Source organism: Chenopodium album, chromosome 19 (genome assembly GCF_948465745.1).
Source record: "Chenopodium album chromosome 19, dcCheAlbu1.1, whole genome shotgun sequence".
In the NCBI taxonomy this organism is placed as follows: Eukaryota; Viridiplantae; Streptophyta; class Magnoliopsida; order Caryophyllales; family Amaranthaceae; genus Chenopodium; species Chenopodium album.
Window position 1 is genome coordinate 37,960,481 of NC_137852.1, and position 72,089 is coordinate 38,032,569.

General features: G+C 34.8%; 4 protein-coding genes across 4 annotated transcripts; 3 read left to right on the plus strand and 1 right to left on the minus strand.

Moving 5' to 3' along the window:
- Positions 1–8,341: 8,341 nt before the first annotated feature.
- Positions 8,342–15,010, minus strand: LOC145595411 (plant cysteine oxidase 2-like). Its single transcript, XM_081651821.1, has 5 exons — positions 14,759–15,010; positions 12,229–12,349; positions 11,987–12,137; positions 11,361–11,576; positions 8,342–8,873 (listed from the first exon to the last, which is right to left on the minus strand). The coding sequence occupies exons 1-5, from the start codon at positions 14,974–14,976 to the stop codon at positions 8,749–8,751; spliced, it is 831 nt and encodes a 276-aa protein (XP_081507947.1). The 5' UTR covers positions 14,977–15,010; the 3' UTR covers positions 8,342–8,748.
- Positions 15,011–32,853: 17,843 nt separating this feature from the next.
- Positions 32,854–37,718, plus strand: LOC145593629 (asparagine--tRNA ligase, cytoplasmic 1-like). Its single transcript, XM_081649919.1, has 6 exons — positions 32,854–33,482; positions 34,429–35,019; positions 35,645–35,895; positions 35,970–36,099; positions 37,112–37,170; positions 37,317–37,718. The coding sequence occupies exons 1-6, from the start codon at positions 32,982–32,984 to the stop codon at positions 37,498–37,500; spliced, it is 1,716 nt and encodes a 571-aa protein (XP_081506045.1). The 5' UTR covers positions 32,854–32,981; the 3' UTR covers positions 37,501–37,718.
- A 1,599-nt stretch (positions 37,719–39,317) lies between these two features.
- LOC145595414 (V-type proton ATPase subunit d2) lies at positions 39,318–46,893 on the plus strand. Its single transcript, XM_081651823.1, has 10 exons — positions 39,318–39,688; positions 40,671–40,791; positions 41,807–41,914; positions 41,988–42,090; positions 43,089–43,169; positions 43,329–43,414; positions 43,644–43,703; positions 43,781–43,829; positions 46,132–46,266; positions 46,430–46,893. Exons 1-10 carry the CDS (start codon positions 39,508–39,510, stop codon positions 46,559–46,561), a joined length of 1,056 nt encoding a protein of 351 aa, XP_081507949.1. The 5' UTR covers positions 39,318–39,507; the 3' UTR covers positions 46,562–46,893.
- Positions 46,894–55,473: 8,580 nt separating this feature from the next.
- LOC145595416 (nuclear distribution protein nudF-like) lies at positions 55,474–67,176 on the plus strand. The gene is made up of 8 exons (XM_081651824.1): positions 55,474–55,794; positions 56,695–56,881; positions 58,056–58,153; positions 60,457–60,562; positions 62,625–62,842; positions 63,342–63,384; positions 65,779–66,032; positions 66,668–67,176. The coding sequence occupies exons 1-8, from the start codon at positions 55,604–55,606 to the stop codon at positions 67,068–67,070; spliced, it is 1,500 nt and encodes a 499-aa protein (XP_081507950.1). The 5' UTR covers positions 55,474–55,603; the 3' UTR covers positions 67,071–67,176.
- The last annotated feature ends 4,913 nt before the right edge of the window (positions 67,177–72,089 follow it).

Below are 72,089 nucleotides of genomic sequence, written 5' to 3' on the forward strand. Positions count from 1 at the left end.
TAAATGTTTCAATTTCTAATTGTTTGGTATGGGTTAAAAGTAACACATACCGTTTCCAGAGAGTAACAAAATCCCCCAATTTGTTATCCTTGACAAACTAGCTTAGTGGAAACAAATATGTTTCCTTACTCAATCACAGTCTGCTCAAATTGTTTATTCCATTTCGGCCATTAGGATACCAAACATATAGTAAAGGTAACATCTATCATTACCCTTTACTTATTTGAATCCATTCCGTTTCATTTAAGATGTTTATACCAAACACCCCTAAATCCCTAATTTATAAAGTAATTAAGCCCTAGTGGACAAAATAACCTTCATTTTCAATAGCATCATATATATCAAGCTAAGGTCACAAGATGTACACACTCAAAAGGAAAACTATCAAACCACGCCATCTACAAGTAACAATCTCCTACCAAAATAACGCACGGCAAACAATGCGCCAACTCATGAACTTCTACTACGTATTACCTCTTCTATGTACCCTAAAGATCAATCTTATCAATTAATTACGATATAATTAATATAATTAAGTGTTCTTATTGACTCCAAATACAGAGGTGATCTTTAGAATTCCATTTCATTTTCTCCCTTTGAACTATTCTAAGATATATAGTATACCTTATCTGATCTAATGAGGTTTATCCAAATTGAAGTAAACAAAACATGATTGCAGGCCTAAGAGAAGTAGATAACTGACTTGGTATTTATTGAAGTATATTTTGTATAGTGGCACAATATATACGTAAATTAAACTGAAATCAGTGACAAATCTTAATTAATTTTTTACTGATCCCAATTGTACACATTTATGGGTTCCTTAAACTACAATGAGCTGCAAGAACTTCATGTATTTTTAAGGTTACAACGTACAGATCGAATAGATTGGCCCTTCGGCTTTAATGGAAGGTGGATGATTTATCTTCTCATACTACTAATCATATTGATCGACCATGACAGATAATATCTTCATTCGCGAAAGTTCTATTCACTTATAGTAAAATCTTGGGTTTAAATAATTTGAAGGTTGAGTAGGTGTTAAAAAAAATAATAAAAAAAAATACAAAAAAAATGAAAAGAAAAAAAAAACCATTGAGTAAGAGAGATAAGTAAAAACTACTCCCTCCGTTTTTTTTAGTTGACACCGTTTGACTTTTACACTATTCACACAATACGCTTTGACTCGCTTTTGTGATTTATGGATTATGGATAAGATAAAACATATTCACGTGGGATCTTGTTTGAATCATTTCAATGTATATTTAATTAATGTCCACTTTTTACTATAATTTTACAATGTTGATAATTAAAGATATTAATTGTTCAAAACATGCGCTAACAAGCGTGATAATAAAAATGAGTTAACTAAAAAAACAGAGGAAGTATGTAGTACTAGTACGTTGGTGTGTACTGCAAAAAAAAATTGGGTGAAAAGATGTGAGGAAAGTCTCATATCATCAAAATTGACACATATAGTATATGAATTATTTAATTTTATTATAATATTCGGTAAAAAATAATTTTAGTTTTATAAAAATAATTTCAATTTAGTAAAAATAAATTTGATTAACATTTAATCAATAAAAAATTAAAAATCAATAGCTTTTAAAAATAAATATAATAGAGAATCTATAAATGTTAATCAGCAAAATTAATTTCAATTCAACAAAATTAAGGTGAAGCGGCCAGTAGGTGATCGAGGGAAATCTATTATATTAAAGCATATTTAGAGGAAATGATGTCGAGTTCTAGTGACACTCATATATCGATCGAGCCCTCAAAAATACCTCAGCTGTATTGTCCAGAGAACAAATATCTGTCTCTTTAGTTGAAGAAGGTAATAATACGGACAAATGATCAATTTTTGTATTGCCAATATGTAATCTTTAAACTTAAAGCTTATAGGCCAATTTGTAGTTATTATTTAATCAAAGCAAGGTCATTACACTGATTTAAATGGCTTATTAAAAGGCCAAAGACCAGATTTGAGTTAATTATTTGCTAATGCACGACCTAAGCAGTAAGCAAATTAGCTTGGATTTTTCTTAATCAAGCTGATCTCCTGTTTCGCTACACCTTAATTAATCCAATAGATCAGCTAATTAAGAGGGATTGACTTGAGTCTTATTACTTATTGACTGCTTTCTGTATAATTGGATGTTTAACTTGTTAGATCATTAGTCCAACTACCACTTACATGCAGGCATCTAATCAAGATGGAGTATTAATTTATTTTTCAGTCTTAAACTTGCGCATATTTTAAGTGAAACTAGTCAGGGCAAAATAATTTCATTATGAATAATAAACGTATTGACTGTAGTTAGTGTTAGAATATGGCCAGTTAGCCTACCTCATTTGAATGTCCAACATAGGAGTTGGTCTCACGTTGCTAACCTAGCTAGCCAATTTTTGTAATCTGTGTTACTCTTGAAGATCAATAAAACTTTCTGTTGATACTTGTGAACATAGCTAACACATTATTAGTGAACCACGTGAATTTTTTTTGTATATTATATATGGATAATTTTTTTCTTCCTATGAATCTTTTCACATGTTTTATAACACTTAGGGTTTTTTATAAAATTACTAGCCTCTTGCTACATCAAAGTATCAAACTCCAAATTAAATTGTTTCCCAATGCTGGCCAGCTAGTTGCTTGCTTGTGGTGCAACAAGCTTGTTTGGGGTGACTTGCCATAATGTTTATGTTAAGATAATAGATTTATATATTATCTTGTTAATATTCTGTAAAATAATCTTGTGTAATTAGGGCTCTCATAATTAGGTTGTACATACCTATATATATTGATTAATGAGAATACTCCAACCAAAGAGAATTACACACTTCTACAAGCAATCATTATTTACAGATTAAAACACAAGAATTGACGATGTAGGAGACTAAAATTTTTCATGTTGAAGTCAAAGAATTGAGAGAAAACCCACAACAATCCAATAAGCAAGATATAACATAATAGGGGCTTACATACATTCGTGCACCATGACCACCACAGCCGCAGCCACGCAATAATTATATGCTGCTAGACGAGTTACGTACATAGCTACTTCAAAGCCGCCTTCACATGGATGTTCCCGGTCTTAAAACACTATGAACCTGCTCTACTCGTACATTATTACACGTTACACATGCGTTACTCCGATCCATCCCCCAATAACATTTATTTACGGAGTATGTGATATCGATTCTTATGTTATAATGCCTATTTACTTATTGGTCGGTGACTTATTACATTGTTCGGTTGGTGTATCACCATAAATTGTGAGAGGGCAATCGCATTATACCCATTACATCTAGTGTGGTCTTATTTCGGTAATATTTTTTTTTTAAATTCTTATAATACCGAGATATGACCACACTAGATATAAAGGATTTAAGATTTTAACTAAGATTGTCTTACCATCATAAGACCACCTTATATCTAAATAATTTCCTTCACGACATCAATGCCATTAATTATACTACTATCCATTTCTTATAGTCGGGAGACAAATATTATTATTTGAATTATATCAAGTTGTAATAAGTAAACAATGCTTCCAAAAATTTGACCCTCACTTCCTACATTAATTATTGAATAATGTTTGATGCTTAAACATGTTATACCAAAGGATACGGAGAGTCCAATCTAGTTAATTAATTAAATTTAACTTTGTGCTAATATTATGAGCAAGTTGTTCATTTTTTTTCAATTTATGATATTAATCGTGACGAGTTGAGATGAATGTCATATACTTTTTTTTTTCTAAAATATAATTTCTTCGTCTGATGGCCTTAAAAAAAATCTAAAAATTAAGGACTGATTAATTCAAAGTCCTTCATAATTTTCATGTAATATGGATTTGTTGTTGCCTCGAATACACGGTTTAATTAAGGAAAGACTGATTGATTCAAAGTGCATTGAAATAACATTCCATGGAGATGTTCTATCATCAAAATTAAAAATAAACTACATAAGTATCACTTCATATCAATATATTCTATGAAGATGCATGCGAGTGCTAATGTAAAGTAGCTAGCTTGGCTAGGTTCGATTTGGGTATCCAAAACTTAGAATCAAATCAAATTATAATTATGTACTCGTAACTATTAAGGAGTGATATACTGCTATATTATCATTCAACAAGTAATAATGATGTTTGGAACAAAAATTGAAAATTAGAATAATTAATTTTCAAATTTTAAAATGAATTCCTAAAATAAGGAAAATGAATTTTAATAAGTTTTAAAAAATAATCCAAACTTCATTAAATCACAGCCGTCCAATTTTAAAAATTGTGGTAGTCATTTATGTTCATTAATGCAGTATATCACTTCATATAATTCAAACATTAATAATTACTCGTAATTAGTAAGTGCCAAGATTACGTGCCTTTGTAAACTACAAAGTTTTTCAATTTGTTTGGACAAAATATATTTTTCCATTGTATTTCTATTATTTAGTTTTGTTTACGCTAATTTGAAAATAACCACCTTTAAAAAAATTACTATTTGATTTTATCCAAGGGAGCCATTTGGCCCAAGATTTTGGCTTTTCTGTGGCAAAACACCTCGGATAGGTCTCCAAGGTTTTGTTCACATTTTCCGGTTGTCCCTCAGTCTGCTAGGGATGGTAGGTTGTACTACGCCTCAGATCAGTCCCTTGTAAGAGATATAACTCCTTATAGAATTTGCTAAAGATACCTAATTATGATCCAAAACTATAGAAGAGGTGAACCCACAAAGTTTCACTACTTCCGTGATAAATTAGAGAGAAATAGAAAACAATTAGAGTAGAATTGCTTGCCTTCTCATTCATCACATTGGGAAATATATAGGAGATACAAACCCTAGTCCTAGTATCACAAGATATCTTAGGATCGTAGGAAAATAACTAAATTAGAAAAGATATTATATGGAAATATTCTATCATATCAAACTAATATACTATCATATCTCAATACCCCCCCTCAAGTTGGAGCGCTCGGATCGTAAGTGCCCAACTGAGAAAGAAGATAATCAAACTGTGCTTTCCCAAGTGCTTTTGTAAAAATATCCGCAAGCTGTGAAGAAGTCGGAACATGAGATGTAGATATCCACACCTCAGTAATTGCATCACGAACAAAGTGACAATCAATCTCAATATGCTTTGCCCGTTCATGAAAAACCGGATTCTTTGCAATGTGCAAAGCTGCTTCATCATCACAAAATAACATAATTGCCTTTGGATGTTGTACTCCAAGACTCAACAACAAAGCTTTCACCCATTTTAGCTCTTTAGAGCACGAAGACATGGACCTATACTCGGCCTCCGAAGAAGAGAAAGAAACAGTTAGTTGCTTCTTAGTTTTTCATGAAAAACATCTGAAAAACTTCTGTCTTATCAAGCATCAAATAAATCCAAACAGCCCGGGAATAATCATCAACAATAGTAAAAAAATAACGAGTACCACACGATGAAACATGTCTATATGGACCCCACAAATCACAATGTATTTTATCAAAAATTCGAGTAGAATTATTTTCACTTAGAGGAAATTTGTCTCTAGGTTGTTGAGCACGAAAACATACTTCACACCCCTTAGATAAACCACTTTTATTATTGCTAATATGAGGAAGCAACTTAACTACTTTCTCTGAAGGATGACCCATTCTTCTGTGCTAGAGCTCTAATTCTGATGTAGCTTCAACTACAGACACACGTTGCACAGTATCCAGTTTGCTAAAATAATATAGTACGTCTCGCCAAAGTCCCGTTCCAATCATTTGCTTCAGTCGGTCATGTATAGCACACATATATGAGTTAAATTGGACAACAACATTTAATTGATCACTAAGTTGAGTAACAGAGATTAAATTGCAATGAAGATGAGGCACAAAAAGAACTCCAGTGATATTATCGGACAAATAGACGGATCCCTCCAAGGTAGCAAATACACGTTCACCGTTCGGTAAGCCAACCGGACATTCAATGACGTGTGTGTCAAACAACCATGAACTATTACCGGTAACATGATGGGTTGCTCCGGTATCGATAATCCAACAAGAATCATCAAATTTATCATTATTACTCACAAAACCCGAAAGCACCTTCGAGTGTTCAGTGATGAAATTTAATTGCAGATTTGAAGTCTGCTCCATGGCTAAAAAAATCAACCTGCTCTTGATACCATGATAAATTAGAGAGAAATAGAAAATAATTAGAGTAGAATAGCTTGCCTTCTCATTCATCACATTGGGAAATATATAGGAGATACAAACCCTAGGCCTAGTATCACAAGATATCTTAGGATCTTAGGAAAATAATTAAATTAGAAAAGATATTGTATGGAAATATTCTATCATATCAAAATAATATAATATACTATTTTATCTCAATATTCTGTTAGGAATATCTCTGCCACAGATTGAGCAGTTAATGGATGCTTCAATCCAACAAAGTGTGCATACTTGGAAGTCAATCCTCTACAACATGTATGGTATCTACTCCACCCGATATCGGTAGCCCCTCTATGAAATCCATAGAGATTTCATCTTTGGAATTGGTAATGGTTGGAGTAACCCGATAGGGCTAAGTTGCGAATGCTTGATCTTTTGACTAGCATTGTGGACGGGGAGAAAGGGAATAGGGTGGGCTCGCCAGCACAAAGGAGATAGGTGTCAGTGTCGACGCGAAGGAGGGGGCTGATGCTGGTAACCTGCTGGCAGAAGGAGGGTTGGTGGGAGGTGCGGGTGGTGGTTTTTTTTAAAAGTTTTTTTAAAAAAAAAAAATTTTAAAAACAATCAATCAGATGCTGCCACGTGGCATAATTAACTTTAATGACTAATAGAGTAATTGTCGTTACTTTCCAAAAAAAAGTCATTTAATGAAACCTTATGGGTTAATAATTTGAATATAAGTTTATTGGGCAAATCTTAGCTTTCTCACAATCTAACTAGTAACCACCATTTCATTCATTCATTTACATTAAAAATCTCTCATATTCTTCATTTCTTTCATTTACATTAGAAATCTCTGATATCCTAATGCATATTATTTGTTTTTTTTTTAAATAAAAAAATTCTTTTTCATATCCTTACATGGCCTATCATATCATCATTCTTACCTGACACATCATTTTGCCACCTGAGATTTGTAACATCTTTTTTTTGTCACACTCATTGTGATCTTTAGCGTTTTTGTTTCCCTACAGAACAATCATTTGTGTGATAGTTTAAAGATTTGATTAAGTTATTAATCCCATAAATTTCTGGGTAAAAACATCATATCAAACCATTTTCCTATGTAATCACTAATCAGTGTTTTAGTTGTTATGTACGTGTCATCATATGTTTCATACTACCAGGCCCAATGATAATGCAATATAGTTGGACTTGAGATTGTACCGTCTTGGTATCCCTACATTATGATTAGTTTGTATTAAAAATTATTATTAGGTTAATAACCCTAAAAAGGTGATTAAAAGTTACCAATAAAGGCAATAATGCATATTATGTACATTGCAAAAGATTACGATCTGAACAATTAAGATGCAAATCCTATTAGGGTCTGTTCTCATTGACTAAACTCAGCTGAACTGAACTGAAATGAGCTGAGTTGAATTGAAATGAAATGAATATTTTATAAGAGAAGGAAATTAGGAGCTGAACTTAACTGAACTGAGCTGAACTGAACCGAATTGAATTTCAACGTAAGAGAATAGGCCCTTAATCTCTTCATGGGATGGATGATATTACAGCAGTGAAGAGTCTTTGCTCCATTTGTTATTAATGAATGTATAGAGTAAGTAATCAAAAATCAAGATGTTTGTCTAAGATTCAATTCTCATTATTCTTTAGCAAAAAACTAACGAACGTCTCAAAAGCGTTAGATAAGCCACCTAAATTTAGAAGATTAAATTAAAATGAACATTAGTTACACCGATCTACGTGACTTTGTCATCCATTCCCAAAAATATCACTCTAACTAATATTTTAAATACTTATCTAACATCTCAGGGGCGTTTGTTAGCAAGATCCTATTTTTACAGCTAGGTTGTGAAATTGTGTTATTGGTAGTGTAATAGTACTAAAATGACTATAATGGTACAACTAAAATCTGAAAATTAAAGTATGAATTAGTGGTCCCATTAGCCGTCACCTTTTTGTTGTACTAACTACTAAGTTAGCAATATATCCTTGTTATGTACCTACAAATACATAACAATACTCCTTTTAAAACTCCTCACTCGACTCGGGCATCCATGAGTCCAATCACTAGTACCAACAATTTTAACAGCTTGTTTGGTGGCTTGTGTACAGCATGCATCATTCATACCAAAACAACTTGGTACAGCAAAGAGAATTTAATCACCATAATGCATATTACTAAAACAATTGCTTCAGGTTTCGCACCCGAAATAAAAATAAAACAAAGTCTCCCAAAGGTTTAAAGTTTCTCAACGCTCTTGAAAATTTTGGCTAAATCTAAATATATCCCTTTCAAGTTTATATTCTCAGACTCTATATCTCCCAATCCTTCATCTACCTGTCTTTCTTCCTGTTGGTTTCTTTCATTTCCTATTTTCTCCTATTTATGTACAAGGCTTCAATCCTAACAAGAGCTTTGGAGAAACTTCAGAGCGGTACAGTAATCGCAGTTGAAAAAATAAAAAATTTAAAAAAAAAAGCACTGAAACCCTGAAAGTTTATGACTTTGCAGCAAGGGCAGTGCACTAGAGGCGCCTAAAGTATAAGTCCGGCTCAGGCTCAACCATCCACAATCTTGGGACCTCTATATGGCGCCCCAAAAACAGTCAAGCCGCGAGGTTTCTCCCTCTCTTGAAGCCATGCAAGACGATCCTTTTCCGATTCAAGCCCAGATATGCCATCTGCTGTGACAAATGAATAAGCTGTTAATATGTTACCATTCAAGTATACTGCATTAATTGTTTTTTTTAAGAAAGAAGATATCAAAACAGCAACAAAAAAGATATCAAAACTTCTCTAATAAACTTAAAACCCTCTTACAACACATGAAGCAGACTAGCACTATGTTGAAGGGTCTCCTCTTATAGCTTTTATCAAAAGAAAACACTCCTAATAACTTCTTGGTCGCTAAATAGCAATCACATAAATGACATTTAATTTTAATTTAATGAGTTAAATGGCCAAAAGGTCAGGGGTGAGCAAGTAAAAATATACGGAACATTTTGGTTTGGTGATACACCCACTGTACATGTCATCACCCATGAGATTGATTTTGGGATACTAGTTAGTCATACAGTCCTACAATAGGATTGAAAATATTAATTATTAAATAAAATTTTAAAAAAAAAAAAGTGTTGAAAACTCTTTAACATTTCATTACCCATTAACCATTACACTATTTCCTAAACTCTTTGATTCAAGCATGAAGTATTTTCAAATGCAGTTGTGGTAACAATCGCAGTGAATCATGTATGTCTACAAGAAATAACCGTGATGCACAAAGTTAAGCAGCAAGCTCCTGCCAAAGTAATGATTGTAGAATACATAACTCCAAAGGAAAAAGTTCAGGTCTTTTTAGTTCTACTTCCGTAACTAAATTTTCTCAAAAAATTCCTCATTAGTCCTTTACCAAATGTTTAAACACTTTTAATTCATTCCATTTTTGATAAACCCCATTTACTACCTTACCTTCCCTTATCCAATTATCCCCACAATATTTAGATATTCTTAACAATTTCCTCATTAGTCCATTACTAAAGTTTTAAACACTTTTACTTTATTCCACTTTTGATAAACCCCATTTACTACCTTATCTTCCCTTACCCCCACAGTATTTACACTTTTCTACTCACTTTCACTTGCTTCTTCATCATTTTTCTTACACTTACCCACCTTTTACTTTCTTTCTTACTTTACCACATCAACACTCTCTCCAAATGCCTCAACTCCCGTAAGAATATAAGCAAGAATTTTTTGGCCAAACAAATTTAGCAAATGTATCTTAAGTGTTGCTAACTAGTGTGCAATCCCTTCTAATTTTCCTTAAGGTTAGACCACTACCACATAAAAATATTCAGCACTGGGCATAAGAAGGCCCATGCAGCACCCCGTGTCCAAAGGGCTTTCATGTAAGGGGCGTGACCGAATATAAAATCATCAGCAGACTCAATCTAAGCATGGTATCTAGGCTCTTTAAAAATTAGGCGTTAATATCAAGCCACTGTTTAAGGGACCTTTATTAGATGTTCATTCCCAAATTAGGATTATAAATGTGTGCCTTGTAGTGTGCATTCATGTGTGACAGATGTGAAGAGAAGTGTTGAAACCTCATTATTGTCCACATGTGAATTGTATCACACTAGAAAAAGAGAGAAAATATAACCTTTAAAGCTAAGGGAGTTACTCTTTCTATCACCATTTGGTTTTTAGTATGAAAGCTCAAACTTCAGAATATCTAACACCGCAAGTACAAAGATTTTAATCATTGATCTTTTCCTAGCAAGTTATCTTTTATATAACATGGACTTACAAAGGTTTCAATTTGCTCAAAAAAAAGTGTTTTACAGAATAAAATAAATAAATAAAACTTTAAAAAAAAATATTCAATGATCTATGAAAAAGTAATACAAAAATCATTAAAAATAGAATAGCTAAAAAACATATCATGTTTATTATAAAGGTAATAAATAATCATCTTTGGCCAAAAATGTTAGGTTAACCCGAACACCACAAGAGGAGAAGAAGAAGAAAAAAAAAAAACTCTTATTTAAGTTATTTAAAATCTTAGTTATGATAATAAATCTAAGGCCTTGTTTGGTTGGGGTTTAAATTCCTAGGAAATAGGCATATGGGGTTGTGTTTGGTTGGAGGTAAATGAGAAAAGCATAAGAATTAGATATTCCAAGGGAAATGCAAATTCCCACAAGACATGGGAAATTTCTCACCAAGCCCACCCTTGGTGATTGGAATTTTCCTAGGAGATAATTTCCTATAGTGCCAACCAAACAAGATAGCTCAATTCCTAGGAAATTGGTAAGGGAAAAAATTTCCCATAAAATATTGATCCCATGGGAAGTTACTTCCCACGTGAACCACACGATACCTAAATTGCACTTGCGTCTACTTTGGTATTTAATTAAACTAGTTAATGATGAAAATTACACGAAGTACAATTAATGCATTACATCAATACCTTTTATTACTAACATGTTGACCATTTCTTGTTTTGAAGGTACTTTTACAGTTTTACCATTCTATAGTGGTTAGGTGACTAACATGTTTGCCGTTTCATGTTTTTCATAAATAAAAGGAATGCTTAGACAGTATAACCACAAAGTAACTACCACCAGTATTACCAATTAAAAACGCAACTACATTAAACGTTCAGGTACCTGAGAAACGATCGAAAGGATATTCCCTGTAGTATGTACAGTGGCGACCATCAGGATCAGAGTATGGAGGGCCCAGAACATCAAGAACTGCACATGCTGTCATAGCTGTAAAACAATGCATATTCCCACCTGCTGCTGGATAGAGGATAGAAGTGTTGCAAGGGGCAACAAAATCTTCATTAACAGTAAGCTTCGCCAACCTTGCCGGAGGAGCATCTGTCAACCATCATGTCAAATGAGTTCATCAACCCTTAGTTTCTCAAAGACATAAACAGCATGTTCTTATTCTAATAAAAAATAAATGAAATAGGTGAAAACATATTATTTTGTGACATATTGGAATCAGCAAAAGAGAAAAATAAACATTTTGAAAATAATTAAAACTCTAAAATCACGATTATTTCTGATGATGAACCGGCAATAAAAAGAGTATGTATACATATATCTTATGTACATGAACTACAATTGAACTTGGTGTGTGTGCTAATAGTTGTACACTCGTACTTTGATCTAGGACTATGAAGGCAGGCTGAAAACCCTGCTACTTCAGTACTTCCTAAAGGCAAAATGTAAGTGACATGAGCAGTGCTAGTATATATAAAGCACTACTTTAAAGAAAACCTTACTTTCTGAAACAGCGGTGGTGTAAGGATCACCTTCTACCCAGTCATATGACTTGATATGCATGGTCCCAAAGAGAAGTTTGCTGAAAACAGTCATTCCTGGATGGTTATGAAGGGGTAATACACCTGACGGCGGCAAGCAAAATATTCCAATCTACAATTTTAAAACAATTAATTAAACTTGTAGCACCAGTCTAGTAAAGAATCTAAAGATAGATCAATACAATGAGCACAAGAAACCATACCGAAAACTTGTCACATTCATAGAGGTGCAAGTAAGTTATGACAGGAGCTCGACTATTCCCAATCCTAATGGGTCTAAAATACGGCAATTCTGGGCTCAATCCAACATCATCTTGAGTCAAGCTATCTGTAGACACAAATCATATAATAGTGAGATTCTCAAGGAATTTTGCTATAGAGTAGTATAAAAATATAAGGATGAAAAAACCCTTGACTTATTGCATCAAATTAAAAAAAAAAATTAAAAAAAAAAAAACAGAAAGAAGTTTTTGCTTTAAGAAGAAACTCAAGAAAGGTCATGGAATAACAAGTCAAGAGGTGAAGAACAAGATTATTCTACAATACCAACACTATCAGCAAGAAAACATACATGCATCTGGAACATTTATGTTTTCCATGAAGCTTAATCTATTCTAAGAAACCCAAACCCACGTTTACAAAAGAATAAGATTCATTAGGGTGTTCGACACAGCACTACTTTGAAACCAACCCCAAAAAAAAAAAAAAAAAAAAAAAAAAAAAAAAAAAAAAAAAATTTCAGATTTCGACTTGACTCAATAATTGAGCATGACTCAAATTCAAAATTAACCGGACCCAACCTAAATTTACCAAACCCAACCTATACACTTGAATTGACACCTCTACACAGCACCTGTCAAATTTTAGACTAGGAGGCAATACGCTACCATAGATTCAGGAGGATCCAGAATAGAGGGAATATAAATCTAGTAATCTTCACGTGTCCATATATAATTTAACCAAGCAGTTAATAATATGTACTGCCTCCGTTTTTTAAAGTTTCCAACACTTATTATTTGCACACAAATTAACAAAACTGGAAAAAGAATATTATTGTGGTGGTGGGTGTAAGAAAAAGGTGGGTACAGTAGACGATTAAGGGTTTGTTCTCATTGACTGAACTAGTTGAGCTGAAATGAATATTTTATAAGAGAAGGAAATTAGGAGCTGAGCTGAGCTGAATTGAATTTCAACGTAAGAGAACAGGCCCTAAGTGAGAAAAAGTGGGTGGGTGTAAGAAATCATAGTTCAAAACGTGTGCATAAGGATCTTGGTACACTAGTGCATTTTTAGACTAGTTTTGTATGGAGTAACTTGGAAATGAATTACATTAACCTGTTCCCCTGTAGCAAAACATACCATATTCCGATTAACACTAATATAAATGGAAACTATTAACAAAGTGACAAAAAAATGGGGATTGCTTTCAATTAAGCGTATTCTAACACTGTTTGTGAGCATAAACAGAATATGATCTCTTAACAACAGAAAGAAACATGGCAGAAAGGAAGAATAAATAAATAAGCAAACTATACATGAAAAATTGACGTTACCAAGTTGCATTAGACATGTTCACTTATTTTATTCATGCAATTTGCACACAACTTTGTTAAGATCACAACTAGTTGCATTATTATTTTGCACTCAACTATATTATAATCCGATAAAATTATTATAAAAAAAGCATCAGTCAACAAGTTACAAATAGTATATAGATTTTTCATACACCTTAGTAAATTAACTATAAAACCATTCAAATAAGACAGCACGAACACCAACAAAACATTTCAAACATCCATTACTAAATTATAAAATCATACTCCCTTCTTTACCTAAAAGTTGATGTACTCCTACTGTGCCACAACTAGAACTAAGTGATGAGAAGATGATAGAAATAACACAAATATGGGGTATTACAGTATAAAGGGTGACACAATGAATATATGGCAAAATGCAATGGGACCTAAAATTATTTATCGGGGGAGTAAGAGAGTCACAAAAGTCAATAATGTAAAAGGAAAAAGTCGGGAATAACCAGCTAAATTAGTTAACATCTGGTAATAAGTCTCATGACACGGAATAAATAGTACCATGCAACATGATTGGGGACCGCATGAAATGAACCATTCAGACGTTATGAAAGTACTGCTGTTTAGACACAAAAGAAAGTACCTTCTCATGGCTTTTTTTACCAAAAAGACTTATAAAAATCCAAATTGCCAAAAATAACATACAATAAGGAATCAAAGTCAAACTCAGTATAACAGGATCTTCTATTAAAATTCATCGAAATGATAAAATTCTATTTTCTTTTTTTTTTTTCTATTTATAACCTTAGCATAATAACATTTACCTGCATTTTTCAAACAATCAACTTCATATAAATATACCAACACACCAACATTGCTGAATTAAATGACCAACACACCAACATTGCTAAATTAAAATCAACAACACACCAACATTGCTGCTGAATTAAATTGTTCACTCTAATAAAAAAAATTACTGAATTTATACAGGTAAAATAAAACAATACTCATACAAGTAACAATAATGTTACTTGTTTTTAAAAGTTCTTCCTGTTTTGATCGGACCACGCAGTTACACACAACAAGTCAAAACAGGAAGAACTATTAGAGCCGGATAACAACTTACATTAAAATTAGATCTCAATTCCAAAAATATAATAAAATCATAATTTGGCAAACAAAAAACTTGCAATTCAACAAAAACATACTCAAAATAGAGCGCAACCGTTCGACGTCGTCGGGACGAGGAATAAAGCCGACACCACCATCGGCAAACACCTCCTTACAGACGTTAAACAACGTCTGAACCGCCGCCATTTTACGATTCCGCCGTCGGTTTTTCCGGGACGACTTGCTCGTATTGGTGGTCGTTTTTTCGATATCCGTCGCTATTTTGTCACTATAATCAGGCTCAATTCCCATGAAAATAATTCCAATAAATCCACCAAATGGGTAATTCAAATTCTTGTCAAAAACCCAAAATTTTAATCTGGCTTACCAATAATTTAACTCATTTTTTTACAAAATTTTGTTATTAAAATCCCAAGAAAAAATAATAAAAATGGTTTTTTTTTTATATATTTGTACTAGTTTGTAAGTTGCCAAAAACTGAGGAAGATGAAGTACAAAAAAAATGGTAAAAAAAAAGAAAAAATTTGATGTGAAATTTGAGAACAAAGTTGTTGGCACAGTAAGAAGGAGAAATTGAGGAAGAAGAAAGAGTATAAAAAGGGGTGAATTTAGAGGATGAATAACAATAACAGTTGGTTTTTTTAGGAGAGAGAAAACCATGGGCTATTCAATTTTTCCAGTGGGCTGTTTTAATACCAGACTTTTTTTTTTATTAAATTGGAAATAATCTTGACCTTTTTATTATTGATGATTTTGGATTTTCTTACACTATTAAGGAAGTTAAAATAATTTAGAAATACTGCTTTAAATTCCAAAATACCACCTTCACAAAGAGGAGTTACATCATGGGGTTTGAATTTTGTTAACATTCTACCCCTTGTGTTGGTTTTCTCATCTATACTATCCACTTGGACACTATTATCTCTGACATTATTGCGGTTTAAGGTTCTTTTTACTAGCAAATTAAGATTTAGGGTCTGTTCACATTTACTGAACTAAGTTGAACTGAACTGAACTGATTGGAGCTGAACTGGTCTGAACTAATTGGAGCTGAACTGAACTTAACTGAACTGAATTGAGCTGAAATGAATATTTTATGAGAGAAGGAAATTAAGAGCTGAACTGAACTAAACTGATTGGAGCTGAACTGAAGTGAATTGAACTAAATTGAAATTAAGTAAATGTGAACATGCCCTAAATTTAAATTGTTCTCTTCACTATATTTTTTTGAAAATCGAGATAGATTATTTAATGCGGAGTACTTTATACTCCCTCCATCCTTTTAGAGTCATATATTTAACATTTATTACTCATATAATTAAGAGAAATATGACTCTAATAAAGGGACGGATAGAGTACTTTTTTTAAGTGAACTAGTTTGAGCATCAACACTCGTGGTATAATTTTATACCACGGTGTAAATATTCATCCAAAAGTTGCAAATTTTTACTGCCTTGGTGGCATAAAACTATACCATCACCATCCCATTGTAAACTTTTGCTTCGTTCCACATGAAACATAAACAACCAGGTCACGCCATGTGGCTTGGTTGTCATACATCTTTTATTTATTTATTTTTTTCAATTGCATTTTAAGAAAAAATTATAAAGTCAAAAATTATGAAAAAATTACCATTGTTTATAATTTTTCAAGACATACACATAGACACCCATATTGATATAGTTTTATATATTTTTGAAATTCACTTTTTTCTACCTAAATTGCTTATTTTTATTTAATTAACTTTATAAATAGTAATTAGTTATTTTCAACATAAAACAAAATATAATTATAATTTAATTAAGTGTATAATTCATACATATAGGAGAGAGAAAGTGTGTTGGTATACTTTTTTTATACCATGGGTGGGGTGATTTTTGGAGAAAGTATATTGTATTGTGGTATAGATGATGTGGAGGAATGAGAAAGTGGTAGAGATAGAGGAGTGGTATAAATTTTTAAACCATAAGTGATGATGGTCTTATTGGTCCAAGCAATGTCCCGGGTCATTATAAATTTATTACTTTAATCAAACTATATATATTTTGGCTTGTTTGTCACTTAGAGCTTAAGTGTTTGTTTTTTTTTAAGATGATAGTTTAAGTAGTTTGATGTTTGTATGAACTGATTTGACTTTAAGAATAATTTTTAGCATTAATAAATATAGGATTAATAATAAATCAATCTATTGTTAAAAAAAAAATTGATAAATCGAATACTTATAAATTTGATATCAATATATACACTACGTACTTAATAAAAATATAAAATATAAATTATAAAAAATATAAAATAAAAAAAATAAACATTATAATCACAATTTTACTATTTTTGAAATAAAATGATAATCACAATTGTAATGTATCCCTACCTTATATAAAGTGGGAGAAATCTCTTATGAATAGTGTGAGGACATTATTTCAAAAAAAAAATAGTGTGAGGACAATAACATCCTCAAAATGTTAGTTTACATTCATGCCCTCAGTTGATATCATATAAATTACCCTTTTATTATTCCCTCTTTTCTTTGTCAAACGCTCCTCCTTCCTCCTCTGCCTCTCTCCTCTATTGAAGCGACTTATGAGTTCAGAATAGCATGTACATTTCGAAATTGGCGTTCAATTTAAATCCATAATTTTCTCTTGCCTTTGGTTTGATTGAGTTTTACAACCCTGATTTAGTCGATCAATTATTCATTTTCTCATGTATCAACAATTCATACAGCTTAATCTTACATAGCCTTTACATTGGAAAAAGTTGTTTCTTTGGAATTTTGAATCTTTTCATATAGTTTCTTCCTTCTATTCCAATTTATTTAAAGTAGAGCAGCAATCTTTTCATTCTTTTATGGCTTCTACTCCCTCCATTTTTAAATATTTGCTTCATTTCTCCATGCGCGGAGTTTTAGGATAAATTGGAGAAAGTAATAAAATATGGAGGTAGTGGGATAGTTGAGAAAATAAAAAATTGTTAAAAGCAAAAGTAGTGGAAGAATAAGAGGAGAGAGAGTATATGTTGGGTCCACTAAGTGTGAGAAATGAATTAAATATGGTAAAAGCTTTCTAAAAAAGGAAATGGAGCAAGTATTTAAAAACGACCGGAAAAGGAAAGTGGAGCAAGTATTTAAAAACGGAGGGAGTATAAAGTTCAAAAGTATTATCAATTGGAATGATACCCGATGTTGGATTTTCCATGGTATTGTGAATTTTACTTAATGACATGGTGAGGTGAAAACATTATTCTGATCAAGTTCACTACAACCTCACCAGCCATATAACTTGTTTTGTTATTTCTTTTAACTCACAAACGATTGAGATTAGGGTACTTATGGAATCATCCTTTGACCTTTGGAGTAAGTGTTTGGAGATTGGCTACTTATTAGATCAAGCATTATGTTTTTGAGATTAAAATTTGTATTATTATGTTGGTTCAGAGTAAAACCGGTGTAATTTTGTGCGACTTTTTGTGAATATGGACTGGTCTTGTGTAGGGAATATTTCAAGCATCCCAAACTTGAACCCCACTATGATCATACACTTAAGCATGGTGGCGTCCAAAGGGAAAGAAGCTATAGTAAAAGAGTTGCCAACAAGTTTTAAGAACTTGTAAACCGTTCACAAGGTGAAGGTTACACCCCTTCACAATCCATGAGATCGTTAACTCCATAGTGGTCTAGAACCATAACTTGATATTCGGGGATAAAGGTACGATTCCAATCTAAAAGAGAAAGGACTCACCCTAAAATAGGCCTCTACTTTATTCTTCTCATATTCATGTGCGCTTTCTGACTAACATGCAATCATCAGATTAACCCTAAACCTATTTAATCTATGTTGGTTGATTATTAATGCACAAACAAAACTATTATTGGCGATCACTTGAATTAAAATCATATTAGCTTAAACCGAATTATTAATTATCTTATTAGGTGTGATTTCAAGTACAAATTCCCTTTAAACCTGCATAAAAGGCGTGATCAAGCAATAACAACAATATAGCATATCAAGCAACATATAATAATAAACATCATTATAACAATCATAATAATCTCAATCTCAATAAAGCTTAATACTATTAGCAAGATCCTAGGCATGATACTAACAAAATTAATAATATACCATAGCATGTCACTAAACATTATCCCTAACATGATACTAACACGATAATAGAAAGAATAGGAAGCACCCTAAACATGATACTAGAAAGCAATAAAGGCATCCTAACATGATAGTAGGAATTAATAAAATCTAAACATGCTTTCTACATGAATAGCTTAATAAAATTACTCACTTTGATGTCTCGTACCTTTTTCTAATAACAAAATACACGCGTTAATAAAGTTCAATAAAATATTAAATCAAACAATTAAATAATTGAAATAAGGATTTGGGACCAAACCCTCCTTTCACGTCGAGGACGAAGGCAACTAACTTATAACTTGGCTAGGTGTGTCTAAAACTAATATATGCGGTATGGTGTTTGAAAAGGTTAGTTAGAAAGCAAGAGGGAGAAAGAATAAGCTATTGATTAAAAGAGAAAAGAGAGAGAATTGTGATGATTTGAAAACGGGGGTCAAGGACCCTATTCATAAGAAAATAGTCCGAAAACGATAGAACGAGATCGAATTCTAATCTGAATAAAACTGGGTTCCTATCGCGAACGACTGGCTCTGTCGTCATGCGATAGTAATCACGCATGGCGACAAGCTCTGTCCTTTGGCGGCAAGCTTGTCGTTTTGCGCTAATTAAAAAATAAAACACGCTTTAATATAATTAAGCATAAACTCCGCGTAAAACAGTTTTAAAATTCGTTTATCATAAGAAAACACTTATTTTATTCCAAATAAAATTCTTTATTTAATTATTAATCTTAACTCTACTAGAATTTAAAAAGAACCTTCTAGATTATTCTAGAAGATTAAAGTCAATCCTAATAATTTTAGGAATAATAATTAATAGGATGCCTCCCTTATCAATAATTTGCTCTCTACTGTCTGGTATAATTATGTTTTGTTTTTATAAGTTTTATTTTTTTTTTAATTTTTTAAAAATAATGATTATAAGCCATATATGTGATTCTTTAGCTCTGATCTTGCTTATCTTGGTATATAGAAAACTGACTGTATTTATTTATTTTTTAAAAAGGAAAACTTAATGGGAATAATCCCACCTTTGGGATTCTTTTTAATAATCCCACCTTTATACCTTATCCGCTCCTAATAGTCTCGGGTGACTAGTAACTGATTGAAGAGGTAAATTTTTTTTATTAAGTTTATTTTACACGTGTCACAATTTATTTTGTCCAAAATTAAAAGTAAAAATAATTAAAAAGTAAAAGAAAAAAAAAAGAAAGAAAACCAACACCACAGCCACGCCATCCCCACCACCATCCAAACCCAGACCAGAAACCACCACCACCCAGACGCGAAACCACTGCGACCCAAGACCACCACCACTCAAACGCGAAACACCAGCACCCAGACGGGAAACCACCGCAATCCACCCCAGCCAACCTAACCCCAAAACCAACCTAATCCCAGACCAGAAACCACGCCACCCAAACCCGAAACCACCTCCACCCAGACGCGAAACCACCACCACCAAGACGCAAAACCTTCGCAACCCACCCCAGCCAACCTAACCCTAAAACCACCTTTGAAAAATCAAAAACCCACCAAACCCAATTCCACCTTCAACAAGTCAAAAATCCCACCAAATTGGCTGAATCGAGGTCGGGGAAAGGGGAGGGAGGTCGGGATTGGGACGGAGGAAGGGGAGAGAGGATCAAAACGGGGGAAAGGGAGGGGAGTCGGGATCAGAGCGGAGAAAGGAGGCTGGAAATCGAGGGTTGTGGTATATATGTAGGAGATTATAGGTACTAAATGCGGAAATAACATGAATCATATTCATATAGCACCAAACCAAGGATCTCATGCATAACACATAAAGAAGTAAGAATTATACCTTTGAAGCGTGATTCCACTAGTGATCGAGCAAGAACAAGGGAGACAAAGAACCCAACGTGTGATTCCTCTAATTAGTCCACGAGCACGGATTAAACCTCCACTAATGCTAGTTAGTTGTGACCGAACGCTTCAATCAACCTTCAACGGAGATTAGAGTCACGAGCACACCACAACACCACCCACGCACCACCACACGCACCACCAATGGAGGGGAGACGCACGGACTAGGGGAGGAGAAAGGGAGGGCCGAAAGTGAGAGAGAGAATTAGGGTTTGGGATTTCTTGGTTGCTTGTCTGACAATTCACAGTGTGTAAATTGTTATATCATACAACCCTAGGCATGGTTTATATTTATAGATCATATCTAGAAATAAAACCATGTCCAAATCCTAATTAAACTCTACTTACAATCCAAGCCCAAACATAAGGTGTGTCATGTACTCATGAGGCCCAATAATGGGCCTCTAACTTGTTTAACCCAATACTCTAGTGTGTGACCTTGTAGGATCCATCCTATATTATAAGGCTTTGGACCATTTGACAAGCCCAAAGTCCAATTGTCATATCTAGCAATAGACATTGGCAACCTTATAGTATGAACTTATTATCTCCATAACTGTGATCCTTTGATATATCTAGTAATTGCACTTATCGAAGACATAACTCCTTCAATATATGGTTGACGGTGGAAGGGAGGTTGGTGGCTCGAGGGAGGAGGAGAGGGGGCGTCGGCGCTAGGGGAGTTGATCTGGCAGTCAGCGCCGTGGGGCAAGGCACTTTGGCGGCAATGACGGCGGGATCAGGTGGCGGGGAGGGTGGCTACCTGGCTGGGGATGGTGGGTGGTTTTTTTTTAATTATTCAATTATTATTTTTTTCCTAAAAAAAAATAAAACTTTATATTTTTTTTTATGTTTTTCGACCAACCACAGGCCAACCGGGTCTGGTAACTTGTTATAATAAGTTACATGACCGGTTGGGACTGTTAGGAGCGGATAAGGTATAAAGGTGGGATTATTAAAAAGAATCCCAAAGGTGGGATTATTAATCTCCGATGCTCAAAAGGTGGGATTATTCCCATCAATTTTTTCTTTTAAAAAAGATTGTTTTATTTGCTTGAAAAATCAAATACGTAGTGTAATTAATTAATTATGTTTAAAAATTATGTAAGTTGTGTTAGTTTATAAAAGCGGAGGAAACTCTTATTGTTGGAGTTGAGTATGAAAATAGATTAAAGTATTATTTTTCCCAAAAAAAATTAGTAGCATTATAATGCTTTTTTCCAATCTCTCTCGCTCTCTTTTTTTTTTTTTTTTGGGGGGGGGGGGGGGTGGGGTAAAAATTGTCTGCAATAATCCGACCTTTGCCTCATCCGCCCAAAATAATCCTACCTTTCGATTATTTTTTAATAATCCGACTTTTATACCCAATATGCTCCCAATGGTCCCAAGTGACTTGAAACCGGCTAAATAGGTTACAATTTGCAACTTTGGATTGTTTACACACGTGTCACCACGTGATTGGACAAAAGAGAAAAAAAATTAATAAAAAATATAGAAATTTTTTTTTTTTTTAAAAAAAAACCACGGCCACCACCCCTCTCCGGCAGACCCCACCGAAACCACCTCCCTTTTCCAGCCCGATCACCGAAATCTCCTCCTCTATACATCCCAACCATCGAATTCTCCTCCTCTACCCAGCCCAACCACCGAAACCGTCCTTGTTTGCGCTTTTAGGTGATGCGGTTGGTGTTTGCAATTTTGGGTGGTGCGTTTGGTGTTTGCGATTTTGGGGTTGATTGGATGGTGCGTTTTTGGGGTTGATTGGGTGTTTGCGATTAAGGGGCTGATTTTGGGTGGTTCGTTTGGTGTTAGCGATTTTGGGGCTGATTGGGTGGTGCGTTTATTTGCGAAGGAGTAACAGTAGTAGTATAGTTGCTATTTTGGTGGTGTTGCAGGCTAGTGCTGGGGTTGGTGTCGGCCGGAAACAGGGAGGGAAGGGGAGGGGAGGGGATTTGGTGGCCAGAATCAGGGAGGGGAAGGGATATGCTGGTCGGAATTGGGTAGAGGCTAGTGGTTGGGGCTGCCAAATCTGGGTTTGGGGGTTTTCAATTTTTTTAAGACTTTTTTTTAATTTTTTCTAGACCAATTATAGGTTGACACGTGTCTAGCAACTTGTAATATCAGGTTGGATGCTCGGTAGGGACCATTTAAAGCGGAAGAGGTATAAAGGTCGGATTATTTAAAAATAATCAAAAGGTCGAATTATTAAAAAATAATCAAAAGGTGGGATTATTTTGGGCGGAAAAGCTAAAGGTCGGATTATTCAGGGCAATTTTTCCTTTCTTTGGTTGTATAAACTTGATCGAATGGGAGGCTTTTTGTTGTCTTTATCTATTGGTATTGAAGCGCATTACCTTTTTTTTTAACACATAAAAGTCGAAGTATATTACTTAATCAGAGAGTTTACACAACAAGTGTTCCAAAAATTAAAAGCAACAACAGGCCTCACCCCGTTAAAAAAATCTGAGGCCCCTACATGAACTGAAGATACTAAGCATTCTTGAAACAGAAAATTAGTGCTTAAATCTTCAAGGTGATCAGTGCCCTTCCGCAAAGCATAATACATACTACAATAACTAAGAGCGTCCCAACTAACAGTAAAGCATAAGTGATTGAGTTTGGTAGGAGGATTAAACCTCCTCCTGCTCTTCCTGAACCTCCATCTCAGCATCAGCAATAGCTTGCAGCTCCACATTGTAAATGGCCCTTATACTTTCTGGGCATGCCATATGAAGCCTGTGCCCCACACTCATCTCCAAGCGCATTACCTGATTGATGCTTACTTAGACATATTTAGATTATATTATATACGTATTATAAAGGCTTGTGTACTAACAAACATTAATCCTAATAAAATATGCCATGACAAAAAGGTTAAGGGTCAATATATATATATATATATATATATATATATATATATATATATATATATATATATATATATATATATATATATATATATACATGTATATATATATAAAAACCGTCGGAAAATATAAAATTTCCGATGGATTTAAAATCCATAGGAAATTTCCTATGGTTTTAAAAGCCATAGGAAATTTCCGATGGTCTAAAACCGTCGGAAAATAAAACATTTCCGATGGTTTTTAAGACCATCGGAAATTTCCGATGGCTTTTGTTAAAAAAAGCTGTTGGAAATGATAAAACATAAGAAACAAAAAAAAAAAACCCTAACGCTACTCTCCTCTTTAACCTATAGTCGCCCCCTCCCTTTTAACTCTCATTTACCTTTCTCTCTCCTCTCTTTTCCACTCACTCTCCTCATTTCCCCCCTTCTCATTCTGCTCCCCTTCATCTTTTTCACACTTCTTTTCTTTTCTCTATCCTCTTCTTTTCAATCATGTTCTTCTTTTTCTTGTTTATCTCACTTTGATAGACCAAATCTGCAGTTCATAAATCGTTTATAGCAAATATTACAAGAAAACAAGCAATTGGTGGGTTTTTTTTTTGGGTTTTTGGTCAAGTTCAACCATGAAAATTCCAGATCTGGAGTTTTTGTGGTTGAATTTGACCATATAAACCCATTTTTCTTGAAATTATGAAGGTTTTTTTTTATCTATCCTTTTTTTTCATTTTCTTGCGTTTATGTTGGGGATTTTTGTTTTCTTCGCGTGTTTTTAGTTGTAGCGACGGTTGGACGGAGCCCTTGGTGTTGGTAGCGGCAGGTAATAGTGGTGGTGGTTAGGGTTTTTTTGGTGTACATGTGTGTAAAATTTCTGTGGTTGCAAAGGAAGTTTGGGGAGGGGTGGTGTGGGTTTGGTTGCGTGGGTGTGGGTACGTAGTGGGTTTAAGTGATTTAGGGTGGTTTGGTGTGGGTTTTGGTGGTTTAGGCTGGGTGGGTAGTCTGAGTGGTTTGGGTGGATAATTTGGTCGTCTGGGTCATGGCAGTGGTGGTTTAGGGTTATGGTGGCCCGGTGGGTGGTGGAGGGGGCGGTGTTTTTTTTTTAATTTTATATGTAGAAATTTCCGATGGCTTAGCCATTGGAAATCTCCGATGGTTTATCCGGCCATCGGAAATTTCCGATGGCAAAGCCGTTGGAAATCTCTGATGGTTTATGCCATCGATTTTTTCCGATGGCCTTTAAAAACCATCGGAAAAGTGATTTCTGATGGTATTTCCGTCGGAAAAGTGCAGATTTCCGACAAAGGTATTTCCGACAACACATTTCCGACGAAAAACCATCGGAAATCACTTTTCCGACGGTTTTTTTGGGTATTTCTGATGGATTTTTACCATCGGAAATAGCCTTTTTTCTTGTAGTGTATTTGTGAGGAGGGTGTGCCCGTCGTAGGGAATAATCTTTCTCCTCTATGCCCATGACCCTTTGAAAGCGTAGGACTTTACACTTGTTAGGGTGTATTAGGATTTGAATTCCCGACTGTTGGGGGACCTTGAATTAGAGTTGATCCTATCATTATGCTTTTTTTTTGTAAGAAACTAATAAGGAGTCGCCAATGAGTTTTAGGAAAAATCTTAAATCTCGTTCATGCTTTTCTCCCAAGTAGGGTTCAAGGGATATTTAGCATGAATTATAAGTTTACCCATGCCCAAATTGGTTTACGCGTACCAGAGATGAGTTCGAGAGCGAGGGTACTTAAATGGCGTTCTTTTTAAGAAGGAATCACTATTCTAGCCCTAGTGCGGCCTCTACTATTTCTTTCTTTTTTACAATTTCATCACCAAATAATATATGCAACGTGATACCTAAAACTAAGTTAGTTGATTTTATTTACAAGCGTTAATCACATAAAGATTACATTGCAACGAATGTCGTTATTTTTTTGTTATTCAAATTCGTGAAAAGAACAATAAAAACAAGATTTGCCTTGACTTAAGTGATAAAACAATCAATTAATTATTCCAATTCTAGTCTTTAATTAACAAAAGAATACTATGTGAGATTAATTAATTAAAAGTTTGTTTAAAGTGATCAAACAACACTATTAATCAATTAAAGTTATTTAAACAAGAAGGAAAAGTGATTTATCTAAGTGCCACTAACCGTTCTTCTTTTATGCTTAGATCTCCGTCTTATGCGTTTATGGACTTTCCTCCTTCTTAGTGCCTCCAAGGACTTCAATGGAACATATTAGGTTTGAAAAGTAGTTTAGAAGATAGGAGAAAAGTAGTATGATAGTAAGAGGGTTTGAGAGATTAGGGATTTCAGAATTAAGGGTTTACAATTCTGGTTTTTTTCGTGTGTTTAAGGCCAAACTAAGACCCCTATTTATAAGTGTAGGAATTAGGTTTAGGGTTAGAGCTGCGGCGTCAAGTGGCGTGCGCAACTCTCGGAGTTACGCTGGGTGCCGTGCGCATCTTAATGACTTGCGCGCACCAGGCGCGCGTAACTCAAAGAGTTGCACTCGTTGCGGTTTGTCTTATACGAAAATGCATTTTTAAAACTTCCATAACTTTTGATTGCAATGTCGGATTAAGGAAAATGAGATATCATTGAAAATCTCTTAAAGTCGGATTGGAATTAGGTTACAATCTTTTATGGATCAAAAGATATGGCCGTTTGAGTGCAAGGGTGTTGGTTTTAGGGCCTGATTTAGTATTTTGATGATAACTTCTTCGTTTTAGCTCGAAATTTGTCTTATAATATACCGTTGGAAAGCTCTTTGAAAGGGCTATCCATATGTGTGGTTATTACACGGAAATTTGATGGTTGGTTAATCTGATTGAATCGGTTTTTAACAATGTAAGATCCATTGGATCAAATCATTGCATTTGACGCATTAGGGTTCGTTATTAATCAACTTTAATTATGTATGAGCAGGTTTTAGGCCTAATTAGTAATCGGACAAGGCTCTAAGATAACTTGGTCTCAAATATGGGTTTTAAATTCCTTCATAATGCATTTCGTAGTCCATAAACACTTCAACTTTGATCTAGCATGAAGAACGGGTTTTTGTAACATCATCGCACAACCTTCGAGACAGGAGGCGGCCAAAAGTAGGTGTCTACAGTATTACAACCAATCACATCAAGGCAAGATAATTAACATCCTTAGCTTGACCAACAAGGAATGGGCCAATCAAGGTCTTGTGGCTTCGGTATGGGCCTGCCAACCGCACCAAGCCCACATCCTTACAGCTTCAGCATGGGCCTACTCACAAGCATGAAAGCTCTTATTAGCTGCTGCTGCTCTTGCGAGCTTGCACGCCCTTGCGGGTTGCTGGTGCTTGCTGGATGTAGTGCTTGATAGCAAAGCCTAGCTAGCCGTGCTAGCTGCTGTCCCTTGTTAGTGATGCTTACGCGTCGTACACTCGGCCAGCGTGCCCTAGCCCGCCCACGCACTTGATCAGCTTCCCCGCCCCCACGTCCATTTTACCCCGACCCCTACGTCCTTCCATTTCCTCCACCGTTGCCCGCTTGACCCTAATCTCACCCAACCACCACAAAAATCGCTCCCCTTCCCTGACGAACCCCCTCCCCTGTGAGCCGACCATAGAAACCCTAAAACCCACCTAAAACCACAAGAAAACCGAACCCGTTTCCAGGGTTTGGTTTCGAAACTCTAAACGCGTTTGGGTGTTTTCTTAGTGTCTTTGGCTCGGTTTTAGGGTTTTCGACCGGCAAAAAAGGGAGGTTGGGTGTTGCCGGCCGTGGAGGAGGCTGAGCGTCCGTCGGCCGGGGGTGGAGCGCCTGGTGGCTTGCAAAGGGAGGGCTAATTGGTGGCTAGCTGGTTGCTGAGAAGATGGGTGATTTTTCTTTTTTTAAAAATATTTTTAAAATAAATGTAAAAATTTAATTAACTATAGTGAAATATTTAATTAAAATTTATCATTAATGTTATAATTTATACCGTAAAAGTGTAGTGTTACCAAAGAGAATTTTTCCAATTTTTAAATTTCATTTTGTTAATTTTAATTTGTTTGTGCGGGGATTGAATTTTTTACGGGTTTTTTTTACATATAAATCTCTTAAAGAGATTGAATTTTTTTTATGGTTTTGTACACATAAATCTCATAAAAGGATTATTTTCTTAATTACACCCTATAATATTTTATTAACTTGGTATTATGGGGTTAGAAAAGTATAATTTCAAATTTTATGTAATTTAAAATGCAACGAAATGTGATAATTTTTAGTTTTAATACTAAAAATCTTACACTTTAAATCCTAAATCACTATTTGTAGGTTTTTTTTTAACTTACGTTGCACATAAAACTAAACTCTCAAATCTCATTTGTTAATTTTCCTTTTTAATTCTTAAATAAAATGTAATTTTTTTTATACAATTCGTAGTTATTTTGACTACGCACATAAATCTTAACAAATTTAAAGGAAAAATGGAAAAGAAAAATCCAGCCTTCGCACTTTTTTCTCCTAAAAATCCAACCTTCATTTTACTCCTCAAAAATCCAACCTTTATACCCCACCTTCTTCAACAGATCCATTACCTATTGATGACCGATTTTTGTAAGTTATGTGCCACGTGACAGACATTACTTGGTCAATTAAAAAAATAAGAAAACCTAGCCCCACCCTCCTTCCCTGACCACTGTATCCCCACCGCCCACCAGAACACAGCAACCCCATTCCCCACCGCCCACCGAAACCCAGCAACCCTATTCCCCTCGCCACCCACAATCACAACCCACAACACCAAATAACCACCATCACCACCAACCTAAACCGCCACTTGCAGACCATTCGACACCCGCAATACCAATTCGCCACCCGTAATCACCACTTCGCCACCCACAATAACCAAACAACCACCATCACCACCACACCTCTTCCAAATTCAAATTCTGACAACCACCACACTGCACCACAAAACCATAAAACCCACTACCTACAAAGCCACAAAACCCACGAAAATCCCACAAAACCACCGCCTACAAACCCACAAACCTACAAAATCCACAAAATCCCACAAAAACCACCACCTACAAACAAACAAAACCCACGAAATCCCACGAAAACCACCACCTACAAACCCACAAAACCCATTACCAAATTGAGCACAAATTAGCGTTTGAGGGCGACATTTGAACAAATCTTCTGGTTTAATTTGGTTCAAAAAATAGAGGAATGGGTTCAAATCATGGGGTTTTTTTTTGGTGGATTCTCGTCGGAAGAACAATAAAGGTGGTTTGTTTGGTGGTTTCGGCTTGGGGTAAAGGTGAGGTGGTGGTCGTTTGGTTTTATTTGGTAGGGTGTCAGTTGAGGTGGTGACAGTTGGGAGGTGGCTAGGTGGGGAGGCGAGCAGGGGCTGCGAGGTGGGTTGTTGTGTGGTGGTAGATCGAATTGGTGGCGCCGGCATAGCTGCGGTGTTGTTTCCTTATTTGAGGAGAGAGTAGAGAAAGAGGAGGAGTGAGAAGGGATGATGAGAAAATTAAAAAAAAAATTAATCTATTTAACAGGTTAAAGCTCAAATGGATCTGTTGGAGAAGGTGGTGTATAAAGGTTGGATTTTTGAGGAATAAATGAAGGTTGGATTTTAAGGAGAAAAAAGTGCAAAGGTTGGATTTTTCTTTTCCATTTTTTCAACTTTAAATTATCAGTACTGTATAAACCCCATCTCAATCAAAGTACTACCTCCGTTAACAGTTATTTGCAACAAAGGGGGGTAGCACGGACTACAAGGAAAAAGTTTTTAAACATGATTATTGAAATATAAGGGCATTACTTAAGTATTAATCCAATTTTATTTTATTTTTTAAAAAAAACCCACAATTAACCAAAACAAACCACCCAACCCAAAATCGAGAATCACCACTACCACCACCACGGAAACCCAGAACCCACTGAAAACCACCACCACCACTGAAAACCAGAACCCACCAAAAACCACCCCCACCACCGAAACACAGAACCCACCGAAAACCACCACCACCACCGAAACCCAAAACCCACCGAAAACCACCACCACCGAAACCCAGAACCCACAAATTAAACCACCACCACCACGAAACCCAGAACCTACCAATTAATCTACCACCACCACGAAACCCAAAACCCACCAATCAATCCACGAAACCTAGAACCCTCCAATTAAACCACCACCACGAAACCCAAAACCCATTGGAACCGAGAACCCAACACCACGCCACCCACTACCCTACGAAAACCCAACACCACCACCCTAGGAACCACAATAAAACCTAGACCTAAACCCACGACATCTAGATCCACCCACGAAACCCACAAAACTTAGACCATCATCCACGAAATTTGTGCCGTCTAGAACCACCACATCCACGAAACCCACAGGCGACCACCTCAGATCTGGACAGAAGATGGGGAAGATGAAGAAGGAGTGAGATTTTGAAGATGAAGGAGGAGTGAGGAGGAATGAGATTTTGATGATGAAGGAGGAGAGAGAAATTTGATGATGAAGATGAATGCTGAGATATTTGATTTTTTTTGTTTTGAGATCTGATTTTTTTTTAGATGAGTAGTTAAGTTGTTTATAATAGAGTATGGTTAGTGAAATGATTAAGGGAGTAAGTTGGTTAAGTGAGGGCAGTTTGGTCATTTCTTACAAAAAAAACTTACTAAAAGAGGACATAATAGGTAGCACCCGTATATGGCAAATGTTGCAAATAACTGTTAACGGAGGCAATACTTTTTTTGGGCAGGGATGAGAATCGATCCCAAAATCTCCAATCAAGAGGAAGACCCTGTTCTCTTCACCTTAAAAAAATAATATTAAGTAAAAATAATTTCAGTTGAGTAAAAATAAGTTCAGTTTAGTAAAATTAATTTCAATTCAGTAAAAATAATTTAAATTCAGTAAAAATAAGTTTAGTTCAGTAAAATTCAGTTTTCTTAAAGAAGAATTATAATAGAAAATCAGTAAAAATAAATTCAGTTCAGTAAAAATAATTTTTTCACTAAAATTAATTTAAGTTCAGTAAAAATAATTTAAGTTTAGCAAAAATAATTTCAGCTCAGTAAATTTCAGTTTTGCAAAATTAAGGTGAAGAGAAAGGGGCCGAAAACTCTAACCACTTGAGCTATCCTTTACTCTCTTCACATTACAAATTGTACAGTAGGCATCTTGCATCTATTCTTCATTTCTTCCAATTCCAATCGTCAAAAATAACAACCTTTCCACCATCAAATTTTAGGGTTTCATTTAGAAGTATACTCTGCTTCCTTATTCGCCATACCCAAATCTCCAATTTCTCTCTCGTGCTCAATCTAGGCCCTTTGTGTGACCTTATAGGATCCGTCCAAGTGGGCTTTGACCTATTTTACTAGCCCAAAGATCGTTAGTACATCTAGCTATGATATAACGACGACCCAAACGTACGAACTTAATTATCTCCATAATTTGATCCATTTATATATCTAGTAATTGCACATGACGAAGACATAAATCCTTCATCAAGGACAATTGGGATGCAAGCCCTGATATTAGGAACAATTGTAGCCGGATAAACCTTAGGAGTGTCGGCCATAGTGGAGAAAGGTGAGGCCGAGAGAGTGAAGAAGAAGAAGAACAAGATTAGGGTTTTGCGGAAGAGAAAAGATTAAACCTAGATTCTTGATACCATAAGTGAATATGAGAAATATTTGACGTGGCTTCTCATTAACCAATAGTTAAGTATATACTACGTATACATCAAAGGCTTCAGTAGGGATGGCAATGGATCGGACTCGGGTCGGACTGTGCAGGGTCCGAATCCGATCCGTTTACTAGACGGACCTAAAGTTCGACTCCGACTCCGGATCCGACTCCGCTTATATAAAACCCGAATCCGAATCCGATGGACTCAACCTCCTCCGACTCCGAATCCATGTCCGTTTTCCAAACATTATTTTCTTCCGTATCTTGAATCAGAATTACAAATTTCTTCCGTTTCTTAGATCAGAATTAGAAAAAAATACAAATGGAGGGGTTGCAGAAGTTTAGAATTTAATTTTTACACATAAAAATAATAATGATTATCACTTGAACAATTATAAAAAAATTAAATAATTTTCAGATCTACACAAAAATAAATACTCGTACTCCAAGAACTTTCAGTTCTACCCAAATTACTTAGGGAAAAAGAGAACTTCCAAGGTTTTTCTTGGCTTCGGCCTTCAGATCTTCAAGTGAAACAAGTGGTGTGAAATCAAACAACCAAACAAAAACAAAAATTACTTCATAATAGATGGTGAGGGACTGTTCATGAGTTCTTATTATTTTGGTTTAGATTTCCATTATTGATTGATAATTGGAGTAGTTGATAAAAAACTCTCAAACAAATGGAGTAGTTCTGAGAAAATTGAGGAGAGAGAAAGGGGGTTAGGAGAGAGGAAGGAGAGGAGTCAGGAGAGAGGAGAGGAAAAATTGAGGCCTTGAGGTTGACTGGTTGAGGAAAAGTGGCGGAGGAGTAACAAAAGTAGGGTAAAATAAATTTATACTCCGTGTAAAACTCGCGGGTCGGACTCGGGTCGGACTTGGTCGGATGCTATGTAAGGTCCGAGTCCGATCCGAATCCTATTCGGATTCGGAGTTTTTTTATCGGATTCGAACTCGGATTTCCTTATTTCGGACTTGGATCGGACTTTTTTCCTCGGATCGGATCGGACTCGGATCGAACTCGAATTAAATTGCCATCCCTAGGCTTCAGGTTAAGCTAACACTAAACTAGGAAAGATATACATAAAACTATACTAAGATAATTACAAAGATTATTCACAAAATCTAACAGTTATAGAGCTTACATGGTCAGTGTTATTGGGTTACCTCATTAGTGTTATAGGGGTTACATGGTCAGTGTTACAGGGTTACTTCGTCAGTGTTATAGCGCTTACATGGTCATTGTTGCAGGGTTACCTCGTCAGTGTTATAGGGGTTACTTCGTCAGTGTTACAGGGTTACTTCGTCAGTGTTGTAGCGCTTACATGATCAGTGTTACAGGGTTACCTCCTCAGTGTTATAGGGGTTACCTAGTCAGTATTCAAAGGGTTACTCAATCATTGTTATAGAAATTACTTTGTTTTTTTACAAGCGGCTGCATATAAGATGGACTATATTGTTTTTTCGGACAGGGTACTCATTCGTTATCTTATCTTACGTGTCTAGGACCAATCTTGCATCAATTCCTTTTTTTTTTTCTTTTTTTTTTATTTTTTTTTTGGGAATGGGATTCCTCATTTCTTCCAATTCCAGTCGTCAAAAATAACAAACTTTCCATCAATAAATTTAGGGTTTCATTTAAGAGTATTCACTCTACTTCCACTAAATTCATTCGCCACACCCAAATCTCCAATCTCCCTCTCCTTCTCTCTCCTCCAACAATGGCGGACGCTTCCACCCCACTTCCACCAACCTCCGAAATGTCCAAAACCACCATTTCCGACACCCCCACATCCTCCCTTCCCCTCGCTCGCTTCTCCAAACGCGTCCCAATCGCCAACATCCTCAGCCGCCCCGACGGCGGCGCCTCCCTCGACGGCCAATCCGTCATCGTCGGCGGCTGGGTTCGCACCGGAAGAATGCAAGGCCACAACACCTTCGCCTTCCTCGAGATCACTGATGGTTCTTGCTCTGCTAATCTACAAGTCATGGTTGATGCTTCTATTTACGATTTGACCCGCCTTGTTCATACTGGTACCTCGGTTTCGCTTTCGGGTACGCTTAAAACTCCGCCCGAAGGTACCCGGCAGAAGATTGAGTTGAAAGTTGATAAGGTTCTGGAGTTGGGTCCTGCTGATCCTGCTACTTATCCTTTGCCCAAGACTCGGCTTACCCTCGAGTTTTTGAGGGATCGTCTTCATCTTCGGCCGAGGACTAATTTGGTAATAATTTATTTGTCAATGTATATGATTGTTTGTTTATTGCATTTTTGTTGGTGTTTGTTTGTTGGGTTCTATTGAATTTTGTTTTGTTTTTGTGGGAGTTATTTGCACATTTGTTTCGGACATAACATTGGATGTGTCATTGAGTGTTTTGCTTAGGGCATTGTCGCCCCCTTTCGCGGCATTGATTGATTCGGAACTTAATTTGAAAGCTGTATAGCTGGGTGTTTTTAGGATGTTATAAACAGAACCAGTGAATGTGGATTTTTTTTCTTTTTTTTTTGGGAATGATTTGCACATTTGCTTATGGCATAACATTCGACGGGTCAATGAGTGTTTTGCGTAGGGCATTGCCACTCCCTTTAGCTGAATTGATTGATTCGGAACTTAATTTGAAAGCCATATTTCGAGCTGTGTGTTTTTTGGGATGTTTTAAATAATAACAAGTGTGTAAATTTTATGTTATTGTATGTTGTATTATCTGATGAAACTATGAGAATGATAGTTTTCAGTAGTGTTCAATTATGTCATTTATCTTTACATTTGAATTGTGATTGATGGATCATTACTAATCTTGTGGATGCTTTGTGGTTTTTTTTTTTTGTTGAGAAATTACGAGCATACCTGTGTATTACAATAAAAATCACATCTTTGGTTTAAACTAGATTGGCTGAACTTTTTACAAAAGTATGTGGAGCAAACAACATTGTTAAAATTAGTCTGACTATTTTGTAGGAAAAAGCAGAGTAAAACTGAAAGGGGTTTTAAAAATGAATAACTAGTTTCCAATTTATGAACTTCGAGTTCCTGTATGGCTGACTAGTTTTTTCCGGATGAAAAATATTTGTGAAATAAATGTCGTGGAAATATTTCTTTATGTTTTTGTTTAGCAATAGACCAAGGAGTATTTAGTGATTTTAATGATATGGCCATTTCTATGCAACAGATATCTGCTGTTAGCAGAATTCGCAATGAGCTTGCATATGCAACTCATGTGTTTTTACAAGAGCATGGCTTTCTGTACTTACACACACCCATCATCACTACTAGTGATTGTGAGGGTGCAGGTGAGATGTTTCAAGTTACAACATTGATTAATGAAGCAGAAAGAGTGGAGAAAGAGCTGAAGGAGAACCCACCTCCGTCGGAAGCTGACATTGAAGCAGCAAAGCTTTTTGTTCAGGAGAAAGGGGATGCTGTTAAGAAACTTAAGGAAGACAAGGCAAGCAAAGAGGAAATTAAGGCTGCTGTTGCCGTATTAAATAAAGCTAAAGACGATCTTGCCAAGTTGGAAGAGAGAGCTAACCTTAAACCTGGGCTTCCCCAAAAAGATGGGAAAATAGATTATTCTCAAGATTTCTTTGCTCGTCAGGCATTCTTGACAGTTTCAGGACAATTGCAAGCTGAATCTTTTGCATGTGCCCTTGGTAGTGTTTACACATTTGGGCCGACTTTTCGTGCCGAGAACTCCCATACTTCCAGGCATCTTGCTGAGTTTTGGATGTTGGAGCCAGAAATGGCATTTGCAGATCTCGAGGTAATTTCTTTTTTTTCCTTTTTCGGAATTTAGTGCATGTCCATGAATAATGTATGTCATGATTAGATTTGTGTGTTCACTTTAACTTGTAGAGCCTTGGTTATATGTTTTTTTGAGCAAAACCTTGATTTTATTGAAATTCAAGATCATAACTTGTGATAGACATGCTTGCCATAAATCTTGTGTACTAATGGTTGATTAATTATTCATTATGGGTAAGTCTGCATATATGAAATGTTAGATCTCTTGTAGTTTTTCCTGATTTGTACATGTGTATAATGTGAAATCGAACTTCTTATGTATATTATTATTTTTTCTCAAGTGTGACTCCTGAAGTCATGTTGATACTCAGTTACTCACTAGTTTTTTTATTCTTTCATTGAATCTGTACTGCACTACTTTACTCTTTTTTTTTATATCTTTAAATTTAATGTACTTTTGAAGGATTGTGAATCTTATGTGTATTTATCTCTCTCCTTTTATTTTTATATTCTTAAATTATCTGCTAGTCATGAGATGCTCAAGAATCCATGAACTCTGCATGCAATGTTATACGAAGTATGTAAGATTTCCACAAAAAATTCTAATAACATTGAACTGATTAGTGGTTGCATTCTCTTCCCAGGATGATATGAACCTTGCAGAGGCATATGTACAATTTGTGTCTCAGCGGTTACTTGACAAGTGCCGTGATGATATGGAATTGATGGTGAAATTTGTAGACAAGACTGCAATTGATCGTTTGAAGATGGTTGCTTCAACTCCGTTTGTGAGAATTACTTACACAGATGCAGTGAAGAAGCTCCAGGAAGTTACAGATAAGAAATTTGAGAATAAAGTTGAATGGGGGATTGATTTAGCAACTGAGCATGAAAGGTATGTTTATCTCTGTCTGTGTGAATTCTCTTGTTGGTGCAAAGGCTGATATTATAGTTGATCTTACTCTGTAGATACTTGAGTGAGGTCTTATTCAAGAAGCCAGTTATAGTATATGACTACCCAAAAGATATTAAAGCATTTTATATGAGGCTCAATGATGATGGGAAAACTGTTGCTGCAATGGATGTGCTCGTGCCAAAGGTAGGCTTCTGATCTTTGCTAAATAATTGTTTGCTTCCCCACGAAAATAAGATTTTCTGCTGGAAAAAAAAAAAACTGTTCTATTTTATTTATTTATTTCAGAATTATAGTTACCTTATGGGGGTGTTAATCGAGCAAGTTGTTTAGTTTATTGCTCTTGCATTCATAACAGCCGTGTACCGAGTTATTTCAAGCTTAAAATTTCAAGGTCAACTAACCACAAAACTAAACTTGAGTTCGAAATTACGACATCAATGTCTTTACTAATTTGCTTAAATGGTTACTATTGATTTCATAGATGCCAATACATGTTGAATAATGTAGTTAAAAAAAATGTTTTGAATTTGTTCACAAGCTTCTCAAGTTGAGCTTTATTGATATCAAATTAGTAATAGATCACAACCTTGCTAGGCTCATTACACCCCTAGTCACGTAGCGCCAAGTTAACGATTCATTTGATTTCACAAAATTGCCCTTTATAATAGCTGTCTTCTCTCCCTTCCTTTGCACCACTTACGCCGTTTCTTCAGGTTTAAAAAATATATTCAGTGAAGATAAGTTTAGTAGTTAGCAAATTTGTTTTTGACGAGTATTAGTGAAGGTTTAATTAGAATATTCTCTATTATAATTATGCATTTTAAATTACAGAATTTAGTAAGAGAAGATCCTCATGAATCATTAAAAATCAGTTTAATAAGTAAAAAATATACCAAGTGAGTAACAAATGGCCAAATGGGTTAAGAGATTGGGCCATGAGGTAATGGACTAATGGGTTATGTTTCAAAATCTATGCATAATGTATACAGGTATCTATTTAGGAAATGTGACAAAATTTTCCAGACCTCTTAAAACAGTACAAGTGACTATGTTGGGTAAAGTGAGCACTTTGTTTATTGTAAAATTGGTGATTATATAATGCGGCAGCCAATTCACTCAAAGGCCAGTATACAAGGGCAAAGTATGTTATTATGGGTTTTAAGATGTTTATAATCTGTTGGTTTGTATTTTTCAGGTTGGTGAGCTGGTTGGAGGAAGCCAGAGAGAGGAGCGTTACGATGTTCTTTGTAAGAGGTAGGTTTATTTTATTTTATTGTGCTGTTAATTTTTGAGAACTTTGATCTTGATTATCCTTATGCTTTTGGTTTGATTTTGGCCTTAAATGGTCAAGGCTAGAAAGAAAAACTATTAGATCCTCAAAAATGCTCCATTTCATGCAGGATTACTGATATGGGATTGCCATTGGAGACATACGAGTGGTACCTTGACCTCAGGCGATATGGCACTGTAAAACATTGTGGATTTGGTTTGGGATTTGAGAGGTTGATTCTTTTTGCCACTGGCATTGATAACATCAGAGATGTCATTCCTTTCCCGCGTTACCCAGGGAGGGCAGATTTATAGGCAGACTTATCACACTTTTGTTAGTACTTACATTTGCCTGTCTACCAAAGTGGCATTACAATTGAGAATTTTTTTTTTTATCCTTGCTTAATTACAAGGAAAAATAGAAAAGCAGTTCTCCTTGTCTATGTTAATGAGATTTGTGATGATGATCTTGAAGTTGATCTTCTGTATTTTTTTTTTCTCTTCATATATCTACAATTTTGGTTTAAGATGTATTTTCTCTCTTTTCCTTATTGTTTGTTTCATAAGCCCTTTTGCACAATTTTAAATACTACACAGATTTGAGGATCAATATCTTCAACTATTCATTATAAAAAACATGAGGTACAAAATTTGACATATTGATCTTGTGATAACAAGAATCATGATTAACTTAACGAATGCCAGTTTGTTAATTGAGGGAGGTTGGTCCGAAGGCCCTACTCGTTTCATTTCAGAGACTATCAGTTATCCTGTAATACAGCAAGGGATATCATATCATTGCCTTGACTCAGGTCTAGGATGTTACATGATTGTTGAGGCAGCAACTAAGGCAAAGGGCTCGTAAAATACAAAGCGATAATGACTGATGTACCCTCACAAGCGATTGTTGAATGAACACAATACACAACAAAGTAGAGAGATTTGCATCCTGGCTATAAACTCGAATTTGAGAAGAGTGATAAGTGAAGCTGAAAGCAGCCTTGTGGACAAACATTATCACAATATCAGTCTATCACAATTGAAGAGAAGTGAAAAAGATGGGCCAACACAAATCAAAGAGTTTGGCTGTTTGGCATGGAAACAAGTGATAAAAGAAGAAGCTCCACTAAAATTTATATTTACCTTTGTTTATTATTGTAGCCGAATGCATTAATCCTACAAGGTAAAAGAGTAATTACGGTATTTATTTATAATAAGTTAAATAATTGGCCGAAGGTGGTAAAACGGTCGCAAGCCCGATACAACATGAGAGACACGTCAGTGGGTCATGAATTATGGATGGACAATTGGACATCATTTTCAAAATTAGGCATTATCCAAAATGAACACGCTTTGTAGGCCTTGACCAATTACAAAAACATAAATTATTATTATTATTATTATTATTATGGGGCCCTCGAACACAACATGCGGGACAAGCTATAAACATAATTGTTTTACAAAGATTGACACTAGTTAGACGTCTTAGGTCCACCATGACTTGACACTCTAGGCACGTCACACTTTAGCATAAGCCATGCCGATATAACATATGATCTTTCACCATCCGACTAGTGTCGAACTCTAGTTAGACCTACTCTTTGATTCCCCCTCTTCCCTCCCCCCCCCCCCCCCCCCCCTCCCAAGGCCCAAATAAGTTGTCTATTGTGAAGCAAGACTATCTAAATGTCTAAAGAATCAATTAGCATCCAACCAGATAATTTAGGATACCTCTCCTCAAAAGCAAAAAAAAAAAAAAAAATAATTTAACATGCCTGATTAGAAATTTTAGTATATCAAATAAGTATTCGAATATCAAATTTTGAATTTTAGGATTTACAATATTCGAAAAATATGCGAAATTTTCCCGTTGTTAGATATCCGACCCCAATAACCAAATATTTGGTACTCCGTATTACAATTAGAAAAAAGTTTTGGATTCAGAAACCCGTATTACAATTTTCGAATATTAAAAATCCGATCCGTGTTCAACCCAATGTCAATGGGCCAAATAGACCGACCTTAACGGGTCATTCCGTCCATGAACAACTCTACTTGATTGGGCTTATACTCAATCAACCAATCTCCCCCAAAACTATGCCATTCCTTTGAAAGAATCTCGATTTGTCTTATCATCATTCATCATCATCATCAATTAATCTCTTCTGCTAAATCTCCAACGTTTTGCGCACCTGTCACTTCTTCTTCTAACTCTCCCAATCACCCATTCATCACCTTCCTCTTTCTCTCTCCTTTGTTCTTGATCAAAATCCCCAATTTCATCCCGATCTACCCTAACAAAACCCTCAATTTTCCGCCAACATGTATGGATTCGAAGCTATGACCTTCAACATTCATGGCGGATACTTGGAAGCCATTGTTAGAGGTCACAGATCTGGGTTGTTAACTGCTGCTGATTACAACAATTTGTGTCAGTGTGAGACTCTTGATGATATCAAGATGCATCTCTCTGCTACTGATTATGGCCCTTATCTTCAGAATGGTATGATTTCTTTTTAAATTATGATTTTTTCAGGTTTAATTTTCGTGATTTTGGTTGAATTTCATGTTTTGTTGATTGAATTACATTTTGATTTGATTTGTTTGATCTGAATTTTGCTGGAATTGCTTTGATTTTGGAATTATATGCTTGACTTTGCTAGTTTGCTGACATTTAGTTGTTTATTAGACAAACAAAATATAAATTTCGCTGTTTAAATGGGTTTAATTGATTATTAGCAGTTGCAATTTTCTTTTCTGTTGGAGAATGTACTTAGGGAATGTAGTAATGAGTGCATTTCAAGATGATAAACTTACCAAGCATGTCAGATCATGGAAATGATAGACCATTTTGTGAAGGGATTAATTTATTCGCTACCCGTCCTCCTAGCTGTGACAAAGATCGTAAATTATAGGCCTTTTTTCCCCAATCAATCAAATGTTTGGCATCAAGTTGTCAATGAATGGGTGAATAAATCTATTTACATACCCAATTGGAGGTTTCAACTCTTGTAATGGATTGTGAAATCTTGTTCTAGTTCAATAACGGGCAAGCTTGCAATCTCACTTGGTTTCTCGTAATTTCTTGTAAGTTTCAGCTTACTGCCTTGATGAAAATATCCTTTTGTGCGGATGCATTGGGGTGTGAGTTTGGATTCCAGTTAGTGTAAACGTAATGTAACTCTTTATGATTCTTTTATGAGATTGCTAGGCAAGACTCTTCGCTCTATATGAATTTGACTGGTGTCACATACATGACAATTTGAACATTTATTTGCCTTCCTCCCTCCCCCCTGCACTTAAGTGTATCTTATCTTATAAAGTTATAAAGGATGTTACTTTAATTTAAGGACTTGTGGCTGTTGCGCATTATGCTTGGTGGAGTTAACTTTTTATTTTTATTTATGTTTGATAAAGGAAGATGGCTACATATATGATTTATATTTGTTGCTTATTGTTATATTTGATGCTCATTTTGGCTATAGAACCTTCTCCTTTACACACAACTACGCTTGTGGAGAAATGCACACTGAAGCTGGTTGATGAATACAAGCACATGTTGTGCCAGGCTACAGAACCCTTGTCAACCTTCTTAGAGTACATCACGTAAGTGTAGTTACCATATTTTTTTTAACTCTTTAAATACTATACCCTAGATTGTATTTTGTGTTGGCATCTATTCTTATTAGACATATTGTAAATCTTTGACAAATTTTCTGCATTTTAATATTTGAAGATCCACAACTCTTCATGTGAACAGTATTTGTAGAATGTGGTGACATGATGCACCTTTTGCTTTCTTCTTGATTGTTTCTAATTTTTTTAAACATGATTTAAGTGGATGTTCTTGAGATGCTTATGAGATATTAAATGAAAGCTATTCTTATGAGATTAGTTTCTTGAGGATTAATTATGGGAATATAATTTCTTAATTCTTATCTGCATATGTATTTGTAGTTTGTTCTCTCATATGCTTTCCTTTCTTTTGTCAATGTAGATGAAAATAATAGAAAAGAGAATAATATAATCTTTTTTGTGTATAGTCCAAGGAGATGCTCCAATGCTCTATGTAGGGCTGCATAGCCTGCATTTTTAGCTTTATGTAATTGTTCTATCAAATCCTATTTTTATCATACATGTTCATCTATTCTTATCTTACTGAAGAGTATCTTTTATTTCTACATCTTAGAGATAATCTGCATATTGTATGCATTGTAAGCTTGTAGCTATCTTCTGCATTAGTTTTTTTGATTTTTTTTTGGAAATTGTAAGGGATTTATGATCCACTTGGGATAACTTTGTAGGGTCTGTTAATGTGAATTTTCTTTTAACTCTATCTTGTAGATGAATTTGGTACCCTTATGACTTACTCCCATGGCTGTTAATATCATACTATGTGACCTTCTGAAGCTGATTTTGTACCGTACAGGACCAGTAACTTTCAGGCTTCCATGCAGTGGGCACTCTTTCTTGACAAATTAACAAATAATATGTCTTGTAGCTCTTTTCAAATATAAGCTGAACCTGATTTTAGATTAAAAAATTCAAGTAACAGTCTGGTACTTTACTTTCTTTATGGCACGCTCTTTTTAAATTGCTTGTACTCTTTTGGCTGTTCCAGATATGGCCACATGATTGATAATGTTGTTCTGATTGTCACTGGAACTTTGCATGAGAGGGATGTGCAAGAGCTGTTGGAGAAATGTCATCCCTTGGGCATGTTTGACAGGTACTGCCTCCCTTATTAAATTAATTCTTTTATGTTTTCCTCACAAACAATGCTTATTTTCCTTTCTTGTCAGTATCGCTACCCTTGCAGTTGCTCAGAATATGAGGGATCTATATAGATTGGTGCTTGTTGATACTCCTTTGGCTCCATACTTCTCTGAGTGTATTACATCTGAGGTACTAAACATTACATTTTTTGGTTTACAGTTCAGTTTCTCTCTCAGCGATCAGTTTTGTTTTCTTTCTTTGGAATCTGAATCTTGCTAAAGGATATGATGTTCTAGTGAGATTATATTGTTAGTTTAGCTAGTTCTCCTTTGAGATTATGTGTTGATTAAAAGAACTTATTGTATTGTTTGAATTGCTTATGATTACTACTTGTACCTAGTGAAAATGGGATGATTGGTTTTCGAGGTGGGAAAAAGAAAAGAAATGGGAAGATGATATATCAGTAGGAATGGCAACGGATCGGATTCGGGTCGGATGTGGCTAAATCCGAATCCGATCTGTTTAGTATCCGAATAATAGACTCGGATCCGAATCCGAAATATCCGAATCTGATCTGACTCATAATTTTCGGATCCGAATCCGGTCCGTTTATACGGACCTCCGAAATAATTCGAATATTTTTTTTTGTAATGTCATATACCTATAATTGTTTGTATTGGTCATACCAAGTAAAGTATAAACATAACATATTTAAGTTATGAATTGAGTTACATAACAAAATTTTGCTACAAAACATGCAAACAATCGTCCCAAGTTATAAAGCATATGTTCATACTCTCGGATTCGGACTCGGATCAAACTCCGTGGGACTTTGTGTAGAGTCTAAGTCTGATCTGCCCCCCATTTGAATTCAGATCTATTTTATCGGAGTCGGATTCGGACTAATTTTAAACGGATTCGGATCGGATTTTTTTTTTTTTTTTTTTTTTTTTTTTTTTTTTTTTTTTTGTCTTCAAATCAAATCAGATTCGAATCGAACTCGGCTTAAATTGCCATCCCTATATATCAGTTTGTTTTGCTTAAGTTGTTACTTTTCCTTTATTTGTTTTACTTTTTGGTTCATGTTACCCGACCCCACTTATGGGATTAAGGCTTTGATTGATTGTTTAGTAATATCTTTTAGGTGATTACCTTACCATTTTAATTTCTTATGTTGACCCTGCTAGGACTTGGATGATATGAACATTGAGATTATGAGAAACACCCTTTACAAAGCATATCTTGAGGATTTCTATCGCTTTTGTCAGGTAAAATTGCAATGTCTCTTTATAAGAAACCTATTTCCCACCAAAAATTAAGCACTGTTTTATATTACTAAGACTCACACACCCACTATTGATTTCGCTTCCATTTTCTCTGTTTTGTATCTGATTTTGTCCTCATCTAATTTGATTTTTATAATACAGTCTCTTGGTGGGGCTACGGGAGAGATTATGTCTGATCTTCTTTCCTTTGAGGCTGATAGAAGAGCTGTCAATATTACAATTAACAGGTATATAATCCATGATTTATATATTAATACTAGAAATGAAGCATAATGATTATTTGATAATGATGTCATATTTGTAAGTTTTATACAATGAGAACTCAAGAGCCTCCTAAATAAGAGGGGGGGGGGGGGGATTGCATGTATCTTTAGATTCTTGATCTTGTTAGGGCTTAGGCTCAATTAGCAGTGGTTGACATGGTTGTTGACTGTAGTTACTTCTTCACATTTGCAGTATTGGAACTGAACTTACGAGGGAAGATCGTAAGAAGCTGTACTCAAGTTTTGGTCTCTTGTAAGTGTCTTCAAGATTTGCGACTCATCCTCAAGAAATCTATCTATTGTTGTGACTGATGTGTTTGTTCATTACAGGTATCCTTATGGACATGAAGAGCTGGCTATTTGTGAGGATGTTGATCAGGTATGAGATTTTTGCTGTGATTCATCATATAAACTAGATTTGTTGTTAGTGTGGGGTTTGTCTGCGATCCCCTTCCATCTTCTTCCAGCTGGATTGGGTATTTATCTTTTCTGCTAAACTCTCGAGTATAATTTGGTAGTGCATACATGTGCAACTAAGGGTGCACAAGACCATACATCCCAGAATATCTTAACCCTAGAAATTACAAAGCTTATCTATATAATAGAGTCATGAAGCTTCATTGAGTCCTGCTATGTTCCTTCTATGATAGTATGAATGTATGATTATCTATATACTTCCTCCATTACACAAATATTGCAACAGTTACCACTTAAGAAAGTTTCACAAATATTACCACATTTCCTTATTTGCATATGTTTTCTCTCCTTCTTTCTCATAATTTTATGGATCCCTATCTTTATTTCTCTCTATCTCTCTCCTCTTCTTAAAATTTGTGTCCCATCCCCATGTGGCAATATTTGGGGAACGGAGGAAGTATCATTTCAATAATTACTGGAAATATGTTTGATCTTTTTTATGGGGTACCATTAAAGAGTTTTTGAATTGTGTATGTGAGGCCTCAGTAAGTTCAGCCTGCTGAAGGGGGCATATCAATTGTATACTGTTTTCTGAGTGCCTGACAAGTTATATGAGAATAATGATATGATGATCTATATGCATTTGATATGTTTGTTTGCGTCATGAATGTTTTAGCCAATATTGAAGATGATTCTTTTTTGTTATTTTTGTTAATTCATACCCTTGTTAATTCATACCCTTGTTATTTTTGTTAACTGCATTGAAGATGATTCTTTTTTTTTTTTCATCTTCTGGTACTACTAGCTCAAAGAATATAGCTGACTGTTGTCTTATCACTTTAATAGTCTATTGACTTGGACAACATGCTCATCTCTGGTGCTTTCTTTCCATTGTGAGGAAAAGCTGATGAAGTTTAGTTGGAGCGTTAAAGTCTTGTGGTGACTACATAATTGCCGGGTCCAATGACCTAGGAGCCTAAGGCTATGCTTGAAGATGATGCCTTCAAGTAGATGATAATAATTTTTGAGGGAACAATTATTGAATGGAGGGAAAAATAAGAGGTCTATTTTGCATTTAGCAGGAACTATGAAGTAGGATATGGATAAAATGCGTGCAATAGGTATAGTCTTTGGAGCTTAGTTAAAGCTATGAGATGGGGGAGGACTTGTTGCTGCAGGAACCTTCAAAGAACTTTTAGTGGTTACTAGTTTAGCGAATTGGAGAATTTGGCATTTGCTTCACTTTTTTCATGCAATCAAGCTAAGTATTGGCCAAGCTAATTTCACGCCTCATTTTGTAGCTGTCTTTGAGCTTTAATTTCAGGGTTCAGTGGTTCACAGTTTGATTTTAAATATTTCAAAAGTACTCAAGAAGAGGCTGGGGCACTGGGGTTTTTTGGTACCCCTGTTGCTGCTAACTTCTCTGAAGGGAATGATAAATTGCTAATGTCAAGGCTAACTATAGGTGGCTCTTATTAACAGTCAATTGCTCCTTTGTATGGAATTTGGAAATATAAGTTTGGGATGAAGGTAATTGATTGATGCCTTTCCCTAGTTTAGGCAATGGAATCTAAAGGCTAAAGCATCCCTTATGTGAATTAGTGGAAAATCTTAGTGTGTTATCTCTAGACTGTATCTTTCTCGATTAAAAACCAATAATCAAGAGCTTACTGAAATCCTAAATGCACTTCTTGTATGAACGATTGTACTTAAAAGTGACCTGTTCTGGCTACACCCTTATAGTGTAGATTGGAAGGAAGCTGGATGCAAATATTTAGGTGGTTGTATGTTTATGTAAGTTGTGGAGTCTTTGATCCGGGTAGATAGTGACCTGTTAGCTTTATGGTTTGTAATTTGGTAGGACTTGAACAAGGAAAATCAAATATCATTTCGCTGATGATTCTGTGTTTAGTGACCTGTTAGCTTTATTCAGGGTGTAGGGTAGTTTGTGTCTGTTCGGGTGCATGCACACATGGCCTGTTCATTACTTTGATTCAAATTTCTGTTTTTTAACTCCAGCTGCTTTGTTTTGCTTAGTCTTTCTAGAGGATATGCCACCAAATCATCTGCTTCATATTCACTTCTTAAGTATTTCAAATAGTTGCGCTCTACTGCTTGACAGCTTATCTAGATGTGTGGTAGAATATGTGGTGCATTTATAGCATGCATGCTTTGGTTAAAAAATTCGTAGATTGCACTGCTTGGAGCTTTCTAGTATCAGTTATTTTTATCTGTCTTGATTCTGACTTACTTCTATCATATAGGTCCGTGGTGTAATGGAAAAATATCCACCATATCAGGCAATATTCTCTAAGATGTCTTATGGAGAAAGCCAGATGCTGGACAAGGCGTTCTATGAAGAGGAGGTCAAGAGACTATGTTTATCATTTGAACAACAGGTCCTTTTCTATTTTGCTTCATGTGATTTGCTTGGCATACTGAAATGCATGTCAAAAACTTTGCATTTATTTTGTACATTGGGGGTAGTTTCTGTTGTCCCTATTTTATTTTCATCTTCAATATTATTTACTGGAAATTCTATCTTGATTGTACGTGATGCAGTTCCATTACGCTGTTTTCTTCGCTTACATGAGGTTGAGGGAGCAAGAGATTAGAAATCTCATGTGGATATCAGAATGCGTGGCACAAAACCAGAAGTCCAGAGTGCACGACAGTGTTGTCTTCATATTCTAGTTGCAGTCCAAGCAAATATGAAGAAACCTTGTGGAATTTTCAGGAAATACATGAATAAATCTCGCGGTGCTTGTGCTTTGTACATCTCATTTCTTTCTCGTTTATTGTAGAATTCAGTTGCATACATTATTTATACTGCACAAGGTGAAATAAAGCTTTTATCCCTGTATGATTATGTTATTCATAAGGCATTTTCTACTCCAATCTTATGGGAGCTAAACTTGAGCTCAATATCCCCGTTTTGTTGTTGGGGGAACTAGTATCAAATTCTCCGAATTGAGTCCCAGTGTATCATATGTTAAATTTCATAATGTGAACTTTATTCTTTTGAATGTGGCCTATTGCTTACTGTCTTCGTTTTTCTTTACATTGTACAAATGTACACCTTATATTTTGAAAATCTGCATCACTTGGAAAGGACTGAATCTTGAAATGAGCCTTTGCTTTTGGGAAATGCTAGTATGAGATTACGCATGAAGCTCCAAAGAAATTTGCTTTTAGGGTATCTACTTACCCTTATTATTTTATTAATAGTACTTCCTCCATTCTATTTTACTTAACAAATTTCATTTATCATGCTTGCTAATGCAGTAATGCATACCTTTAACGATCAATGTCTTTAATTTTGAAAATAATACTTTGTAAAAAAATACTACGTATTATGATACCCTATTGTATTTATTGAGACGATGTCAATAAGATTTCACATTAATATGGTTTGTATTACATATACACCCTTCGTTCTTAATACTACCTCCACTTTGCATTATTCGCATTATTTGTGAGACATAAAATATTCTTTTATTGCGAGTAATGCGAAGCAGAGGTAGTAATTGACATGATTGACTTTCTTTTTGATCATTGAAAAAGAAAGTGTATATATTAGGCTGACGTCAAATGAGGTTCTCAGTTAGTTTCATTTCAATTTATCCCATTTTGCTCAATCCAATTAATCCTTTATGGTCATGGGCTTTACACACAATTTAACCGAAAATTTGGAAATTCAGAATCCGTTTGGCATCGTTGTGGTTTTCTATTTTTTAGTTTTTTGTTTTTTAAAAGTATATTACATATGTAACATAATGGATCAAAAAATATTTAGGCTTATTAAAATCATGATAATTTTGAAAACTAACAACAAAAAAGTGGAAACACCTTTTTCTTGTTTCCTGTTTTTGGTTTTTAGTTTTCAAAAAAACAGGAAACTGAAAACCAAAAATGATTCAAAGTTGGGATTTAACAATGGATTAAAATTTAGGAAATAATTAGTACGTATGAAACATTAAATTAGGAAAATTGGAATATCTCATATTCTCATAATAGGGTTTATCAGGGTTTTATTTTTAGTAACTCTTTCTAAATTCCTATCAAGTAAACTTACCATTTTTTTTCTTTCTTCTCATCAAATTATAAAAAGGAAAATTTCAGCGTTTACCAAAGAATACATTAAGGATAAATTTAACAACGAGAAGACGAGAGCTAGGGCAGTTCACATGAGAAATAAGGTAATTACTTTTTTCACTCGCTAGCTTAAATCGTGCTCTCGAGGGTATGATCTAATTATCGTTTTACGAGACGTTATTGATCTTTGATTATGTTGATACGTATGATCATGCTGTTTTAGTATAATTGCGAGGTTTAATTCTGATATAAACTTTAAAAAATTATGGTTACATGACTTTGAATTTGTTGTTACGAATGATGCTGATTTAGCCCCTCTTTATTTTAATTTTCTATGATGCACTTTGTAGATTGAATTAATTCTTGAATTCGATGATAAAAAGTTAACGACTTTTGAAACACTAGTCAATTGTTATTGTCACACTTGTCAATAAAATTAGAAATAAAAAACGAAGTATCTTGTAATCAATTTTAATTTTTTTTTTTGAAACAATGTTTATGTTTAGCTTTAGCTTTGATCTTCGTCTTGATAATGTCTTTTACTCTTTTGTGCCTCCTTTATATAGTCGCATGTTTCAAAGATAGCCTGGTTTACTTTACCTTATTCAAATAATCTTAAAACATTAAAAATAAGTAGAACTTAGCAAAAAATAGTTTCAATGCACATAGAATTATTTAACTTTAATAAATTAAATATTATGAGAATTAGTAAAATTATGTTCACTTAGGGCCTGTTCTGAACTGAATTTATTGGAGCTGAAATATTTTATGAGAGAATGAAATTAAGATAAGAACTGAAGTGAATTGAACTTATTAGAGCTGAAGTGAACTGAATTGAAAATAATCTGAAGAGAATAGACCCTTAGTAAAAAAAATTTAAGCTTTATAAAAATAATTTTAGTTTAGCAAAAATAATTTCAATTCTGTAAATATAATTTTAGTTTGACAAATATACAGTGAAGAGTCTATTCAAAAAAAAAAAAAATAAATAAATAAAAATAAGGTGAAGAGAATAGAGCTTTAGTATTTATGTTAGATTTAGATGAGTCTAATTTTGTTCGTCTAGACGTTTTTCCCTTTTGTTGCTTGTTCGCTTGTTGAGAGGTCAGGTATAGAAGTACATAACTACGGAGCACATACGACTGGAGTAATAATGTACAATGGCTTTGATGTGCACGGTTAAAACTCATTACATTACGTACGTTACTACGTTGGCAACGTTGCCTTCGACATTCTAACACCAGCCTGTAGTTGGCTGCGAATAAAAGTATAGAGCAAACCACCAAGGTCGGTCTCTATGGTAGAGGATCCGCCACTAAAGCTCCGTGCTGAGGTTATTGTGTAAGGACTTACAAGGAGTGGCAATGCCATGTTATGTTACTTGTTAGTTTATGTTATCATGGGATAGCCCCTCTTTTGCACTATTACATCACATTATTCTCAAGTAATAACCTAACACATTTGCATAATTGAATTAAGTTTTTTAAAAGTATACTTATTTTTTACTTGTAATCTAATATTCCTAATGAGCTAGTCTTCTAATGTCTCTAATTTTGATTGCTTCTAATAATTTTTATGTTTTGCAGCAAAGTATTGACAATATGAAGAGTAGAAATTGTTTTGGAGCTGGATTATTCTGTAACACCTTACTTTTTCTCATGGACCTTAAGGTAGTACTTGTTTTCTGTTTAGAACATATTCTGTTTGAACTTGAGTTTTGTCCTGAAATTTTACTTTGTTCGATATGGTAGCTACGTGCATCTTGTGACAACTTAGGGTTGTTACAACTCTTAAAAGATCATGAAATACACTTAATTCTTATTGATCAAATTTCTCATTTAACTAATGTGTTAATACATATCATTATCAACTACGAGCTAATGATTGAATAATTGCATAACAGAAACGAGTACATGACATGGTTTTGCGAAGTATTTGGAATTGTGTTCATGTAGAGCAAAGGGTACAATCTCTGACTTCGTTATGTTTCTTGTTTTGTTTTGTCTTGTAAATGCAGCCTAACAGTTTAGATTTCATTATTAGATATAAAGTCAATAAACTTGTCTTTTAGGTTGCTGATTTTGATCCACTAAGACTTTCCTCGAATTGGTCAGGAGACACCAGCAAAATTGGAAGGAGGTATGTGGTTTTGGTAATCGATTATACTGTGATTAGGATTGCTCTTGTTTATTCAATGTGACCAATTTAATTTTTTGGGTTTAGATGTTACTGCAACAAGAAAGTAAGGCAGACTGCAGGGAAGAAACCATCTGAGCTGATGACTTTTATTGAGGTGGGGTTAGATAAACTCTCTTCTATCAAAATATCCGATTTTTTAGGCTGTTTATTAATAGCTCGAATCATGCATTCATGTTGTGGTGTTGTCTCATTTGTTCCTCTTTCATCTATTTAGGTGTGTGTGTTGTGTATTCTTGAAGCTTTTTCTTTTGATTAGTTTTATACAAAGCTCATTTTTGGACTGTTTGTTCGATCTTTGTTTTTGTTGCCAATTGTTTGATGAATGGGAAGAGAAGTATTAGTATAGAGTCCCTTAATTTGGCCATTCTTTTTTACTTCTGAGCAAAGTTTGTTCTGTTTTTCTATTCTTTTGGTCTATCCAAAATTATTCAGACAATGATAGTTTAAAGCCTTTGTTGTCAGAGAATCAGGAAAAAGCTCTATATACTATATAGTGACATGAAGAATGTTCAAGTTTATGTAATGTCATACATTATTGTATGTAGTACTATGAAAGACTGCAGTATTTCCGCCTTCTACTCCCTGTCATGAAAAAGATGATAAAAATAAGCATTAAACTGTTCTGAAAAAAATGAGAACTATATCAAGTCCGTTCGGCCATTCTTTATTACTTTTGTACATAATTTGCTCCATTTTTTAATTTCTTCTTTTGTTCTATCTAAAAGAATTCAGGCAACAGAAGTATAAATCCCTCGTCAGAAAACAATGACTGACCAGTTCTATAATGTACTTTGTATTTACTTGAGGATTGAATTTTTAAGTTATGTCCCTTTTAACATTATTGTACGTTACTAGGGAAGAACGGAGTATCTCAGCCTTACACATCCTGTCATGAAAAGGTGTAAAAAACGAACTTTGAACTGTACTATCTGTTTAATACTAAGCCTTGCTTGATTGTTAGTTACCTGTCTTTTTGAGATGGCTAGAATTCCATGCTAAGCCCATTTACTGAGAAGCAGAATATACATGGATTCTACAACCCTGTATATTCCCTGTTCTATTGGTTAGACATGCTGTACTGAGCCTTCAATAATTTTATTATGGACCCTCTAATATAATACCCTTGCACAACAATGTTTCTAGTGATCCAATTCTCTACTAGCTTCTTTCTTAGGCGGAAGAAATCACCTAGATGCTGTTGGGTTACCCAAGTTCATTTTACAGCTAAAACAAGCTTCGATAAGTTTGTGTTATCTAAAAACTTTAATCATGTTCTTTTTCAATGACAGAGGGTGACTGAAGCAACTACTAGCTGGAAGGAGTATGTGAGTTCTAAAAATGGAAAAAAGTGAGTTATTTGATCAACATACTCTTGTCATCACTTTCTGCAGCATCTTAAAATTGATAAAACAAATGAAAGTTTTGATATATATACATTGGCTATTACAAAACGTGTTACCAGGTATTACTATAACAAAGTTAGCAATGAGTCTCAGTGGGCGATTCCTGAGGAACTCAAGGTCACTCATTCTCTGCTCTTCTATTGATAATTAGTCTTACTGTCAAATTATGCAGTTATTATCTATGAAATCACGTTAGTTGTTGTCTGTTACTTTGTGTACGACTGTATGAGTTGTAACTCTATTGTTGTTGTCCTTGTAGCTGATACGAGAAGAAGCATCAAGGGTGTACCAAACAGTTAAATTCTTCTCCTTGTGTCTTAAGTTTGTTATTTTACCATTTGCCAATTTGGGTTCTTAATTTTTCCTTATAATTGCAGATAAATGTTAATGGTTACACTGATAGAAGAAAGTGAGTTATCTCAGTTGTTCTATTTCACCTTCTCAGTTTCTTATGTAAATATTTGTATAAATATGGAAGTTTTTGATGTATTGTGCATTGTATTTTAATGTTACAGGTATTGTAAGGACAGCAATACCAAAGAGTTCCATGGGGTAAATCCTGATGAATTCGATGTTCGATTTTGGGTATCTAGTCTTGTTTGATATAGACTTAATTCTCACTTTTTTACAGGGAGTTGATTCTCAATCAGTAAATTTATCCTCTTATTGGTCAGAACACACCAGTGAGGGAAGAAGGTATGTAGTTTTGTTGGTTTAAGAAAAGTTCAATGGTTTGTTCTTCTTTTGTAGTTAATTCTGTTATTAAAACTAGATGGTTTTAGGTTATCATGATCAACATATTGCCTTTTGTAAATCAATCATATAGTTGTTTGTTTTCGTACTAGTGATCTGTGTTCTTTGTTCCTAGCAATAGTACAGAGAAATTGACTTTTATTAATTGGTTTAGATTCTACCACAACAAGAAGACGAGGGAGTCTACATGGCATAAGCCTTTTGAAAAGATGACTTGTATCGAGGTTGGTAATTAAAAATAAGTACTCATAGACAAAATTTGTGGCATTCTTATGTATTCGTTGTCTTGCTCATCCTTGTCAATTTCTATTTAAACACAATTAATTTTACACTTTAATGTGCGTTTAAATTAAGTTTCAAATATTTTGTGTAACATAATAGAGAATTACTTGTGCAAGTACCAGTTGGAGGGAGCGTACGTCTCGTGATGGAACCAAGTGAGTTATCTTATTACTCATGTCACCTTTGCAATAACATAATTTTATTACACATAAATTTCCTGATATATTCATCATCACCAAATTATATCAGGTACTACTATAACAAAGATACCAAGAAGAGCCAGTGGCAAATTCCAAATGAATTCAAGGTTCTTCCGAATTCTTGAGTTTTGAAATTTATGCATTTTCATTATATTTTGTTAATATTTTGTTGTAAATCTAACGTATAATTTATTACAATACATGAAACTTGTAGGTGGCAAGGGTTGAAGCAGTTCGAGCTCATGTTCGTTGTGTATTGTCTAGGCACAATATTGACTAATTATATTTGCTGGTAATTTTAATCATGAATTATTTTATAACTTAATTATGATACGTATAAAAATTCTTTAACCTTCGTTTGGTTGTTGTGGCATAATTGATCATGCTACCGATTTCATATAACCTCGGAATATTATCTTGATTTCGTTTTAATCTTTAAATTATCATATTCCTTATTGATTTACTGCTAAAACTAGTATTGACAGAGTCACAGTGAAATAACCTTGATGCAGGATCATCATGGACAAAGAAGCTGCCTGCATATCTTTTAGGAGGAGCAAAAGAAGAAGTGATACTTGAAAATCTAGATTAATAAATTCTATTCTGTCAAAAATCCCAAAGTCTAGCTACTAGCTTTATTTTACACTTTGTATATAGTAGTTGAGTAGATGTGTAATTACCAACACATGGGGTATATTTGGAAACAATGAAGTTTTGCATGAATTTTCTTTGATTATCGTATCACTTTCCTACCATTGAGAAAATTGGAAAATAGCCACTTTTAAATTGCCACCTAAAATCTTGGTGCTCTTACATGTGGTTTAATTTTATAATGATTTACTTTTGTTCTTTTTTGAGTTTTCCCATATATATACATAGATAAAAGAAAAGGGAAAAAAATTTGATATATATACCTGCTTATAAAAATACTCCCTCTTTACCAAAAGAAATGACATAGTCAAAGTTTACAGTTTATACACATGCTAATGTAATAATTTGACCTAATTTTTATCACCAACTTTTATATGTGGCTGGTCATATCGTATGGCCAGCCATCTTGAGGGTTATTTTGTTAGTGTTATAGGGGAAACTTTGTTAGTGTTATGAGGGTTACTCAAGTTATTTGATCAGTATTACACGAGTTAGGGTCTGTTCACATTTCCTGAACTGAGCTGATTGGAGCTGAATTAATTGGAACTGAACTGATTGGAACTGAACTGAACTGAGCTTAAATGAATATTTTATGAGAGAGGGAAATTAAGAGTTGAACTGAACTAAAAAGCTGAACTGAACTGAAATTAAGTAAATGTGAACAGGCCCTTACTCAGTCAGTTTCATAAGGATTGCTTTTTTTTACAAGCTACCACATGGTGTGGTTAGTCGCCTACAAAACACGCTGAATCTTTATATAATCAAACATCAACAACAGTTATATATATATATATATATATATATATATATATAATTATAACAATTTCGAAGTTGTTGAAGACAATTAATCACCAAATTCTAGCAACGTATAATTTTGTAAATAATTTTTCATTGGTAATATAATGGGTTTAGGGTTTTGAATATTATTAAATTATCACAAATATGTACTGAATTTAGGTGTTAGGATTTCAATTGAATTAGGGGTTTTGCATTTCTAGGGTTTAAGGTTTTAATCAAATTAGGGGTTTTTCATTTCTAGGGTTTAAGGCTTCAATTGAATTCGGGGTTTTGCATTTCTACGGTTTAGAGTTTAATTGAATTTGGGTTTTGCATTTCAAGGCTTTAGTGTTTCAATTGAATGGTTATTTTTGCTATTTTTTTTTTCGAAGCTTCATATGTAGAATGTCTAATAATTCAATGGTTTTTTTTTTTTTTTTTTTTTTTTTTTTTTTTTTTTTTTTTTTTTATGATGTTGCATTTGATTGAAGGGGATGCAGATTTTTCAAATTGGTTGATGAAGAATGATGGAATGACATTGTTATAAATCAACTGGTGTTAAATTACTTGTAAAAGAAAGAGATTTTGATTAGTATAATTAGCTAGTAGAACAAAATGGTGAAAGGTGAAAGAAAATGGAGGAAAATTGAATAAGGGAGGAGTTAGGTATTTGAATTGAAGAAATTATAGGCCCACAAACGACAAAAGTGGACAAATCCGTTAATGGGCAGTGCTAAACAAATTTTTTGCGTCATAAGGTTGTTGTTTACTAATAGCTTTTTCCAAGTAGTTGTTCACAAGCCATGCCTATTATAGGGTAGTTTTGGACTAAATTTCCTATGACTTATTATAAATAATTTTGACTTATTGCTCCTTATTGCTCAGTTGATCTCATATTCCATCAAACCTGTTTGAAAACTAACCGGTGCAGTGAGTGAATAGCTCAGTGGAGCTACACTGAGATACACTCACCACATTCCGTGGTCTCAACCTAGGATCGAGCACATTCTTGAATACCCCCGCCTACGATTTCCTATTTTCCTCACGTGGCTTTTGTAAACAGAGTATAAATTTTTTTGAAAACAACTCTGAAAATAAATAAAATATAAACCAATCTAGTTACTAATACTAATTTGATTCCTAGTTGTTATTGGATTAGACTTTGGATTGAATTCAATTAACTTTCACCCCTAATAAAAGCCGCAATCACTCAACTTCAATTTTCTTTTTCTTTATAATTCTCCCGCTCTATTTCCCCTTAATTATAAACCCTAAAAATCAATTTCACCCAATTCAATCCAATTCTCAACCCTTTTCTTCAATCAAATTCAAAATTGATTGCAATTTCACAATCCAAAAAATACCAGAAAAAAAAAATGTCGGAAATTTCATCTTCGAAAAACGATATGAATTCATCGAGTTCAACATCAATTACAGACTTAGATGTCGATTCATTGGTACAATGTACAAATTATTTAAGCATTCAAGACATCTCAAATATGGCTATCACCTGCAAATTCTTCCGAACTGCCACTGATTCTGATTCTATTTGGCACCGTCTTTTCCGGTATTAATTTTTTTTTATTTATTTAATTTGGTTAGAATTTCATTATGATTCGGTAATACTTGAGTTTTGATATGATCGGCATATGTTAGTTTTCTTTGTTAAAAATTCATAATTATTCGGGATTTTGCGATTGTATATTTAGCTATTGGAGGGATTCCAAGTTAATCTCTTTGATGAAACTTTGCGATTATGTAATTCCTCCGTTTGTTATTATTTGCAATGAATAATTTTTTTTTTATGGCTTACGAATAATACCCTTCATTGCAAATAATAAGAAACGGAGCTAGTATTTAGCGATTGGAGGGTTTGAGTTTTCTTATCAAGATATACAATCGAAACATGATTATATAGGCAGTATATTCAATCATGTTGACATTATATTATTATTATTATTTTTCAAATTTATTACAAAATCCCCAGTTGATAAACTTGGAATTTCGCTTCTTTTTATTTTAAAATTATTACAAAATCCCCATTTGATAAACTTGGAGTGCTCTTTATAGTTTGAAGTGACTTTGAAGTTTTGAACAATGAATAATAAGTGTATGCTGAGATGTAGCTAATTTTTAATTAGTGTAGCTAACTGTTTCAAGTCGTGTTTATGGAGTCATGTTCATAGAGAGGGTAATCAAGGGGTTCGTCATAAGGAATATTCACCTACTGAGTTCTCGAGTTTTGATTAGTGGGTAATCTGCATCTGTGTTGGATGTTTTGTAAGATATTTGAGTTCCTCATTGAATAAAACTAATCCCCATGGGGTTTCCGATCCAAAAAACAAAAGAAGTGTATGTATGATTGCATATCATGATACCTAAGTCCATTGCATTTTTCAGTGATGATCTGCAATGCGTATTGTTTTTCTGATTTTTTTTTTTTTTTTTTTTTTTTTTCCAAATTAAGGGAGAAATGGCCAAAGCACACATTTAGTTTAAACTCTCCAGGATCAGCGGTGAGGGAAGCTTATTTAAGCAGGCGTGCAGCAGTGGGGAAGTTTAGCTTTGTTGATCCTTTGGTTGCTGACTTCTATACTGATTCAAGGCCTTTCAGTAATGTATTGTTAGGAAAAAATGACATCATTTTTTCACAGGTATGTTTTACGGTTTTTCCCTTGCTGTATGTATAATTCTTATATATCTACACATTAGTATGTATGAAACTTCTATGTAAATTCTTCAAAAAAACAAAAAAAAAAAAAAAAAAAAACTTTTATGTAAACTTTGTCCTGAAAGAAAAATCTAGACTAGGATGTTTGTTGAACATATTGAGATTGGTGTTTTATTTAAAATGGAAAAATAGAAAGACCTTTATTGATTCATTTTGTGATTTGTTTCAAATGTCAATGTTTGTGAAAAAAAAATGAATTATAAGAACGATATATATATATATATATATATATATATATATATATATATATATATATATATATATATATATATATATATATATATTTGGTAGGTGGCTTTTCAATGTTCAGGTTATGTGGCATGTATTCTCTTCAAGTACATACACTCTGTGATGTGTGTAAATATGGCCATGTCAATTTAGTTAGTGAAAGACGCTAAAAAAATAAAAGGACCTGGCCATTCCTTGGAGTCTTCTATTTGTTGGATACTTGGAGGCATATCCATTAATTTAAGGTTTTTAGAATAAGTAGGTGAGGAGTAAAGTGCTTTATTAGGAGTCCAAGGTTGAAGAAGTACCTTGAGATGTTTGGTTTATGACTATATTGAAAGAGCTTTTTACTGTCTGACAACACAGTACTGTTGTCAATTCTTTGCATGAATTGCAGATTCATCTAGGACTGTGGGTAGATGCTAGGACATGGCTTTGTCTTTCTAGCAGAGTAAATGACCTGAAAATTAGTTTGGGTGGGTATGCTTCCTAGAGAGGACTTTTTATCTGGGTATCAGCTGCAACAATTCAATCTTGATGTTCATGACATATTATGGGGTACCTAGATGACGAACTGTTAGCTGTTCCTGCTTAAGAGTTCACTCAATAGCATTTAATCTGCTGCCTTGGCCCATTTATGTGTACAGGTGGCTTGACTTTTATTTTACTTGTACAAATGTTTCTAAATTATTAGCTTCTAGCTTTCGCATGCTATCTTATTTATGGGGTTTGTCCTGCCATAGTCAATGTCAGACAGGCTTTGACATCTATTATAGGATGAACCCTTCTGCCTTGTCTTAACTACTCAATCAGTTGTTACTTTGTTGCAGTATTATTAAAAGGTTGTGTTATTATATGCCATTCAACAGGGATCACTGGTACGCCTTCTGAAGATTGATGATTTTGTAAATGGAAAAGAGTGCCTGGTTACTTTAAGTGATCATAATGCAAGGATTACATGCATGAGGTAAGTTCAATGCATGTTGGTGGGTATGTATAACATCTTATATTATATGTTTGGCTTTTTACCTCTGTCGGATCTGGGAAAGGGGATGGGGAAAAAGGCAGATCATTGTTGTGTTTGGTTCTTTTCTATGGTCAATTCCACCTTGTTGAGGTGATGACCCTGAATACTTGTAATCTTAGCTTAACAAGTGGTAGCATGTAGGGGAATTGTTGTTGTTTGATTCTTCTGAGAAGTGAGAAATGAATTGTAGTTAAGCTTATCAAATTACTTCTGGAGCAATAATTTATTGTAGAATTAGTACATCATCTGGTTTATGGAAAGTTATTTTGAAGTTTGCTTTTTGAAAAGTTCAGGGATTTAGCTCTGAACTCTTTGCTTCTTTTTGTCAAATTCTTCCATGTTGATTATTTGGTTATATAGTATTTGTAAATAATCAAGATGGAAGAATTTGAGAAAAAGAAGCAAAGAAAGGTAGATTAAGAAAGGAAGTTGCATTTTTTAGGTGTAAAAGGGCTTGATTGACTGAACTGAACTGAATATTTTATGAGAGAAGGAAATTAAGATAAGAACTGAACTGAACTGAACTTATTGGAGCTGAACTGAACTGAAAATAAGTTGAAGTGAACAGGCCCAAAGTAGTATATTATTTACTATAAACTATTTTTCAATAAATTAAAAAAAATAAACTCTAAAAACATTAGGAGGGATAAAAAATGATTTTGGAGGGAAAGAAAAGAAGCAAAGAAAGGTAGATTAAGAAATGGGCGGGATTTTAAGGTCTTTTGGAGGGAAAAAAAAAAAAGAAACGCTTTAGTATAATATTATAGATATAGATTCTTATTTTCCTCCCTCTGATTTTCATCCACTTTCATGTAATCCAGATACTTGCTTTGTTCAATATTTTGCCAACTTTTCCTTATGATGATTCATGTTAGTTAACCCTTTGGGTCCAAGGCTTTGTTGTTGTAATTTTGTAAATAAATAAAAACCACAGAATAGCTCTTAAACCTGTAGAAATATGGTGTTATAAAGAACAAAAAGTCAAACACAGTTTTTTTTTTTTTTCTAAACAATTAGACTTCAGATTATTATTTTGAGAAAGAAGCAGTAGATTATGTGAAGTAATCATCATGCACTTATAGTGATGCTTCAAGTTCTGGTATGCTATAATGCACTAGACTTACTAACATTTTAATAGAATATTACCTATTCTATTTCTTCTCAATTGTGTTCCTGTTCTTTGCCACTTTGTTGCTTCTTTCTGGTCTTTGCTATTCTGGCTTGGCATTGGTGTTTATCTCTATGGAGCAAGTTATGACAATTATCTGTTATGATTGGTTTGACTTTATTGTTAATAATTAGGTGCTGGTTTTAGCAAGAGCTACATTATATTGTAGTTAACTAATTAACTATTGAGATCCACTCTATGTATGTTATATAACTATCATAACATGCATGACAGTGAAGTCTGGCCTTTTTATAACTTTTTGTAGTTGGTCCTACTTCTAGCTTAATAGTATTAGGCAGTGTTTTGATATCAATCAGGAACATGTTCATGTTATAGCTTTGAAATATGAAGTAGAAGATACCAATAACCATATACTCTGGTGTATTTTTCTTTCATTCTATGAGGTAGAAGTTTCAGACCACCTCCAAGAAAAGAAACCTATAATATCAGTTTGGAGATTAGAAAATTCCTTAACTGTTTCACCTATCTCCATACCTCTAAATTTGTTATTGGTAAGAGTCGACTTATCTCACAGAATTGAAAACCGGGTCTATGCCTAAAATCACAGGGTTCAAAACTCCGCTTCGGTCGGTGAAGAAGTAGCAGCGAATTCATTATAAGTCAAATTGCTTACCCTCAACACTTCACCAGTTTTAACTTGCCGCCTTGCTGGTGTTGCATGATTCTACTTTTCTTAGTTGGCTATTCATCAGTTATGTTTTTGAATTTTTGAATGTTATCCTACTGGTAGGTCTTACATCATGTGTGGAAAAAACTCAATAAGTGTTCATTTTTCCCATTTACTTCCTTTCTCACTTTGGTCAATCATAATTGGGCCATATAATTTTTCCAACAACAGCCAATAAGTGTTATATTCCATGTTAATTTAGCTGTAAATTTAGAATGTAAGTATAATAAATTAGGACCACATAGGCTTGTTACTGTATTTTCTGATATATAATTCTGCCTTTTCGTGGAGTCTAAAATAAAGATTCTGATAGTGTTAAATCACTTTGGTTGAAGCAGCTTATATATCACTTTAATCACTAATTACACAAATATGTATATTTTGCAGATTATTTCCGACCAATGAGGCATCTTTTATTCGAAGTGAGGCACAAAACAATGAAAATGTATTAATAACCTCAAGTTCTGATCGGACGATACGTCTTTGGTGGAAGGTATGGTTTTTTTTTTTCTTCTGTTGTTGCCATGAGCCATGACATGTCAATTCTTAAGGCTATAGTTAGCATGAGGGAATGGAATACTTATGATAGAAGAAGTTCAATGATAGTACATATTTTTGGAACAAAAAAGGCTTTTGTCATTGAACTTTGGCGGCACATTCAAGTAATATCATTACTTTTTTCTTTTTTTTTTTTAACTAATATTTTCCTTGAAGTGTGAATAAAGGATATCATAGATGCACTTCCTGAATATAGTTCTAGAGAGAAAAAAAAAAAAAAAAGGAAACATACATCAAAATATAGTTCCAAAAGCATTGTACATTGAAAACTTGAAGTTCTTTTTACTCCCTTAATCCCAAAAGTATTGAATAAAGTTGAATAAAAAAAGATGATAGTGAGATTAGTTTATTGGTTTTAAGGGAAGAGAGAATAGAGTGGGGTAGGAGGGGTTTTGTTGATTAGAAGTGAATAAAAAAAGAAGTTAGTGGATGATAGACCCCACCCAAATGAAAAATGGGGCTATTATTTAGAGAAACATAATTTGGGAGAAATGGGGCTTTTATTTAGGGATGGAGGAAGTACCATGTTATTCCTATGAGTCTAATGCAAACAGCCTCTGCACAGTCTACAGCCGGTCCGCCTAGACCACCTTCAGCATAATAATTGTCTGGTTATTGTATTGCAGTTGAATATGCCATTCCACATCTTCAGACGCCTCGATAGAATAACTGAATGGAGAAACAAATTTCAAAGTATTTTGATGTTTTATGACCACTTTAATGCCTACGATAGTCGAGCACTCGAGCTGTGCTGGTTCACTTTTGCCACGTCATTTTTTTCTTTTAGTTTGAAGTAAAATAAGGTGATGATCTGTAATGAACCAGCCATAGGAGGGGTGTAAGGAATTGCTTAGTAAATCAGTTAGGAAGCTCAAGTGAAAAGGTAGGAAAGTTAGAGGAATGGAAAAGAAGGGGATTATGAGAAGTTTATATTAGTTTTACTAATTTAGCTTTGTGAGAAGTCTATATAGTCTCTCGAATTTGAAATCTATCTTCAATTTTCTATAATTTCAATTTTCATTTTCAGCTCTTCATCATTTTCTTTCGACATGGTTATTTATGGCATGATCAATGTAATGAATTAGCGATGGAATTTACACGCTCTACAAATTACGATTTAATTGACACCAAAAGATGTGTATGAGTGGTGATTGATTATAGAAATGCTACATCCTCAAACCTTGTAAAAAAGATCACCAATCAAAGCAAGATAATCAGTGTTATAATCCAATCTTTAGTTTTCATCTCAAAATAAAAGTGTCTGACATGGGTAGCAACTAACAAGCTGGTCTGCTAAGCAATGAAAAATTTAGTTATTGTTTTTTGGGTGAAAAGAGGTAGTAGTAAAAGTATTTCAGTAGCTCAATTTATTGAGAAAAGTTGCTGACTAGATCTAACATTGTCCTAAGTTTTTACTAATTAGGTCATAAGTTAGGAACTCCCATATGGTTGTGAACATTTTGATAAGGAATGGGTTGTGCTTATGATGTGATTTTTTGATCCAAGCTTATTACTTCCTCCATGCCATAGTGTTGGTTACGTTTGCTGTTTTGGGCGTTTCCTTTGTTGGTTACGTTCAATTATTTCCTTGGTTAAAATTAATTTTCTTCACATTTTCCCTCGTATATACCTACTTTCAATGCAACTCTTCCCCTTTACTAAAATATTTACCTATTCCCAAAGCAACTATTCCTATTTCCCAAAACTTTTACCTAGCCTCAAATACCCAAAGCAAATAGTCCCATTTTCCAACGTTTAATACCTTTAGACTTGATATATGTGACATCTAATCATTGCTTTCCACCACCTTCTTTTCCTGAATAACTGCATAAAAACACCAAATGTAACCAACAATTTGGAATGGAAGGAGTTCTATATGATAATGCATTTAACGAAAATCAATTTCATCTCTCATCTTCACCCATTGCTGAAGATTTGTGACCTTTGCTTACTACTTTGTGGTTCTCAGTTTTTTTTTTGTCTTATATCCATTACAGGGTTCTTGCTTTCGATGTTTTAGAGGTCATAATGGTCCTGTTTCTGCACTCTCAGATAAATTATTGGGTGACAAGGGTAGCAAAGTGCTTGCTAGTGGTGGAGAAGACGGCACAGTTCGTCTATGGTCTCTGAGTTCAAGTGGCAAACGTGGTCAGCATGCCCTGAATGTCACATTGCATGGGCATGAGAAACCAATTAAATTATTGTCAGTTGCCGGGTATGGCCTTCATTTTGACAAAAATTTACTGTGTGTCTACTTGGACGTTGTAATTGTTACAGCCAGAATAGTTATAGATGGTCTGGTTATATCTCCTGTTTGTAGTGATGCATCATTACTTCCATGTTCCATTTACTAGAAAGAGGCTTCTTTATTATTTTCCCTAAATTGCAGTTTACACCTGAGCATAAAATATCATCTAACTTCTATGTTAAAAGTGAAGATTAACAAATAGGACCTTTCAAGGTTCTTCAACAACCCCACCCTCCCCCCCCCCCCCCCCCTCTCATCCTTATTATATCTCTCTGCATTACTTCCTTATATTTAGCAGTTATGCTCAAAATTCTGGCCTTCAGTACTCCCTCCATGTTCAGGCATATTGCTTCTATTCTCTTGTGAGTCTTGTCTATACTCTATAGCATCAATGCATTTCTTGCTGTTAATTTTTGTAAACTTCTACTGTGAGAATCATGCACTTTTCTTTTCTTGTGCTTATCAGGCACAAACCTTCACTTTTGGTCAGTGTTGCAACAGATTCAAAGGTATTGCATTGTTTTTCTTCTAATTCTTGCCCCCCCATCCCCACCCACCCCACCCCCCACCCCCCCAAAAAAAAATAAAAAAAAAAAAAAATTTTTTTGAATAGTTAATACTTTCTCATGGAGAAGGAAAAGTTGTAGGGGAAGTTGTTTGAAAAAGTTGACTGCCAATTGAATTTACTTGCAAGAAATGACTAAATGATTTGCTGATTCCTAGTATATATAGGTTGCTCTGATATTATCTTTTTTATGTATATATATTTGTAGTTTTCTGGAGATAAGAATTGTCTACACCTTTCCTCTCCTTTGTTTTCTTCTTTTCTGAAAGGCGCAGATGTGGTTTGGTGGAAGTGCCAGTGTGTTTTCTGTTCAACATACCCTCACCCTACGTTATTACTCCCTCTGCTGTATAAAAGTACTAATTGTTATAAAAATAACAACTCCTTTGATCTCTCAACAAATTTGCTCGTGCGTAAGTATATAGTGTTCAGGATTCGGGATTAGTAGTTTATCACGAAATTCCATAGTGGATTTTGAAATTCGGATTTTGATCCACTATTTAATTGTTCTCTCTTTGAGTTCCTTCAACAATAATATTGCATACTATTGTTGATGATTTGACAATGTTTAATAATATTATTTGCCCAGTTTCCTTTGTCACAGAATTGTGATTTGCTCTACAAGTTAGGCTTCAGACCCTTGATTAAATATACATAATCCATTGCATTGCATGAGAACTTGACCTTCCAATCTTTCCTAAAACAATAATTTCAATTTATTTATTGTCACTAGTTAGGGATGTCAATGGGGCGGGTCAAGTAACAAAACTTTTGTCTCTGTCATGCGTTTGGAACAACCACTGTCAAGTTACCATATGTTGCTCCCCTTACTAGTGTCTGCAAGAAAACTAAGTAATTGTTAGTTACAGGAACCAGGTTCCCTTGTGTTCTTTTGTTACAACTCTGGAATCAGATTTCTTTTTTTTAGATTTGTTTAACAATTGCTTTATTTTTTTTGGTTACTGGCATTCTTCTTGGAACATGAGTTTTTCAGATGTCTAGGGTCCCACATAATCCTCTTATTGAGTTACTTAATATGTTACACACCAACCACACTGAATATCAATTAAGCTTATATCTAGGGACTAGAATCTAAAGTAGAGTTTGCTGCTAGGAATTAACATGGTTTCTGACATGCTTACAGCACTAATAATAGCAGAAATTAGGGAAGAAAAATGCTGATGATATTGATAATATGTGAACTACACTAACTTGAATGATAATTCCATTTTCGAGAGGTGGATGCTCTCCTAATATGAGCTTTCGAGAGGCTCACTCTCTCCCAATAACAAACCTCACAATATTCAACATATCCTTATTCCTCCTAATGAGGTCTATTTATAGAAAAACTCTCCTAACAAACTCTAGCTTATTCCCCAAGTCACTACTAATAGACTATGACTAATATGCCCTTCCCCCAAATATTAATTCCTTGCATTTGCGTTGGTATTTTTTTAGCACCCAACTATTGCTTGGGACCAGATCTAGATCCTTTGTTCTCCTCTTAGAGATGTGAGTTTTTATCTTATGGCTTGATGTTCATAACAGGCTTCCCAAAGTTGAAATTCTGCAAATTGGGCAATTTTTTAACACCCATGTACTTGCCCCTTGTAATGGTGCTGATGTAAACCAGTACTACCTTTTCTTCAACTGCCCATATTCTAGCTGGAGGCAAAAGCAGTTCTAGTTGGTTAGAAGCCTGATTGTAGACTGTTGTTGATGTTGGCCTCTCCTAGGTTTTGATTAAATGATTTTTGTAGTAATTTGGATCTCTGGTTTCCAATGCCCTTATTGTGTCTTTGTATATTTTCACAAAGCCACAGAAAAATTAGGTTTGACAATAAAATTCATATGTGGCCTGTTAATTAAACTGGAGCGAGTAGCTTTGAGTATCTATCCTTGGTGCAAAGGATTAAAAGGACAAGGATGTTCAAGACTTCTTGCTGACTTTAGTGGTGAAAGAATAATGTAGTCTAGAAAATTAGATCAAAACTTTGTTTACCGAGAGGATGACTGGAAACCACCTGCTGCTGCTACCACTGGAACTGTAATCTTGTATAACTTTTTGGTTGGATGAGCCGAAAAATCACTATTCACTATATCTGTGTATAAGGCCTATGCAAATAAGGAATGAGGGTATCTAGGGTTGGGAATAAGTATGACAAATTATCCTAGGTGTTTCAAGTTTGAGTTGTCTATGACCAATCAAACACTTTAGCTGAGATCTTCCTTTGTAACGGCTTTGTTCTTTACTCTATTATGTTGAATACCCACTAGGTGTATATATAAAGGATGATTAATTATTTGCTCTGCTTCATGTTGGTCATGTATAAAACAGATCAGAGTGTGGGACTCTACCCTAGCGTCTGCATCTCGGACATCTAGTTGTGTGGGAATGACCTCTGTGCTAGGCACTCCTGTCGGAATCAAGTGCTTTGAGTCAATGGTTTATGTAGGTGCTGGTAACTCTGTTCAGGTAATAGATTTGAGAACAATGAAGAAGGCTTTTACTGCTGCTGTTTGTCAACCAGAGCTTTATTCATTTGAGATGCTGCCTTCCAGATCATTTATCTGTACTGGCGGAAAAAACAAGTATGTATTTCTGAGCTAAATAAATACTTGTTATATCATTTTGCAGAACTTTTTGAATGGCAGTTAATCTGTCTGAATTCTCCCTTTCTGGCTTTCAATGCGACATATAAATTGGACTGTACTGAAACCTTTCTTATTTGATTTAAATAAGCAAATATGGATATGCAATTGAGCAACCAGATTTGGAAGGTCTTTTGCACCCTGATAAAATTATCATTTTTATCCCTTGATATATTTGACAGGACTACTATACCATTTAGATAATATTTGAGGCACTCATCTTCTGTTACTCTGTTTTAGAAAGACTTCAAATTTGTAATATCCCCATTCAAATTATCTTAAAAGCCCTCTATTAATTCTTAAGCCTCCCAAACAGTACCCATATTCCCACATATATAAGTTAGGCACTGCTTCTTATGATGTCAATTAGGCAACTTCATAAAAACACTAATTCATGTTGATACAGACACATTAGGAAACTTGTAGGATAATCATGTTCTCTTGATGGGAATAGATATGTCGGGTCTCAAATGTTGTTGGAAGTTCTGGTCACTCGTCACAGTTTGTAGTTTCACATTTTCAATTTGCATGCTTCCTTGGCTGCTATTGCAGAAGATAATTATTTGTTCTTGCAGAGCTTTGTTATGGGATGTCCGGAAAAGCCAAGACGGTTTGAATTCAAGGCCGGTAGTTGAGATGGAGGGTCACAATGGTCCAGTTACTCAAGTATATGTGGACCCATACAAGATAGTTACTGGTGGTCCTGATGACTTTTTCACTAACATTTGGGACGTTGACACTGGTGCTCTCACTAATACCTTGAATTGCAGTCCTTCGGAGCTAACTTGTTCCAGGATTGGGTGTAATTCAATGGCTGCTGATGGGTGTCGAATCGTTACTGCCTGTTCTGGGGAGAATGGACTTTTACGCTTCCGAGACTTCAGCAATGCTTCTTGCTCTGTCTCTTCATACAAGGATGCTGCGTCTTCCAGATTTTGGAATTCGAACTCCTACAGTGATTCAGATTCTGATATGTAAAATGTATCCTTGTGCCTTACAGTGTATGTTATTATTCGATTGTAAGTTTGTAACTATCATTCTTCATTATTTAGCTAAATGCAAATGGATTCTCGTTTTATTTGTTCGTTTGTTTGTTATTATTATTAAATGACTGATGGTTCAACTTCATTGCAGAAAGAGAGTGAGTGTTTGATTTGGCTTATAAGTTATAATTAGGAAAATTTGAATTTTGGTACCTCGAATATAGGGGTAATTGAATTTTAGTACCCATCTAAAATTTTATTTTAAATTGATACCTCCAAAAGTGTAACTTTATAGGTTTTGGTACCTCCGTCCATGTTCCGTTAAGTTTTCCGTTAGTGGGGTCCATTATCTAATAATTTAATAATTTAAATTATTAAAAAAAAAAAAGAAAAAACATTTTTAAAATTAAAAAACAAAAAAAAAACCAGTTTTCAAAAAAAAAAAATAAATAAAAAAAAAAAAATAAAAAAAACCACCAGCCACGGCAGCTGCCGCCGCGGCCAGGCACGAAGCCCAGCCACGAACCCAGAAAACCCCACGAACCCCAAGAACCCACCACCCCACGAACCCCAAAACCCACCACACCCCACCACCCACGAACCCCCGAAATCCACAACCCGACCACCCACGAACCCCTAAATCCACCACCCACAACCCACGAACCCAGAAACCCACCACCCTACCACCCACGAACCCCACCATCCACAAACCAGAAATTTAAACCTAAAACCTAAAAATTGATTTGGGGGAAAGGGGGAAGGGGTGATGTCGAGGCAGCCTGGGTGGGGGGATGGCGTCGGCGCAGGGCTGGGTGGGGGGGGGGGGGGTGGCGTCGGAGCGGGGAGGCAGGGTGGGTGGCGGGGAGGCAGGGCTGGGTTTTTTTTTTTTTTTTTAAGTTTTTTTTTTATTTTTAAGTTTTTATTTTTAATTATTTTTTAAGTTTTTTTTTTAATTAAATGTTTTTTCTTTTTTTTTTAATAAATTAAATTATTAAAGAATTAGATAATGGGACCCACTAACGGCAAAGTTGACAGAATGCTAACGGAGGTACTGATATCTATAGTTAAGTCATTTTTGAGGTACCAATTTAAAATAAAATTTTAGATGGGTACTAAAATTCAATTACCCCCATTTTCGAGGTACCAAAATCCAAATTTTCCTTATAATTATCCCAAAGTAGAAGGTTAAGCTTATTAACGTTCAATTTGTGGTGTTTAGAATTTGCCATTAGGAAAATGATTATGAGTAAGCTAGCCCTAAGTAGGGAGAAGAAATGCACATTAGACAATTGATTTCTAACAGTTTGCATCTAAACTCTAATAGATGATAGAACATATGACATCTTTTATACAAAGTAAAGATGTCATCTGTTCCATACACACATACCTCTACCCAGCCAAATATGTGGCAATCGGTAAGTGCATCCGGAGGTTGCGTTGCTGTCCACAACCCTTGAAACTCTCTACCAAGTGCAGCTCCATTTTTTTGTTCAATCACCACCATTTTGGCCGTCATACCCAACCTCACCATCTATCACCCCCTCCAAAAAAAACACCTTGACACTTTAGAATCAAAGAACTCAATATCGAGCGCCAATGAAATCAACAAACTTTTGGGGGTTAGGCTAATAGGCTTGGTAGAGAATTAGAGTAATTGTGAGTAGTTTTATCCTTGAATAATGAGTCTTAAATTAAGGAAAGTTCAGATAAAAGATATCTTCTCCACACTGAAATAAGAAGATTGCTTTATAAAATGTTTGAAGTGCATGCCAGAATACATTTATCCCTCAAGCTTGCATTGGGATGTCATCCATCAATCATTATCAATTCATCATAAGCCGTTTATCTTTGTAATCTTGAAAATGAAAGGTGAAAGAAGCTTTAGATCAATAAGTTTGCATAGTGGTAAAACTACCGAAAAGAGAGATGGAATTTGGTTGTTTTGGAATAATAAATTATAGCTCGTTCTCCATATGACGATCATCTTAAATTATTTTCATGCATTCTTTGATATCCGCCGTTATGGGTCTAGCTCAAGTGTTAGTAAGAGCACCACCCACAATGGGTGACTCAAGACCCTGTTATACTAGATAAGCAAATTAAAAATAGTAAATACTTATCTTGATGTTGTGTAAAATCAATGTTGTGTCGGATATTACTGATAATAGCCGTGTCGTGGCAAACCACTGATCTAAAAGACGATTCCGCGCTCCTAGTGTAGTAGACGTGAAGTGGTTGCCCTTCAGGATAAGCACGACGCCGGAATTTGTGTGCACTCAAAAACCCGACTGGAATTCAGAATACTTGCCCATAAACAGATGACTGATGAGAGCAAGAGTATTTATAGGGAAAAACAACTCATAGTAACCATACGAATGTGTTTAGGTTCATTCAACCAAATGACTGGATACCTCATAAACACGAAGATGTCTAGGTTCATTTAGCCAAGTGACTAGATACGTTACAAACACAAAGGTGTCTAGGTTCGTTCAACAAAGTGTCTAGGTTCTTTTAATGTGGGACATGTACCTCACTTTAATACCGCTCTTTTCTTGTTTTTTCATCAAGAATTTCCAACAGACCCTCCCCAGAACACACACTCTCTCTCTCTCTCTCTCTCTCTCTCTCTCTCTCTCTCTCTCTCTCTCTCTCTCTCTCTCTCTCTCTCTCTCTCTCTCTCTCTCTCTCTCTCTCTCTCTCTCTCTCTCTCTCTCTCTCTCTCTCTTGTTTTGAGGTAGCAATATTGTGAATGGTGACTCGTGAGGTGAGGCTCCTCCCTCTTCTAAGTCATTGACTGCCTCACCCCATGAGCCCAATGACAAACAAGAAGATGACAAATGGCAAAATATTTGCATTTTTATTTAATTTTCTGCCCAAATTTAGTACGAGTATAAAATATATTTTAAAATTGTAGTGAGCTATCTCACCATTGTGGAAATGTTAAAAGTGGAGAGAGAAATTGTGAGCTACCCACCAATGTGGACGCTCTTAATGTCTATATTTTAATTTGGTCCTTATGAATGAGAGAAAATAGAAACTAATAATCTCACCTTTATTCCGTCTTCCATAAACAATCTCACCTTTTGAAATTTTAGAAACAATCTCACCTTTAACATGGATCTTCCACTAACAATCCCTAACCGGTTGGATTATTTTGGTAACCGAATTTATTAGGTTACAAGACACGTGTTGACTTTTAATTGGTTTATTCTATTTTTTTAATAACTAAAAAAAACTAATTAAAAAAAAATTAAAACTGCCAACCACCTGAATGACCCCCCTGCCCCTGCCTTCCCCAGCAACCCAATCAACGCAATCAGAAGCCTGACAACAAGCCCGATTCTTGAACGTCCAAAACCTTCAACAACAAGCCTGACAAAGGGGTTTTTTTGGGGTGGAGTTTTCAGGGCTAGGTAGGGTTTTTCGGGGCTAGGGTGGAGATTCTCGGGGTTGGGGGTTGAGTATTCAAGGATGGGCAAGGTTTTCCGAGGTTGGGGATGGAGTTTGCAAGCTTCAAAAGGTTCGGCCAGCCTGCAAATGGGTTGTAGTGGTGGGGTGTTGATGCAGCGCCGCAAGTGGGCGTTGGTTTTGTCATTTGTAACAACAGGTGGCTGCTTGCTTGCTTGTTATGAGTTGTTTGTCATAGATCTGTTTTTGAGAAAGGTGTGTGAGATGGTGATGTTGGTTGCGGTGGCATGACTGCTTACTGGTTGCTGTCGGTGGTAAAGTGGGAGGAGGGTAGCAGCATGATGTTGGTGCTAGGTGAGATGTAAATGTGGTGAGTAGGGTGCGGTGCGTAAGGGAGCAGGGGTGGTGTAATGGTGGTGGACTAGTGGTCCGAGGAGAAAGACTAAGAAAAAAAATAATTAACCTGCGCGCTTAACAGGTTGTAAGTCAAAGGGGTCTTAATGGAAGATCCCAAAAGAAGGTGGAATTGTTTGTGGAATTTCATAAGGTGAGATTGCTTATGGAAGACGGAGTAAAGGTGGGATTATTAGCAGTGACGGAACCAAAAGGGGTTGGCGTGGGCCATGGCCTCCCCCTTGGTTGGTTTTGTTTATGTATTAAATGTATCAATATAATGAATGTACAATGGTTGAGTAGGTAATAGAGCAGGGAATTTATTTTGGAGATCTTAGGTTCAAAGCTTGTCCCTAACATTTTTTTAAGTTGTAAATAGTAAGGTTATAGCACAAGCGCAAAACTCTAGGCATTAAATTTGCTTTTCCATATCTTTCCATTATTATTTTTTTTTTTTTTTAATTCTTTGATTATTTTAATAATACTTGATCTTATTGTTTTTTCACATTTCAACATTTTATAAAGACATATATTAAGTCCATTAAAAAAATATAAAGACAATATTAATTTTGGCCGCCCTAATAATTAATTGCTGGTTCCGCCCCAGATTATTAGTTTTCATTTTTCCTATGAATGACCCTTTTTTTTTTTACTTCTTTGGTTTAAGTCCAATTTGGAGCTTATTTTTGTGGCTTATTTAGTAAGCCTTAGTAGAAAAGGAGGGGGGGGGGAGTTAAAAAAAAAGAAGGCAACAATTGAGAGAGGCATATTAGCAACTCAAAACATAGAGATTTGTGAGGGTTTGACAGATATATTTATTCGCATTTCTCTAGGAGCAGCCACGATCAAATGGTCTGACCAAGGGGTAAATGTGGTTCACTATATTTGGTTGAAAGTTTGTAGCGCGTTGGGCACACGTTAGGCTTTGTTTTGGATGGTGGAGATCGTAATAATGATCCACATTGCTATGAATCAATTTTGGAAAGAACACAAAATTAGGTGAATTATATATGCCTTTTGTCCCTCATTTTTTTTTTATTATTTTCGTTTGCCGTTTGTTGTAAATTTGTAAACATTGTATAGACTGAATTAGATTCATTATTATCCTCAATTATTTATAAGATAAATTTAGGGTGGACTATTTAAACGATCTCATGGCTTTTTACTCTTCACGCCGAAAAATTTCTTCCATGTATTAATTGTGTTTCATCTG

Bases quoted from the DNA above. Each gene is read 5' to 3' on its own strand.
- LOC145595411 (XM_081651821.1), bottom strand. From the start codon at position 14,976: ATGGGAATTGAGCCTGATTATAGTGACAAAATAGCGACGGATATCGAA. The intron at 12,138-12,228 runs GTATGGTTTCTT...TTAAAATTGTAG, and splicing joins ATGAATGTGACAAGTTTTCG to ATTGGAATATTTTGCTTGCC. The intron at 11,577-11,986 runs GTAAGGTTTTCT...GATGGTTGACAG, and splicing joins CACCACCGCTGTTTCAGAAA to ATGCTCCTCCGGCAAGGTTG.
- LOC145593629 (XM_081649919.1), top strand. From the start codon at position 32,982: ATGGCGGACGCTTCCACCCCACTTCCACCAACCTCCGAAATGTCCAAA. The intron at 35,896-35,969 runs GTATGTTTATCT...CTTACTCTGTAG, and splicing joins TTAGCAACTGAGCATGAAAG to ATACTTGAGTGAGGTCTTAT. The intron at 37,171-37,316 runs GTAGGTTTATTT...CATTTCATGCAG, and splicing joins TACGATGTTCTTTGTAAGAG to GATTACTGATATGGGATTGC.
- LOC145595414 (XM_081651823.1), top strand. From the start codon at position 39,508: ATGTATGGATTCGAAGCTATGACCTTCAACATTCATGGCGGATACTTG. The intron at 43,830-46,131 runs GTATGAGATTTT...TCTATCATATAG, and splicing joins TTTGTGAGGATGTTGATCAG to GTCCGTGGTGTAATGGAAAA. The intron at 46,267-46,429 runs GTCCTTTTCTAT...TACGTGATGCAG, and splicing joins GTTTATCATTTGAACAACAG to TTCCATTACGCTGTTTTCTT.
- LOC145595416 (XM_081651824.1), top strand. From the start codon at position 55,604: ATGTCGGAAATTTCATCTTCGAAAAACGATATGAATTCATCGAGTTCA. The intron at 58,154-60,456 runs GTAAGTTCAATG...TATATTTTGCAG, and splicing joins GCAAGGATTACATGCATGAG to ATTATTTCCGACCAATGAGG. The intron at 60,563-62,624 runs GTATGGTTTTTT...TATCCATTACAG, and splicing joins CGATACGTCTTTGGTGGAAG to GGTTCTTGCTTTCGATGTTT.